This window comes from Rutidosis leptorrhynchoides, chromosome 2 (genome assembly GCF_046630445.1).
Source record: "Rutidosis leptorrhynchoides isolate AG116_Rl617_1_P2 chromosome 2, CSIRO_AGI_Rlap_v1, whole genome shotgun sequence".
NCBI lineage: Eukaryota > Viridiplantae > Streptophyta > Magnoliopsida > Asterales > Asteraceae > Rutidosis > Rutidosis leptorrhynchoides.
This window is the reverse complement of record NC_092334.1, coordinates 705110457-705182545: the sequence shown is the minus strand read 5'-3', so window position 1 is coordinate 705182545 and position 72089 is coordinate 705110457. Positions and strand designations below refer to the sequence as shown.

Sequence of the window (72089 nt, the reverse complement as noted above, 5' to 3'; positions counted from 1 at the left end):
TCTGTTTGTCAAGAAGAAAGATGGTACATACAGGTTGTGTATCGACTACCGAGAGTTGAACAAACTTACCATCAAGAACCGTTACCCATTACCGAGAATCGACGATTTATTTGATCAACTACAAGGCTCGTCGGTTTATTTGAAGATTGATTTACGTTCTGGGTATCACCAAATGCAGGTGAAGGAGGATGACATTCCGAAGACTTCTTTTAGGATGCGTTACAGTCATTACGAGTTTATGGTTATGCCGTTTAGATTGACTAATGCACCATCTGTGTTCATGGACCTCATGAACCGAGTGTGTGGGCCATATCTTGACAAGTTTGTCATTGTCTTCATCGATGACATACTTATTTACTCGAAGAATGATCAAGAGCACGAAGAACATTTGAGAAAAGTGCTAGAGTTGCTAAGAAAAGAAAAACTGTACGCTAAGTTTTCAAAGTGTTCATTTTGGTTAGAAGAAGTTCAATTCCTCGGTCATATAGTGAATAAAGAAGGTATTTAGGTGGATCCAGCAAAGATTGAAACCGTTGAAAAGTGGGAAACCCCGAAAACTCCGAAACACATACGCCAATTTTTAGGACTAGCTGGTTACTACAGAAGGTTCATCCAAGATTTTTCCAAAATAGCAAAACCCTTGACTGCATTAACGCATTAAGGGAAGAAATTTGAATGGAAGGATGAACAAGAAAAAGCGTTTCAATTGTTGAAGAAAAAGTTAACTACGGCACCTATATTGTCATTACCTGAATGGAATGATGATTTTGTGATATATTGTAACGCCTCAAAGCAAGGTCTTGGTTGTGTATTAATGCAACGAACGAAGGTAATTGCTTATGCATCTAGACAATTGAAGATTCACGAGCAGAATTATATGACGCATGATTTGGAATTAGGCGCAGTTGTTTTTGCATTAAAGACTTGGAGGCACTACTTATATGGGGTCAAAAGTATTATATATATCGACCACAAATGTCTTCAACACATATTTAATCAGAAATAACTGAACATGAGGCAGCGCAGGTGGATTGAATTGCTGAATGATTACGAATTTGAGATTCGTTACCACCCAGGAAAGGTAAATGTGGTAGCCGACGCCTTGAGCAGAAAGGACAGAGAACCTATTCGAGTAAAAGCTATGAATATAATGATTCACACTAACCTTACTACTCAAATAAAGGAGGCGCAACAAGGAGTATTAAAAGAACGAAATTTAAAGGATGAAATACCCAAAGGATCGGAGAAGCATCTTAATATTCGGGAAGACGGAACCCGGTATAGGGCTGAAAGAATTTGGGTACCAAAATTTGGAGATATGAGAGAAATGGTACTTAGAGAAGCTCATAAAACCAGATACTCAATGCACCCTGGAACGGGGAAGATGTACAAGGATCTCAAGAAACATTTTTGGTGGCCAGGTATGAAAGCCGATGTTGCTAAATACATAGGAGAATGTTTGACGTGTTCTAAGGTCAAAGCTGAGCATCAGAAACAATCAGGTCTACTTCAACAACCCGAAATTCCGGAATGGAAATGAGAAAACATTACCATGGATTTCATCACTAAATTGCCAAGGACTGCTATAATGACCCTCAAATTTCCAACATTTATATATCCTTTCATCAGTTAATTTGCCCAAACAATATAATTAAACTTAACGATTAAACTTTAATCAATAATTGTTAAGCGTTAAAAAAAATTATTATAAAACGTATAATTAACTTTGTGTAATGAACGACAAGTTAATAAAAAGATAAAAATAATGAGCTAATTAACTTTCGTGAACAAAATGTAATACTTTAAACTTGTAGCCTTTAAACATTAAACTAGAACATTTAATGAGTTATTTTAACTAATCAAAAGTACAAGGTTTAAAATGAAAAAGTTCCATGGAATGCCCTAACTTGTTCCCTAAGTGTAACTTGTTCCCTAAGTAAACCTAACCCTAACCCTAATTCTAGAACCCTCTAATCCTCTCTATAAATAGAGACCTAGGCTAGAGCTAAACATGTACCAAATCTCATTCAAAAATCTCTCTCTCAAATCTCTCCCCTCTCTCCCTATTTTCGGCTCAAAAACCGAAATCACCACCCCCCACCATCGAATTTCTTCAACAAGATCTTCAAGGGTTTTCAAGAAATCTTCAAGATCTTCAAGTGATCTTCAAGGTTGTTCATCATGTTCTTCATGTTCGTCGAAGATCTTCAAAGGTGTTCTTCAAATCTTCAAGGTTTTGATCTTCATCTTCAAGTGTTCATCAACTTTTCTTGTTAATCTTCATCCATCTTCAAGGTATAAGACTATAAACCTGAACTTGTCCATTCCATTCCTGTTTTGATTCATGTTTGTTCTTGATCCATATTAATCATGCGTAATTAACCTAAAACATTATATATATATACATGCAAGTTGACATATACATATATACACATATGTCGACTACAAAAAAATAATATATAATGTATGATCTACAAACCCTAAATATCTAACCCTAATTTATTTAAACCTAATCAAATCTCATTAATTGAATATATAGTCACTTATTAAAATTAATTAGAGTATACCAAATATCTTTAGTTATTAAGCTTGCTAACCTTGTTTTAAGTATGATTAAATTCGTATTTATTAGAACACTAATTTTTCAGAAACTGAAAAAGTTTTATTCTCTTATTTTGAGTTCATATTTGGATTCCCCTTTCAAAACCAATCAAAATGCATATAAATATCATGCGATTTGGATTAAAATTGAGTTAGATATGGTTAAAACAATTTTTGAAGTTTCCATATAAAATAAATCCGAACTTTTTCATAAATTTTTATAAAAATCATTAACTTACTTAATAAGATAACTATTAGACATATTAAATTAATAAATTTATATTTTAAAGTTATCTTGTTTAAATAAATTTACAATATATATACACGACACATATATTGTACATATATTATTAAAACTCTAAATTAACTTTAACCTAAACCTAATTAATTAAACCTAAACCCTAGGACATTAATTAAACCCTAGTCATTTATTACAAATCCTAATCATTAAAATATCACTTTAATTAACTAACCCTAATTAATGAAACTCTAATACTACTTATACTATTAATTGACATGTATACACTATTACTATTACTAACACCTATAACCTACTATTTATATTATAGCACATAAAAATATTTTGGAATATGTATTAGGGATGTATAGATCTTCGAACTTTCTTGACGAATGGTTTCTACGAGACTCTAGGCAGAGGGTTTGGATTTCCGATTTAAAGGGTCCTATGTCTCAAGCCCCTAGATCTGAAATGGCCATTCGAAGGGAAAGGGGTGATTGGAAGCTTATCTAATACGACAAGTATCCTAAAATGAAAAACACTCTTTAAGTAGAAACTTTTTAAGTATAGAAACTTACTAAAATAGGGAACCTACTAAAATAAGAAACTTTCTAAAAATGGAAACTTTCTAAAAATAGAAACTTACGAGGAATAGAAACTTAGTGAAACAAACTATACATAAACACGTACTTAAACTCAAACATGGGCAAAACACTTAACTACTCTTAAATGTCAATAGGTTGATTTTCCTGCTCACTCGTTCAACTCTCTATTCAGAGGAATAACTCTCTCTCTACTTACTAAGGTGAATTCATAGCCCCTCTTTACTGCTAGCAATCTTACTTACTTTACTTGGGGTGAGACACATGCTGTTTTTACTTTTTACACTTTAGACACAAGTACCAAACTGTTAAACTATGCTATACCCGGCTATGTCTGACTAAGTCCCTACAGTGATATTTTTAAGTGCTGCGGCATGCTTAATAATTGGGGGTAGGCCTATCGGGAGTAACGTCCCCGATACATTTGACTAAGTCTTTGTATTACTTGATAATGAAATTAAAACCGACAAGGACAGACACAACTTGTCATGGGGCAAACTTAAACGTTTAGTCTAAATATCACGCTTTAGCATAACTTTAGATCCTGCGAGAGATCAACTTTACAAACTAAATCTTGTGATCTAAAAACAACTATTCCTACTTTTGTTAAACCTGTGAACTTCACTCAATCTTTTTGGTTGACACTTTAGCATGTTTTGTCTCAGGTGCTTTTTGATCAAGTATACTTATCTACTTACTTATGTGATGCTACTTGGACTTAGGATCAAGAACTATCGCATTTACTACTCTTGCATTTGAAACAATTACTTTATTGTAATTTCCATTATTGTAACGACATTTCATTTTCCGCTGCGTACTCAATAAAGCTTATTTTTTTTTTATCATTTAGAATTGTTCTCATATTATGATATGTTGGTATATTTTGATATTAGTGACGTTCCTTTCAGACCCTATTGGGAGGTCGTTACAGAGTGGTATCAGAGCATAACCAGGCTGTTATAGAGAACCAGGATTGCATTTTTATGTGTGCCTTACTTGTTAGCTAGGGTGCCTTAGCAATCTAGGAAACTATAACCTTTCCTACCTTAGACTTTAAAGCACTTAGGATTGCCTTGTAATCTTAAAACATATGCTTTACAATCTTATCTTAAAACTGATCAAAAATCCCCTTTCTAATGATAGGATGTCTAATTCTTACCAAACGACCAAAATGAATCTTTTCAAGCCAACCGAAAAAGATACTGAAAGGTCTTCCGCTGAAAGACCAGTCCAAAGTCCACCTTATGGCTTTGGTGGTCCTCCCTCACCAAACTATAGTCCGTATACTTTACCTAATTCTCCCGATCACCACCCGACTCCAAGCCCGGAAGGCAAAAAGAAACGTTTTAAAGAAATCGGCCCGTCAAAGAAAAGATCCCGATCTCCTTTCTACGATAAAATTGATGCCAAGTACGAGATCATGAATCTGCGAAAAACTACCGATGACCTAATTCGCCATATTGCAAGGATCGATGTTCAAATCAAGAAGCTTATGGAGGAAAATGCTGAGCTAAAGAAGGAGATAAAGTTGGTGAAGTATGAAAGTGATAGAAATGCCCGATGGGGGAAGCAATCTCTCTCCTACCTAAGAGAAGATGTTGACCTTAGATGGAAGATGGAAGAAAACCGCGTGAATAATCAACTATCTACGAGGGACTACAAGTACCATGAAATCAACAATGGAGTTTCTAATCTTTATGATAATCTCGAGTTCCTGCATGAGAAACAAAAGGCGAAGAATGAGAAAGTTGAGAAGTTTATGAAGAAGGTTGAGGACGAGAAGAAGGAATATGAAGACTACTTCAATCTTAATATTTCCTAGTTATCTTTCCAGATTCTTATCCATGTAAAGGATATGCCTTAAACCATTCCTATTTCCAACTCGTGTAATAAAGGCTTATTTAACGCCTCGTTCTTAATAAAAAGCGTTTGGTTTATATCATACTCATCTTTATCCCGCTTAAAATTTTTCAAACTTATGACCTATCAGATTTATCAAACTTCTATACACCCTTATGAAGTGAAGAATCATGGTCAGTCCAACCGCACCAACTATTACCACGATGTTTCATAACTTTCTCATCTGACTATTTCCTAACTTTCACAATTTCCATAACTTTCAAGGATATGAAAGTTGACCAAGTCTATAAAGACTGCCACTTAAAACTATTCAACCATAACTCGACAAGTTCGTAACTGTTTTCATGGATGACATTTCGATCTACTCCAAGAGTGAGAAGGAACATGAGCAACATTTGCAAATTCATTCTTGAACTCTTAAGAAAAAGAACAACTCTACGCAAACTTTTCCAAGTGTAAGTTTTGGCATAAAACCGACATGTTGTCGATCCAGCTAAGATTACTGCTATCCTTAACACACTATATTAGAAATCATCATTAATCACATATCCTGACCTTATGGAGTGACCTTGGAATGGAAATATGAATTAGTAAAATATAATGACGGTGACCAACGTGATTATATTCCGGTATGGAATAGAAAGTGAATCAAATAAAACTCTCAAGCTATCTGTTCAAGAATCCAAATGCAAGGGCATGAAAGGAGAAAAAATGATCATCTTGATATTATTACATTCATTTACCCTAAATGAATATCTCCTGATCATGGATACTTAATCATCACTTGTTATATCCAGATCCTCTCTATTATTACACTTTTGGTACGACTTTTGAACCCTCAAACGTCGATATCACAAACACCATGTTCGCTATTACATTTCCCATTTGAAGAATAGAACCTCCATACGCGTATCGTTTTGACTATCATAGTCAAGAAACTTCTACACTCGTGCATCTACTTATAATAGACTACTTGGCACCATTCAAGTAATGGTGTCATACTCAAACAACAATCAATCATTGTCAACTCGAAAATCAAAGGTGAAATACACTATCTCAAGTTGTAGCTTGAGCTACACTTATCACATCTGAAAAACTGCTGTAACACTTGAAATGATTCCATCATACTTTAACGTATCCTCCTCTCAGGCCAACTAAGGCTGAATTCAAACGATCCTTATAAAGTTGAAAGTCAATGCTTTAGCACTTATTTATACCTGACTATGCGACTGTCAGACTATTCATGCCGAGTTTCCGAACTCTTACTGTCACTCGAACGATTCAAAGTTGCAAATCTTACTTGAAGTTCTTTCATACATAACTCTAAATCCGAGGGATTTACTCATTTGATGATAATCACCTTCTTACCCTTCTTACTTTAATGTTAACATTTTGAGTCCAAGGACTCGTGCCTTGTTAAAAGTCAATTCATTAGTTTTCACTACCTCGAAACAATTATTACACAATTATCCTCCGGAATTTTAAAATCTTCAATCAATTTTTTCTCAAACAAATAAACTCTTAAATACAAGTACCCTGTTTTCCAAAGATTTCTTACATGAGTCTTTATTTTCAAACTATCTCGGAATTTATAAAAATGATTTTTCACTTATGAGATTTATAAAATCTTATACATAAATTTAACTTTACGTACTTTGACTAGTACATATCAAATTATACTTTCGCTTTTACAAATTTCCACTTTGATTAAATCAAAATTTCTTTACAATTTTACGTAACCCTAGTTTTACTATGAACATCATTTCGTTACCTTCTCTAAAATTACTTTCACTAATAGTATAAATACTTTCGCATTTTTATCAATTTACCTTTGTTTTATTAAATTAAACATTCTTTTAATCAACTCTTTTTCGTATTGTTCAAATTATTTCACGTAAAATAGTACGTGGTGTACATAACTCAAGTCTTACTAATAGCTCCGCTTCGTTTATATTGTTATATCAAACGTCGCAACTTTTCAAAAATTACTTTGGCTCATTATTAAAACTTTCGTATTGCTCTCCAATGCGTTTGGATCACCTTTATTCTCATTCTCCGTGCAAGAACGAGACTTACCTCATTACGTACGTCATCTCTTCCTTGCTATACTAATCATTAAGAAGTTTCTACTTCCAGTATTTCATGGATAAACTACAACGCTCTCGTAAACATCAATTCTACGATCTTTCGAACAAAGAAGCAGAGGTTCCTTCATCCTATAAACAATGATTCACATTTATTTGAATCCGCATTTAAATTCGTAAGTAAATAATAGACCGACTCGCCATTTGTGCGAAAACACTTTTCTTACTCTGAAGGAATTACCTTAAACATTTATGAAGATACTCTACACATTTCTTCCTTCTTGGATTGCAACTAGGTGTTATTCTAGTCAAGTCTAGATCTATGATTCGACATGAAGCTGAAATCATAAATCTTGAAGCTACATTCTGAAACTATTTCTAAAGACAAGTTCTCATGTATACTGAACGATGTCTTTCATTTAATCACTCGTATTATCCTGAGGTCAATCAATCCTCAACTAATGTCTCATTTATCTATTAGACATCTCTTGAAAACTAAAGGTATCATGGTTACCTTTCGCAACTTGAAGCTGGTACTATCCCTAACAAGCACCAGCCATACATCAAACTACGTAACTGCAATCTTTACATACTCTACTCTATTTTATCTGCCCTACTATTGCGGCATAAAAACTCAAAATCTTAATGAGCTCAACGATACATTTCATGCTGATATAGCATCATCTTTCCTTTTAAAATAAAACTAGTCAAACGACACTCTTGTTATTCCTTGGAAAAATCTCCGCATTTAATGCACTTTGTAAACGACCTAATAAGGTTAAGGATCATGAGATCAAACGTGTAAACAAAACAATATACTTATTGTTAACACTCATTGGAATTCACGAAAGGGCCCTGATTGTACCAGGGAACGTGAAAATCAAACTCTATTCAAATCCATTGGGATTCGCGTAGCAGCCCCTAACATACATGGGAACGCGAAGACCAAATGATACGAAAATACCTCTATCTCTTCTCAACTGCTGATGCAAACGAGAACTCCACCCAAAACTTCGGGACGAAGTTTTCAATAACAGGGAGGTACTATAACGACCCTCAAATTTCCAATATTTATATATCCTTTCATCATTTAATTTGCCCAAACAATATAATTAAACTTAACGATTAAACTTTAATCAATAATTGTTAAGCGTTAAAATTTTTTTTATTATAACACGTATAATTAACTTTGTGTAATGAACGACAAGTTAATAAAAAGATAAAAATAATGAGCTAATGAACTTTCGTGAACAAAATGTAATACTTTAAACTTGTAGCCTTTAAACATTAAACTAGAACATTTAATGAGTTATTTTAACTAATCAAAAGTGCAAGGTTTAAAATGAAAAAGTTCCATGGAATGCCCTAACTTATTCCCTAAGTCTAACTTGTTCCCTAAGTAAACCTAACCCTAACCCTAATTCTAGAACCCTCTAATCCTCCCTATAAATAGAGGCCTAGGCTAGAGCTAAACATGTACCAAATCTCATTCACAAATCTCTCTCTCAAATCTCTCCCCTCTCTCCCTATTTTCGGCTCAAAAACCGAAATCACCACCCCCCACCATCGAATTTCTTTAACAAGATCTTCAAGGGTTTTCAAGCAATCTTCAAGATCTTCAAGTGATCTTCAAGGTTGTTCATTATGTTCTTCGTGTTCGTCGAAGATCTTCAAAGGTGTTCTTCAAATCTTCAAGGTTTTGATCTTCATCTTCAAGTGTTCATCAACTTTTCTTGTTAATCTTCATCCATCTTCAAGGTATAAGACTATAAACCTAAACTTGTCCATTCCATTCCTGTTTTAATTCATGTTTGTTCTTAATCCATATTAATCATGCGTAATTAACCTAAAACATTATATATATATATATACATGCAAGTCGACATATACATATATACATATATGTCGACTACAAAAAAAATATATATAATGTATGATCTACAAACCCTAAATATCTAACCCTAATTTATTTAAACCTAATCAAATCTCATTAATTGAATATATAGTCACTTATTAAAATTAATTAGATTATACCAAATATCTTTAGTTATTAAGCTTGCTAACCTTGTTTTAAGTATGACTAAATTCGTATTTATTAGGACACTAATTTTTCAGAAACTAAAAAAGTTTTATTCTCTTATTTTGAGTTCATATTTGGATTCCCCTTTCAAAACCAATCAAAATGCATATAAATATCATGCGGTTTGGATTAAAATTGAGTTAGATATGGTTAAAACAATTTTTGAAGTTTCCATATAAAATAAATCCGAACTTTTTCATAAATTTTTATAAAAATCATTAACTTACTTAATAAGATAACTATTAGACATATTAAATTAATAAATTTATATTTTAAAGTTATCTTGTTTAAATAAATTTACAATATATATACACGACACATATATTGTACATATATTTTTAAAACTCTAAATTAACTTTAACCTAAACCTAATTAATTAAACCTAAACCCTAGGACATTAATTAAACCCTAGTCATTTATTACAAACCCTAATCATTAAAATACCACTTTAATTAACTAACCCTAATTAATGAAACTCTGATACTACTTATACTATTAATTGACATGTATACACTATTACTATTACTAACACCTATAACCTACTATTTATATTATAGCACATAAAAACATTTTAGGATATGTATTAGAGATGTATAGATCTTCGAACTTTCTTGATGAATGATTTCTACGAGACTCTAGGCAGAGGGTTTGGATTTCCGATTTAAAGGGTCCTATGGCTCAAGCCCCTAGATCTGAAATGGCCATTCGAAGGGAAATGGGTGATTGGAAGCTTATCTAATACGACAAGTATCCTAAAATGGAAAACACTCTTTAAGTAGAAACTTTCTAAGTATAGAAACTTACTAAAATAGGGAACCTACTAAAATAAGAAACTTTCTAAAAATGGAAACTTTCTAAAAATAGAAACTTACGAGGAATAGAAACTTAGCGAAACAAACTATACATAAACACGTACTTAAACTCAAACATGGGCAAAACACTTAACTACTCTTAAATGTCAATAGGTTGATTTTCCTGCTCACTCGTTCAACTCTCTATTCCGAGGAATATCTCTCTCTCTACTTACTAAGGTGAATTCATAGCCCCTCTTTACTTCTAGCAAACTTACTTACTTTACTTGGGGTGAGATACATGCTGTTTTTACTTTTTACACTTTAGACACAAGTACCGAACTGTTAAACTATGCTATACCTGGCTATGTCCGACTAAGTCCCTACAGTGATATTTTTAAGTGCTGCGGCATGATTAATTATTAGGGGTAGGCCTATCGGGAGTAACGTCCCTAATACATTTGACTAAGTCTTTGTATTACTTGATAATGAAATTAAAACCGACAAGGACAGACACAACTTGTCATGGGGCAAACTTAAACGCTTAGTCTAAATATCACGCTTTGGCATAACTTTAGATCCTGCGGGAGATTAACTTTACAAACTAAATCTTGTGATCTAAAAACAACTATTTCTACTTTTGTTAAACCTATGAACTTCACTCAACCTTTTTGGTTGACACTTTAGCATGTTTTGTCTCAGGTGCTGTTTGATCAAGTATACTTATCTACTACTTATGTGATGCTACTTGGACTTAGGATCAAGAACTATCGCATTTACTACTCTTGCATTTGAAACAATTACTTTATTGTAATTTCCATTATTGTAACGACATTTCATTTTCCGCTGCGTACTCAATAAAACTTAATTTTTTTTATCATTTAGAATTGTTCTCGTATTATGATATGTTGGTATATTTTGATATTAGTGATGTTCCTTCCAGACCCTATTGGGAGGTCGTTACAACTGCAAGTGGTTTTGATACTATTTGGGTAATAGTTGATCGTCTCACCAAATCAGCACACTTCCTGCCAATAAGAGAAGATGACAAAATGGAGAAGTTAGCACGACTGTCTTTGAAGGAAGTCGTCTCCAGACATGGAATACCAATCTATATTATCTCTGATAGGGATGTCAGATTTATTTCAAAATTCTGGCAGACATTACAGCAAGCATTAGGAACTCGTCTAGACATGAGTACTGCCTATCATCTACAAACTGATGGGCAGAGTGAAAGGACGATACAAATACTTGAAGACATGCTACGAGCATGTGTTATTGATTTCGGAAACAGTTGGGATCGACATCTACCGTTAGCAGAAATTTCCTACAACAACATCTACCATTCAAGCATTGAGATGGCGCCATTTGAAGCACTTTATGGTAGAAAGTGCAGGTCTCTGATTTGTTGGAGTGAAGTGGGGGATAGACAGATTACGGGTCCGGAGATAATACAAGAAACTACCGAGAAGATCATTCAAATTCAACAACGGTTGAAAACCGCCCAAAGTCGACAAAAGAGCTACGCTGACATTAAAAGAAAAGATATAGAATTTGAAATTGAGAAACTGTCATGCTTAAAGTTGCACCTTGGAAAGGCGTTATTTGATTTGGTAAACGAGGAAAATTAAATCCAAGGTATATTGGACCATTCAAGGTTATTGATCGTGTCGGACCAGTAGCTTACCGACTTGAGTTACCTCAACAACTCTCGGCTGTACATAACACTTTCCACGCCTCTAATTTGAAGAAATTTTTTGCTAAAGAAGATCTCACTATTTCGTTAGATCAAATCCAAATCAACGAAAAACTTCAATTCATCGAAGAACCCGTCAAAATAATGGATCGTGAGGTTAAAAGACTTAAGCAAAACAAGATACCAATTGTTAAGGTTCGATGGAATGCTCGTAGAGGACCCGAGTTCACCTGGGAATGAGAAGATCAGATGAAAAAGAAATATCCGCACCTATTTCCAGAAGATACATCAACACCTCCAACTGCTTAAAATTTCGGGACGAAATTTATTTAACGGGTAGGTACTGTAGTGACCCGAACTTTTCCATGTTTATATATATTAAATGAAATTTTTATTTACATGATTAAGTGTTTTCAACATGTTACGCAATCAAACTTGTTAAGACTTGATTAATTGAAATAGGTTTCATATAGTCAATTGACCACCCAAGTTGACCGGTGATTCACGAACGTTAAAACTTGTAAAAACTATATGATGACATATATATGATTATATATATAGTTAACATGATATTATGATAAGTTACTATCTCATTAGGTATTTTAACAATGAGTTATATACATAAAATTGAGTTTATTGAATTAAGAAACTCGAAACGATATATATAACGATTATCGTTATAACAACGTCTTACTAAGTACATATGAATCATATTAAGATATTGATACACTATGTTTAATCATGATAAATGATAAGTAAACATGTCATTAAGTGTATTAACAATGAACTACATATGTAAAAACAAGACTACTAACTTAATGATTTCGAAACGAGACATATATGTAACGATTATCGTTGTAAAAATATTTAACTGTATATGTATCATACTAAGATATATTATATATCATAATATCATGATAATGTAACAATTTAACATCTCTTTAAATATAATAAACAATGGGTTAACAACATTTAACATGATCGTTAACCTAAAGGTTTTAAAACAACATTTACATGTAACGACTAACGATGACTTAATGACTCAGTTAAAATGTATTTACATGTAGTGTTTTAATATGTATTCATACAATTTTGAAAGACTTCAAGACATTTATCAAAGTACTTCTACTTAACAAAAATGCTTACAATTACATCCTCGTTCAGTTTCATCAACAATTCTACTCGTATGCACCCGTATTCGTACTCGTACAATACACAGCTTTTAGATGTATGTACTATTGGTATATATACTCTAATGATCAGCTCTTAGCAGCCCATGTGAGTCACCTAACACATGTGGGAACCATCATTTGGCAACTAGCATGAAATATCTCATAAAATTACAAAAACATTAGTAATCATTCATGACTTATTTACATGTAAACAAAATTACACATCCTTTATATCTAATCCATATACCAACGACTAAAAACACCTACAAACACTTTCATTCTTCAATTTTCTTCATCTAATTGATCTCTCTCAAGTTCTATCTTCAAGTTCTAAGTGTTCTTCATAAATTCTATAAGTTCTAGTTTCATAAAATCAAGAATACTTCCAAGTTTGCTAGCTTATTTCCAATCTTGTAAAGTGATCATCCAACCTCAAGAAATCTTTCTTATTTACAGTAAGATATCTTTCTAATACAAGGTAATACTCATATTCAAACTTTGATTCAATTTCTATAACTATAACAATCTTATTTCGAGTGAAAATCTTACTTGAACTTGTTTTCGTGTCATGATTTTGCTTCAAGAACTTTCAAGACATCCAAAGATCCTTTGAAGCTAGATCTATTTTTCTCATTTCCAGTAGGTTTATTCACAAAACCTGAGGTAGTAATGATGTTCATAACATCATTCGATTCATATATATAAAACTACCTTATTCGAAGTTTTAAACTTGTAATCACTAGAACATAGTTTAGTTAATTCTAAACTTGTTCGCAAACAAAAGTTAATCCTTCTAACTTGACTTTTAAAATCAAATAAACACATGTTATATATCTATATGATATTCTAACTTAATGATTTAAAATCTGAAAACACCAAAAACGCCGTAAAACCGGATATACGACGTCGTAGTAACACCGCTGGCTGTTTTGGGTTAGTTAATTAAAAACTATGATAAACTTTGATTTAAAAGTTGTTCTTCTGGGAAAATGATTTTTCTTATGAACATGAAACTATATCCAAAAATCATGGTTAAACTCAAAGTGGAAGTATATGTTTTCCAAAATGGTCATCTAGACGTCGTTCTTTCGACTGAAATGACTACCTTTACAAAAATGACTTGTAACCTGTATTTCTGACTATAAACTTATACTTTTTATGTATAGATTCATAAACTTAAGTTCAATATGAAGTTATGGGTAAAACAAGATTGGATATTTTTGCTTGTTGTAGCTGCGTGAAAATTGGTAACAAATCTATATTAATCATATCCCAGCTAACTTGTATTGTATTATACATGTATTCTAATATATTATTAATCTTGGGATACCATAGGCACGTATGCAAATGTTTTGACATATCATATCGACCCATCTATATATATTATTTGGAACAACCATAGACACTCTATATGCAGTAATGTTGGAGTTAGCTATACAGGGTTGAGGTTGATTTCAAAAATATATATAATTTGAGTTGTGATCTAGCCTGAGACGTGTATACACTGGGTCGTGGATTGGGTCAAGATAATATATATCAATTTATTTTCTGTACATCTAACTATGGACAACTAGTTGTAGGTTACTAACGAGGACAGCTGACTTAATAAACTTAAAACATTAAAATGTATTAAAAATATTGTAAATATATTTTGAACATACTTTGATATATATGTACATATTTGTTATAGGTTGGTGAATCGACCAGTGGCCAAGTCTTACTTCCCGACGAAGTAAAAATCTGTGAAAGTGAGTTATAGTCCCACTTTTAAAATCTAATATTTTGGGATGAGAATACATGCAAATTTATAAATATTTTACGAAATAGACACAAGTAAATGAAACTACTTTATATGGGTGAATGATCGAAGCCGAATATGCCCCTTTTTAGCTTGGTAGCCTAAGAATTTGGGAACAGACCCCCAAATTGACGCGAATCCTAAAGATAGATCTATCGGCCCAACAAGCCCCATTCTGGAATTTGGAATGCTTTAGTACTTCGAAATTATCATGTCCGACGGGTGTCCCGGAATGATGGGGATATTCTATATGCATCTTGTTAATGTCGGTTACCAGGTGTTCACCGTATGAATGATTTTTATCTCTATGTATGGGATGTATTGAAATATGAAATCTTGTGGTCTATTATTTCGATTGATAAATATATAGGTTAAACCTATAACTTACCAACATTTTTGTTGACGTTTAAAGCATGTTTATTCTTAGGTGATTATTAAGAGCTTCCGCTGTTGCATACTAAAATAAGGACAAGATTTGGAGTCCATGCTTGTATGATATTATGTAAAAACTGCATTCAAGAAACTTATTTTTGATGTAATATATTCTTATTGTAAACCATTTTGTAATGGTCGTGTGTAAACGGTATATTTTAGATTACCATTATTTGATATTCTACGTAATGATTTTTAAACCTTTATCGATAAAATAAAGGTTATGGTTGTTTTAAAAATGAATGCAGTCTTTGAAAAACGCCTCATATAGAGGTCAAAACCTCGCGACGAAATCAATTAATATGGAACATTTATAATCAATATGAACGGGACATTTCAGGTGGTGAGGTTGAGCTAGGTTTTTCTTCTCCGGTGGTTACGGGTCATAAGGTGGGCAGTAAATGTATGTACGTTGATGGTTCTGGTTCGAGTTTTGTTAGGTCACCTTCGGTTACGTTTTCGTTAGATAAGGTTCAAGCGGCTCTAGATTTTTGAGGTTTTCGAAAATGCAAACAGACTCGATGTTTAAATTCAAGTGATGATGGTGGGGATTTGGGGTTTCAAGAGATGGATGGTCGGAGGTGTGGTTCGGATCATTTGCCTGATTTCGTGGCAACTATGGGTGGTTCTACTGGTCAACACTGTGGGTGATAAGATTGTGTCTCGGGTCGAGCTGGATCAAAGCAGTGATACAAAAAAGGTGATTCGTGAGGAGGAAGTGGGCCGTGGTACTCCTATTCTGCCTGGACTTGAGTATGTAGCGGGCCGAGATATAGGCATTTCTTCGGGTAAATCTTTTAGTTTTTTTGAGGAGGTGGCAAAGGAGGTGGAAGGTTGTATTATGGTAGAAGGTAAGTTTCTTAGTTCGAAGACGCTTCCGAAGCCTAAAGATTGAAAGAGATCTAAGACGAAGAAAGTGGTCCAGGAGACGTCGCGAAAGGTTAAGGTGTGTGATGCACTAGTATCGTTGCTTTCGTGTTCTTGGTTTGATGGCTTGTGGTTTCATTGTCGTTTGGTTATCGTTTGGCTTAGGTCGTCTTTGTAGTGTATTGTGTTTGTTTGTGGCTTTGTGTTGTTGCTAGTCTAGTTGTTTGGGTCTCGATGCCTATAGTTGTACCTTTGTTGTGAGTCTTGATTTTTTGGATGAAGTCCTCGAGTTTTTATAAAGTTTCAGTTTTTTTTAAATGACCACGAATGTGTGTGTATATATATTTGGAAATTTTGAATAAATTGATAGAAAGAATATTAAAAAGTTCATTATATAATTTGAAATTTCTAACTATTAAAAGTGACTTTTTGGTATTCCATAGCATACGAGTATAATGACATTTTATTGTCATTAAAATTAGTTTAATTGTCAGTAAACTTAATTTAATAAGTCTTCATCCTTCATGTGATAAAAGGGAGAATTTGCTCATCGAATAATTTAGACTCTTGGTTCTTATTTGATGGTAGACATGTATGTCACCATTAAACAAACACATATGAAAACAATTAGTTATCATAAGCTTTTTAGTTTTGTTCTAATTTGATTGACAAGTTTGGTGAAGTTAGAAACAAAATATTTAACATAGCTTATGAAGGAGAAGTTAACAATATTTTCAGGCAACTGTTCAAGTTCGACAGTACTACTGCTTCGGCTGTTGTATCCTGAGAAACAGACGTTTTATAGATGGGGGAACTATTTTAAGGAAACTGTGTTAAACATGAGACTCGGCTTCTCTTTGTGAGATATATTCTCTAACATATCCTTCCGATTATATCCTTTTCAGGTATGTGTATAAAATTATATGTGGTTATTATAATGAACATATAATATAATATAAATTTCGGTATTATTTTCCTACAAATTTACTTAAAGCAGTTCTTTTAATATTTTACCAGAATAAGTTTCATGAAAACCTTGTTGGTTTTTTAATAATTGGTTTTTCGTAACAATTTACGGATAGATTGAAATTGGAGAAAAAAACAAGTCATACATTTTTCTTCATCAAGCAAAGTATGAAAAAGACATCCTAGCGCGTTTCAGCATGGAAGGAGAGAAAACGGCCTCGACTCCACTAGCTGTAAACCACATGATCTCACCTGACTGCGTCAGAATAGCTGTCGTTTCAACTTACTACCGCGCTATCTTCGGCTCATTGATGTATTCGACGGCTTCCAGACCAGATGTTATGTTGCAACTTGCCTATGTGCAAGATATCGGGCCAATCCAAACACGTTGCATCCCAACGCTGCTAAGAGAATTATGTGCTATCTGAAGCTTACCCCATCGTTGGGAATGGTATTCAAACGACCACAAATTTGAGCAAGAAGCGTATAGTGACTCGGATTATGGAGGATGCAAAATCAACAACAAATTTACTTCAGGGGGAAGTCAATTCCAAGGAATTTGATGATTTCTAAAAAGAGCTACAACAGAAAAACAAAGCAGAGGCTGAACAAAATGACAAAGTTAAGTCAAACTGGAATGACTGGATCAAATCAACACCAAAATTTGTAAACCGTTCTCTAGAATCAAAATTCATCAAGTTATATGAAATAAGAAGATATATGTGCGCTATATAAGAATAAAATCATGTACAAGTCAGACAACCTAGAACAAGCACTTCAGTTTCAGAAAGTTGTTGGCGTGTACTACGCATATTTGGATAGAAATTTAATGTCAGTAGAGAGCAGCACAAGTTGAAGATGTCAGTGAAAACAAAGATAGGCAAACTTATTGAAATATTTTGTATCTAATATATGTCTAGATCTTAGGGGGAGTTTGTTGGTACATATAAGTCCATCTTCATCAAAATTTTTACGTAATGTGTATGGTTGCTAAACACTGTCTCTACTAAACTACAGTATTACTTTTGTGTACATGTAATGTGTTGTGTTTGTTATTTTGTTTATGACTATCATATTGTATATACATGCCAATTGTCTGTTATAAGACTTGGTTATGTATGTGGATGTAACATATACACATGCATAACATCATCTATATACTCACTCAGAGTTGGATTAAAGTATCGAAAACATTTAACTTTTAAATGACTATTATCAATGTCTGATGTCATTTGTACGTGTGAGTTCTCATTCGCGCCAGTGACAATTTACTCCACACAAACAAAAGACTTTGATATTTGAATAACAAAATCTGATCAGGTCTATTCCTTTCAACAAACAAAATCTGACCTAAGTCATTCATGCGAGCCAGACGTCCTTCGTGCAAACGACCTGGACAGATTTGATATATCTTATACTTTTATTTCTATCAACCATACCTTTTACCATACTTTTCACCATCCTCACACACATCAACTAGGCGATTTTCTCTCTAGATCTAAACGTCCAAACCCACTAAAATCAAAGAATAATCATTCTTAAGTGACAAACTAATCACTACAACAAATAGTGGTTTGACTAATTTGTTCTCCAAATTCTTTTTATTCACTTGAAACAACCAAATCATCATTCCGCAACCGTTATGGGTGTTTGTTAGCTTCTAAAGATCAATAATAACAACATATTAGACGGAAGTAAATTTTACAAAAAGAAATTAAAAGAGAGGTAATAAGAAATAAAAAAGGAAAACAATAAAAGTGTCGTTCTCTTACATTAAAGAAAATGGAATGAATAACTATTTGTATATATATAGTAATTTTACCTTACGTTGCAGTTGAAATATATTTGTAGCAATACATGGTTTCATTACATATATTTAATATTACTTTATTAGTTTGAAATTACCATGTGCATATCGGCGATTTGTACAAACCTACTAGTTGAATGACTCGTGAAATCACGGGTTTGTTAAATAGCTAAAGTTTATGGCTCATTTAGCTATTACATATATTTTTCTTATTAGTGGTCATATATATATAACTAATTTGAGGATTGGGCACAATATACAATATGAAAGATATTTTATATGCACATATTCGTTGAAATAAAGATTATAACCGTATATGGCGTGTAACACAGATTCTGTTAAAAATATCACCCGCATCAAACTGAAACTCTTTGTACAAACTTGATCGCTTGAATTGACACATTCAAATCCACACTGCAAAACTGTTACAATTGCAATTGTTTAGATTAGAAAAACACACAAATACGATAATGGGAATGTCGAGTAGATAAACTGAATGAATGTTTCTAGTTTGTATGAGGTATGATGTACGTGATAATATTTGTGGTTATGATGTCGTGAGTAAATGATAATGATGAAGGTTAAGACGATGAGCGTGTCATGATGATAATGATCCATGATAATAATGAAGTACGTAAATAATGATGATGATAGATATGATACATATTAGCGAGAAGAGGATGATAAGTGTGAGATGAAGATGATGATCATAAGATGATTGTGATGATGTGATGATAATAATGGATATTATGATGATAAGGTTCCATGGTGATGGTATATGATGCATAAAATCACGAGTAAATGAGTGATAAATATGATATGAATATGATCATGATGATTAGGATGCTATGATTAAGTGATGATGAAGATAATGGTTAAGGTAATAATGATCACAAGTATGATAATGGTAACCGTGAATGATAACGATAATATAGGTGATGTCAACAAGATAATAACAATACAAAGGTGACGATACACTAAGAAGATGACATAAGTTAGATGATGATGGTTGTTAAATGGCTCTGGTCGATCCAGTTTAAAAGAAGAGACAAGCGAAAGGGAAACAAATAGGATCGGGTTAAATAAATTGAAATCCTAATTGTTTTCAAAAAGGAAAGTATTAGACAGAGTAGTTGGTTTGGTATATTATCGGGTTAGCGGGACGTCGCGGGATCACACCCGGACTTGGGCAATTTTTTTAAGGACTACTCCTTTGAGGTAGTATTTACTATTACTCTTATTATTATTATTATTATTATTATCATTATTATTATGATTATTATTAATGTTGTTATTGTTAGTCTTGTAATTCATATTAGTACTAATATCATATTTATATGTATAAGAATTAGAAATATTATTATCATTAGTATTTTTATTATTAATATTATTATAAATTTTTATCATTTAAGTTTTATTATTATTCTGATTATTACTATTATTATGAATATGATTATTATTACTATTCTTATTACGAAAATAACACAAATTATTATTATTATCATTAACATTAATATTAGTATCAAGTTATTATTATTATTATTATTATTATTATTATTATTATTATTATTATTATTATTATTATTATTATTATTATTATTATTATTATTAATATTAATATAAGTATTAGTATTACTTCTATTATTACTATTTTTATTAAAACTACCCTTATATTAAAAAAATTAACATTCTTACTAAAGTTATTTAAATCTCAGTTAGGTTAGTATTATTATTATGAACATTATTTATATAAATAATTACATATAACAAACTATCGGTTTTTAATATAAAACTAAACATATATCATATATATAGATATATTAATATGACTGAATGAATAAATATTATGTATTTTAAATGTATATATACAGCATAGATATATATAACATATAACTTAAGATATAATACATATAAATAAAATATATGTAATAAATAAAATTTAGTATAAAAATTTATATAACTACAAACACATAAAAATTATAAAATTAATAAATGAAATTTGGAGAATTCTATTATATGTTTTAATAGAGATACAATTAATATAGGTTCGTGAATTCGAGGCCAACCCTGCATTGTTCAGTATCGTCGTACGAATATTTTTACTACAAAATATTGGATTGTGAGTTTCATTTGCTCCTTTTTTAAATGCTTTTGCAATATATATTTTTGGAACTGAGAATACATGCACTGCTTTTATAACTGCTTTACGAAATAGACACAAGTACTTAAAACTACATTCTTATGGTTGAATTATTAAACCGAATATGCCTCTTTTTAGTATGGTAATCTAAGAATTAGGGAACAGACACCCTAATTGACGCGAATCCTAAAGATAGATCTATTGGGCCCAACAAGCCCCATCCAAAGTACCGGATGCTTTAGTACTTCGAATTTATCATGTCCGAAGGGAGTCCCAGAATGATGGGGATATTCTATATGCATCTTGTTAAGGTCGGTTACTAGGTGTTCACCATATGAATGATTTTTATCTCTATGTATGGGATGTATATTGAAATATGAAATCTTGTGGTATATTAAAATGATGAAAATGATTGATTATGATAAACTAATGAACTCACCAACCTTTTGGTTGACACTTTAAAACATGTTTATTCTCAGGTATGAAAGAAATCTTCCGCTGTGCATTTGCTCATATTAGAGATATTACTTGGAGTCATTCATGGCATATTTCAAAAGACGTTGCATTCGAGTCGTTGATTTCATCAAGATTATTATTAAGTCAATTATAGTTGGATATATTATGAAATGGTATGCATGCCGTCAACTTTCGATGTAAAGAAAGCTTGTCTTTTAAAAACGAATGCAATGTTTGTAAAATGTATCATATAGAGGTCAAGTACCTCACGATGAAATCAACTATTATGGATCGTTTATAATGTATATGAACGGGGCGCTTCAGTTGGTATCAGAGCGGTGGTCTTAGCGAACCAGGTCTTGCATTAGTGTGTCTAACTGATAGTTGTTTAGATGCATTAGTGGGTCTGGACTTCGTCCTTGTCTGTATGTCAAAAGTTTTGCTTACCATTTAGTGTCGAAAATTACCTGCTTATCATTCTTAGTCTAGACACGTCTTACTGCATTGATTGCATGACTAGTGTATAGACAAAATTCATATATTAGCGTATCTGCTACTGTAGACTTTTCCTGACAGCTTCCGTAGATTCCTCCGTAACTTATGGGATTTTAGTATTATATATGCATATGTAAATTATGTATTGCAGGGTATTAATCTAAATCATATAATCTATTTCTTATCGAAAATCTTTCATCTGATTGTACGAGATGAATCCCTCAACCAGTTCGAATTCCTCGGATTCCGACAGCTATTCCGATATGGAGTTTCACCTAAGCTCCGAAAGCAGTGTCACAGAATGAATCAACCAATCATCCATCCCCAATTCATCAGATGGGTTCGTAATTTACTTAATCATTGGAGACAAGAAGAAGGTGATCCTTTTCATCAACCGAATTCACCTCTTGGTGAAGAACCTGAAGCACTTACCGGCGAACCTGTCCGAAACACCATTTTCTCTCTCATTTCCAGAGTATCTCATCACGATTATATATTATCCCAAATTCTGAACCTTATTCATCCGCTCGTTCCGACCGACAATCATCCCGGAATAATAGAAGAAGTTAACGAACTTCGGGCTCGAGTAATCAATTTGGAAAACGTGGTGCAAAACCTACCAGCTTCAGCAACAACACCGGCAACACCAGTACCACCAACAACAACATCCACAACACAAGCCTCAACACTTCATGTCTCAAACTCATAGTCTGTACCTCCAGCATAATCATCATATTACATGATGTCCTACATCGATTATCTTCGTTCTACATGACGTTCTACATCATTTATCTTCGTACGACATGGCGATTATGTAATCTCTAATGTTTTAGAGATTATGTATTCTTGTTCTAATGGTAAAGCAAATGAGATTAATATCATATTAACTCATTAAATCCATGATTACATCTGAAAAAATATATATGTATATATGTTTTCATAAAGATTGTAATTAAAATTCTTTTGTACAAACTGTTAATGATGAAAATATTTTAATGGGTAGGTAATACTCAAGGAATATTTAGATTTCACATTAATAAATTACACTGTACATTCTTCGAATCTGATTCAACAAGCCAACTACTATCCTACTTACATCCACAAATATGCGTATCCGTTCATCGCAGAATAACCCTTTTCATTCAATTTCATATTTAGATTTTGACCTATCAGAATCCGACAAGTGGCATAATGAAGAAAACATTGGACAAAATAAAAATTGATAGAAACAAACAAATTAACTATGAGAAATTTTGTTAAGAATCCATGCTAACAAAATCCTAGCTAATTGTTAATTCCTTATTACATTTTATTATCGCAATTTATTTATCGCAGTTTATTTATCGCAATTTATATTCTCGCAATTTTATTTATCGTCATTTAATTTCTGTTATTTACTTTACGCACTTTATTTATCGTCATTTAATTTCTGTTATTTATTTTACGCACTTTAAATATCGGAACAAGTATACAAGGTTTTGACATATCATATCGACACATCTATATATATTATTTGGAATAACCATAGACACTCTATATGCAGTAATGCTGGAGTTAGCTATACAAGGTTGAGGTTGATTCTATAATAATATATATACTTTGAGTTGTGATCGAGTCCGAGACATGTACACGGGTCACGATACGTATTAATTAATTCGAATATTATATATTAAACTATATATGAATTATTGGACTGTTAACTGTGGAACTGCTAACTGTGGACTACCAACATTGGACAATTAAAATGAATTAAAATATTGATTATAACATATGAAACTAAACAATTCTTCAAGTTTGCCACTTGATTTCATCTTAAACCTCATTTGTACCTTGACGATTACAATCTGCGTTTACACCTTTCATAATTCTTGAAAACACCTTAATCGAGAGGATGAACCAACCGTACTTCATCTACGGAAGAAAAGATTAATGCACATAGTTATGCACCTGAAAACACTCGGAACCTAAGTAAACGTTTAACACGTATATGTGCTAATTCCTTTAGTGTTATTATTACCCAAAATAACTTGGTGATTCCTTTCCAAATTAGCCAATTTTGTCACAGCTCCAGCAAGTCAACTTCGACTTATCATTCGAAACAATCTTATTATAACCTTGATATATATGCGTGCTCTTTTATTATTACCGAGGAACCTTTTATATTCCACCATATTACCATCAGCGTTTAATCATCTAAAAACTCAATTCTCTTGAAACCACCTCGGATTGATAATCGATGATTCGGATATGGTAGCATTAAATGCAGAGGAAACAACAAAATTATAGATGGTCTAAACGGCCAAAGTTTGATAATAAAGAATGGAAGTGTTGGGAACGCTTGATAGAAAATTTAGTACTGAAAAATGGATTTAGCTAACCCCGAAGGAGACCGAGGACAAATACAAGGACCAAACTCTATATTCAAAGAATCCAGATGATTCTGTATCCGATGAAATCTTTAGAGAATATCTTGCTCCGTACTCATGTTAAATCTTGTGGAAAAATCTTTCTTTATCAACCTTCGATCTTAGAAATTCCAAAATATCGTCATAAATATCTTCGATATTTCATCAAGATATTTTCATAACTATCCTTATCTGAAATCAGTTATCTTATCACGTTATCTGTATTACACCATAAAGGAAACTGTTTAGTTTCTATATTCTGTAAACCTTCAAGTTTAAAATATGAATGTTATTGAAGTAGTGTTGGGAACTGATGCATGAGTTAGTATAATATAATGACACTTGATCAACGTGATTATATTGCAGTAAGTCATGCTGAGTTTCTAATGAAACGTGATGATTCACAGACCATAACGTCATCACGTGCCATGTTACACGACTCTTACATTCTAGTTAGTCTCCAAACATATCAAGAACGTATTTTCTTGATGGTCCTATCTTTCTCTTGAATTTTGGTAATTTGGCAAATCAAGATCATACTATTACAAACTCTCTATCAGAACATTAGTTATGTTCAGTTCAAATCTCGTACTTACGAATTCTGGACCATTACTTGATGTGCTTAATGGATAGAAGAGAAAACAGAGCATAAAGCTTTGAAGTGTAAATGGAGGTATAAATCATAGCAAATAGGAGAAAGCATTAACTGTGGATGATAATGATTATAGGAGACAGAAGCAGGGACATCGAAATATAAGAGAAAATATAAAGCCTAATAACAACACGGAGATTACAAACTGTGGATATTAATACGAATAGCAATATAAAGACACGGTATAATTAAGAATAGTATCACCCCAGGGTAGTAGTAGAAGTAAACAGATTTTTCTGGTGGAAGATTGAAAAGAAGGATGACAGAAATGATAATTAAGAAAATATCAAGGATTAGAATTGGATTAAGCATTTTCACAATCTTTTGGATGTATGAACTAAGAAAGAAAGGATAAGAATGGTGAGAATAATGGAACGAAAGAGTTTAATTCATAATAGAAATATCAGACAGAGTAATCGAAGCAGATCACCGTATGTAATTATAGAGATCTTAATTTCCTTATTCGCCGAAGAATCAAATCTTTTAGATTTCGTAGATTTTCTTTAAATCCCTTGAATTTCGGAAATTCAACCAAGACAACATCAAAAGTCAAGACGAAACTTTATTTCTCCAATTCACTCTTTTGTGATAACTTCACTCATACACTTCGAATAATCAAATTATTTTATCTGTATTACTTAATAATGATAAAACTCTATTTATCAATTAATATTCGTCATGAAAACATTCTTATTATTAATTATGACCACCCCACTCAAATTTCGGGACAAAATTTCTTTAACGGGTAGGTACTGTGACGACCCGGGAATTTCCGACCAAATTTAAACTTAATCTTTATATGTTTCAGATACGATAAGCAAAGTCTGTAATGTTAAGTCTCAAAATTTTGAACTGTTTACATACAATCAAATTAACTTCGACCATTTACGACGATTCACGAACTATTACATATAAATAATCAAATACATATATATTTAAATATATAAATATATATAATACTTTGAAATATAGTTGTTTTAATATATGATTTAAATTATAAAATAATAAAAGAGATAATAAAATTTATTATATAAAATAAATCTATATATATATATATATATATATATATATATATATATATATATATATATATATATATATATATATATATATATATATATATATATATATATATATATATAAAGTATATTAAATATATTTTGTGATTTTGAAGTTATTTAGTAAACAATGGTAACGCTCAATTGTAATACCGATTAATAGTAAACGAGTTAAAAAGGAACTTATGTGATTTTAAAATAAACGGTGATACGAAAATGAGTTATATAAGTTATAGGCTTATTAAGAGTATATTTAGGACTAATTATTTAATTTTAACATTTTTTATATTTTACCCATAAATGAGAGGGACAGTTGATGTAATTTTTATTTATTAAGTTAGTGACTGAATTCTATACCATAATGACCAAAATAAATAAAGTCATTTAATTTAAAAAAATGGGATTTTCCTGAATAACTTTATCCGCCACTGATTAACAACGGATCCCGATATAGTAGTCCCTATAAAGTGTCGGTAGTACAATGACAATTGAGTTTCACGGAGTGTTTCTTTATTATTGATACAAATATTATATTATCTATGAACTGTACTAGTATTATATATATATATATATATATATATATATATATATATATATATATATATATATATATATATATATATATATATATATATATATATATATATATATATATATATATATATATATATATATATATATATATATGCCAGTGATCAACCAAACCACATCATCATCATGATACTTCTTCCTCTTACATCTTTCTCTTTATTATTTCCTTCTTCATGAACTAAAAACTAAACCCAATTGTTTTAGTTGACATCGTTACCGGTTGTTTATTTAAGTTAACATGCGAGCAAGCTAGACTCGGAACCAAATCACCATGAGACACCACCCTTTGTAGATCACCATAACCAACGAACCATCTCACGACCACCATCTTCATTCCATCACCTCAAACCCACTTCCACCATAATCAACCATTTTATTTGTTAGTTTTACTCGACAAACAAACACCAACTTGATACGGCTACTGTTGGGTTTTGTCACCGAAAACCGCAACCCTCAACCCATTTACACTACTACAATTGCCACCCTTCCACCTTCCTCTCACTTCTCTCTCTCTCTCTCTCTCTCTCTCTCTCTCTCTCTTATTTTTACAACCGAGAACCCCCACCATTGTTAAACCCGTTTGTTAATTTTAATAAACCGCTATTGCTGCTGATTGTTTTCCTGTTACCGTTCGACAAACAGTCACCAATACATCACGATCACTGTATCTGCTGTTAACTTCATTCAATATTCTATTGAGCATTTTTAAAACAAGGAAATGGGTAATATATGTTCACTATTTTAAAAGTGTGTCAACATGAGTGTATTGAAAATTAAAACCACTTTACATCCTTAATTTACGGGACATTTTATGCAAGTGGAAAGTGATACCTTTTAGTGGCCGACCCAAATTAAAGTATAGCGACTTTTGATATATTTTTTTTTAAACGTGATGATGAAATGGATGATGAGGAACACGTATTGTTTCCCGTTTCTAATTACCGTTCAAGAAAATTTCCAAACCAAATCCACTTAATGGCTTTTGAATCCACTTAATTAATAGATGGGTCAATTAGATTTTTTTTTGCTAACAAACATGGGCCGAGACTTACAAATCCATCATTCATTTCTGGTTCCTACTCAGCAACACAAACACACACTATTAAGGGTAGAATAATGATGGTGACGAAGGGGTGGTACCCGAATAATGATGAACTTGTATGAGGTATGATGTACGTGATAATAGTTGCGGTTATGATGTCGTGAGTAAATGATAATGATGAAGGTTAAGACGATGAGCATGTCATGATGATAATGATCCATGATAATAATGAAGTACGTAAATAATGATGATGATAGATATGATACATATTAGCGAGAAGATGATGATAAGCGTGAGATGAAGATGATGATCATAAGATGATTGTGATGATGTGATGATAATAATGGATATTATGATGATAAGGTTCCACGATGATGGTATATGATGCATAAAATCACGAGTAAACGAGTGATAAATATGATACGAATATGAACATGATGATTAGGATGCTATGATTGAGTGATGATGAAGATAATGGTTAAGGTAATAATGATCACAAGTATGATAATGGTAACCGTGAATGATAACGATAATATAGGTGATGTCAACAAGATAATAACAATACAAAGGTGACGATACACTAAGAAGATGACATAGGTTAGATGATGATGGTTGTTAAATGGCTCTGGTCGATCCAGTTTAAAAGAAGAGACAAGCGAAAGGGAAACAAATAGGATCGGGTTAAATAAATTGAAATCCTAATTCTTTTCAAAAAGGAAAGTATTAGACAGAGTAGTTGGTTTGGTATATTATCGGGTTAGCGGGACGTCGCGGGATCACACCCGGACTTGGGCAATTTTTTTAAGGACTACTCCTTTGAGGTAGTCTTTACTACTACTCTTATTATTATTATTATCATTATTATTATGATTATTATTAATGTTGTTATTGTTAGTCTTGTAATTAATATTAGTACTAATATCATATTTATATGTATAAGAATTAGAAATATTATTATCATTAGTATTTTTATTATTAATATTATTATAAATTTTATCATTTAAGTATTATTATTATTCTGATTATTATTATTATTATTATTATTATTATTATTATTATTATTATTATTATTATTATTATTATTATTATTATTATTATTATTATTATTATTATTATTATTATTATGAATATGATTATTATTACTATTCTTATTACGAAAATAACACAAATTAATATTATTATCATTAACATTAATATTAGTATCAAGTTATTATTATTATTATTATTATTATTATTATTATTATTATTATTATTATTATTATTATTATTATTATTATTATTATTATTATTATTATTATTATTATTATTATTATTAATATAAGTATTAGTATTACTTCTATTATTACTATTTTTATTAAAACTACCCTGATATCAAAAAAATTAACATTCCTACTAAAGTTATTTAAATCTCAGTTAAGTTAGTATTATTATTATGAACATTATTTATATAAATACTTACATATAACAAACTATCGATTTTTAATATAAAACTAAACATATATCTTATATATAGATATATTAATATGACTGAATGAATAAATATTAAGTATTTTAAATGTATATATACAGCATAGATATATATAACATATAACTTAAGATATAATACATATAAATAAAATATCTGTAATAAATAAAATTTAGTATAAAAATTTATATATCTACAAACATATAAAAATTATATAATTAATAAATGAAATTTGGAGAATTCTATTATATGTTTTAATAGAGATACAATTAATATAGGTTCGTGAATCCGAGGCCAACCCTGCATTGTTCAGTATCGTAGTACGAATATTTTTACTACAAAATATTGGATTGTGAGTTTCATTTGCTCCCTTTTTAAATGCTTTTGCAATATGTATTTTTGGAACTGAGAATACATGCACTGCTTTTATAACTGCTTTACAAAATAGACACACGTACTTAAAACTACATTCTATGGTTGAATTATTAAACCGAATATGCCCCCTTTTAGTTTGGTAATCTAAGAATTAGGGAACAGACACCCTAATTGACGTGAATCCTTAAGATAGATCTATTGGGCCCAACAAGCCCCATCCAAACTACCGGATGCTTTAGTACTTCGAATTTATCATGTTCAAAGGGAGTCACGGAATGATGGGGATATTCTATATGCATCTTGTTAAGGTCGGTTACTAGGTGTTCACCATATGAATGATTTTTATCTCTATGTATGAGATGTATATTGAAATATGAAATCTTGTGGTCTATTAAAATGATTAAAATGATCGATTATGATAAACAAATGAACTCACCAACCTTTTGGTTGACACTTTAAAGCATGTTTATTCTCAGGTATGAAAGAAATCTTTCGCTGTGCATTTGCTCATATTAGAGATATTACTTGGAGTCATTCATGGCATATTTCAAAAGACATTGCATTCGAGTCGTTGAGTTTATCAAGATTATTATTAAGTCAATTATAGTTGGATATATTATGAAATGGTATACATGCCGTCAACTTTCGATGTAAAGAAAGTTTGTATTTTAAAAACGAATGCAATGTTTGTAAAATGTATCATATAGAGGTCAAGTACCTCGCGATGAAATCAACTATTGTGGATCGTTTATAATGTATATGAACGGGGCGCTTCATCATAGGTATAACAGATCCACTTGTAGCTCACAAATCAGCAATCATCAAAACACCGAAGTTTATAATATAACTAAAAGACAAAATTACATGGCTCGTCCATGTGGATTGTATTAAATCACACTCCGCGTCCTTAAACTTTTTTTTTTACTATGAATCTTCATGGTTTGTTGTTGCTTCATAATTCGTCCCCCCGTTGACCTGTTGACCTGAATTATATATTTTATTTTAATTAGTTTTAAAATAGCATGTTTTATCCTATAAAGTGACTCACCCACATTTTACCGTGGCTTTATGTATTTGAACTAAGGTCAAACTTCTTTGGACCAAAGTTTATATATTTATAACCAATAATTAGATAATAATTACAATATAATATGAAAAAAGTTAAATAAATTATTACTCCGTATTATATTATTAATTATTATCATTAACTATAAAAAAAGAGTTTTTCTAAGGATAACTCTTAGGGCTATACTTAAGGTGTTAAGACATGTAATATGTATTTGTACTTTGTTTAAAACTACCTCAAATAACTACCTTCCTAACTTTAATGTACCATTCTTAATGTTTAATTATTTTCTTAAATATAGCCCTTAGACAAACTCTAAAAAAACATATAGTTTTTTTTTTCCACTTCATCTCATTCATTTTCTCTCTTCCTTCATTCTTTTCTTAAACCTTCATTCTTTTCTTAAAGCAACCAACTATATTACAAAATCGAACACCTTTTTCTCTCTAACTTGGGAACCACACCCCTATTTTGTTTGACCGAAAGTTTTTGAATTTTCTTTACTACAACCCTTGAACCACCATTAAACATCCCTTATACTACCAATCAAACACTAAAATCCAGTCCCCCTTTTTGTTCAATCGGAACCCTAATTTTGTAGCAGACAAATTCTTTTCTCGTTCATCCTTCTTCGCCATTTTGTAGCTCCAGTGTGGATCCTCTCTCCGACCACCGGCATCTCTGTCACACCCCCAAATCGGGCCTGGGTATTTGTGACTAATTATATTAAATCACAGTTGTATAAACGAGAACGACTCTATATGAGACGTTTTATTGAGTTTTGCAGCGGAAGATAAATAAATTACATTGTATTTAGAGCATTACATGTCTTTAATTGATATGATATGTAATAAAGACTCCAAACATAGCAAGCAATCATCATCAAAGCAGCAGATATATAGCGGAAGTAATATTTAAGTACCTGAGAATAAACATGCTTTAAAAATTCAACACGAGGTTGAGTGAGTTCATAGGTTTGTCATAAATAATGATTTCAGTAATAGATCACAACATTTAATAAAAGACGATATATCATGTATATCAAAAGTATGCCATGAGCGTATAATATCAAAACTAAATGATTTTACCCCGTAACAATACATATGAAATTGTTGAGATCATTATTATACCACCAATTGACCTAAGGTCAACAGTGCGGGACGTTACTCCCATTAGCGCTATCTATAATAATTTCGTTTGCCACTTTAGTTCATCTAGCAATTAATGATATTACAAAGCAGGGTTTTGCATGTTTCAAATGAACACAATAAAAATACTCATGTTGGTCGCATAATAGTTTATACTTGTGTCTATCATTTATAAAAATAGTACATGTATTCTCAGCTCAAAGATATAGATAAAAAGAGAGCAAATGAAAACTCACGATACGATACGATAGTTTGTAGTAAATATGCATATGATGGCACTTGAACACGTGCAGAGTTGTCCTCGGATTTACGAACCTATATCAAGTATATGTATTAACACATATATTTGTAATCGAACAAATTTATATATATATAAATTTATTAGTTATGCCATTTTTATATTAATAACATATAAGTTTCTTATATTCATTTTATATATTCTAAATAGTTAAGAATATAAATTTTATTATGTTATGGGTATATATATATATATATATATATATATATATATATATATATATATATATATATATATATATATATATATATATATATCATTTGTTTAAAAAAAAGTAATTATAATCATACTAAAATAATATTTGTAATGATAATAATAATACTCAATATTAATAATAATGATAATAATGTTTATGATTTCATTAATGATAAATGATATTAATAATAATAAGACTTATAACAATAATAATAATGATAAAAGTTTTAATAAAAATGAAAAGTTTAATAATAACAATAATCAAAATTTTAATTTTTGGTAACAATACTAAATAATGATAATCATATTTAATAAAAATGTTGTTGCTGCAGCTCACGGTTAAAAATTTTTTTAATGATATTGAGATTAAGAACTTTTTAGCCAAAGATTACAACACCAAATATGTTTCAAATCACTCCTATAATCTTTCTCAATCATCAATTTTAAAGGAAACATCGAAACGATTACGAATTTTATGATGAACACAAATTTTGACTTTTGACTTTAAAACTTAGACTCGAGAATTAGAATTCATTATAAAGATTTGAAAGCTCATCTTTTGCAGAAAGATTAAATAAAACATTCCTAACAACTCTACATTTAAGGAATTTGAAATGGATTAAAAATTGGTGATTTTAAAAAAATGAATAAGAACAGAGAAGAACGTTTAATTTTTTTTCTGTTTAATTTATCAGCAAAAGCTATTAATGTGATTGATAATAATGGTGTAGAGTCTACTAGTTTTATAATCCAAAATGATGCCATCGATTGATATACATTGGGTGTATGTCGACTGTAAATCACGATCAAGAACAGAAATAAATAAAAAATTAAAAAGAAAGCTGAATACCTAATTTTTTTATAAAATATATAAAAAGCAGATCGTATAATAATGCTGATTCATGATAAAAAAAATATAGTGATCTTACCTAATTTAGGTATTTTATTTAATTAAGATTAATGATTAATAATTATATTAATAATAATATAAATTAATAATAATTATATCAATAATAATAATCATATTAATAATAATAGTAATAATTGTATTAATAATAATAATAATAATAATAATAATAATAATAATAATAATAATAATAATAATAATAATAATAATAATAATAATAATAATAATAATAATAATAATAATAATGCTTTTAATATAAGAATACTAATATAAATAATAAGAATAATAATAATGCTTTTAATATTATTAATAATACTAATAATACTAATAATATTAATATGACAATATTAATAATAAAAGTGATAATTTTAGTTATAATTAATAATAATGATAATAATCATGTTAATAATACTATTAATAATAATAATAATATTATTAATAATAAGTTGTATTAATAATAACGATATTTATAATAATCTTAAAAACTTTTAGTAAAAGTGATAATACTAATAATATTAATAATATATTAGTAATTATATTAATGATAATGATAATTATTAATAATAATAATTATAATAATAATAATATTAATAATACTGATAATAATAATGATTGTAATTGATATAAAATAATAAATGATAATATTGTTTAAAACCACAATAATAATAATAATAATAATAATAATAATAATAATAATAATAATAATAATAATAATAATACGTAATTATTTTCAAATAATTGTTCGTGAATCGTTGGAATTACATAAAAGTTAGGTTTAAATTTTGTCGGAAATTTTCGGGTTGTTATAATCTCGCCGGTAGTTTTTACGATCATTTAATTAATTATTCGGGTTGGGTAATTGATTGTTCATTCTGATCAAGTGGGTAAATTAATATTCATATCTCATTAAAACAGAGGTGGATTACATACAAGGATAATTGGTGTAATTGTTAACAAAGTATTAAAACTTTGGATTACACGCAGTCGATAACCTGGTGTAATTATTAACAAAGTATTAAAACCTTGTTACAGTTCGAATCCCTAATTAGTTGGAATATTTGACTTCGAGAATAAGGTTAATTTGACGAGCATTTTATAATTATGACCGATGGACTATTATGGACAAAAACCAGATAGGTATCAAATAAACCAGGACAAAGGACAATTAACCCGGGTAACAATTAATTAAAATCAAAACGTCAAACATCATGATTACGGAAGTTTAAATAAGCATAATACTTTTATTTCATATTTCATCGTACCTTTATTTACTGTCATTTTAATTACTGCAATTTACTTTATCGCAATTTAAATTCTGTCATTTATTTTATCGTCATTTATCTTTACGCTTTAATTAAAATCGACAAACCGGTCATTAAACGGTAAAACCCCCATTTTATAATAATAATAATACTACTATATTACTTTTATATATATATATATATATATATATATATATATATATATATATATATATATATATATATATATATATACAAATATAATTATTTAAAAATGTAGTGTACGTAATAAGCCGTCTCCCTGTGGAACGAACCGGACTTACTAAAAACTACACTACTTTATGATTAGGTACACTGCTTATAAGTGTTGTAGCAAGGTTTAGGTATATCCCATTCGTAAATTAATAAAACTTGTATCGTATTTAGTAGTATTTCTTAGTAAAAATAATAGTATTTCGTATACACCACTGCACACATCAAGTTTTTGGCGCCGCTGCCGGGGTAACCGGCGAAACGCTATATTTTTACGCTATATTTCTTATCTCTAATTTTGTAAAAATATTTTGTATTTATATAAAAACATATAAAAAATAAAAAAAATAAAAAAAATAAAAATAAAAAATAAAAAATTTCTATATATATATATATAAGTGTTTAAATATATATATATATATATATATATATATATATATATATATATATATATATATATATATATATATATATAATTTTAAGATATATAAAATTAAAAAAATATTTTTATTTTTAGAATTTTAAATATACATTTTTTATATAAATATTTTATATAAATTAAAATCAGAAAATCAAAATCAAAATAAAAAAAAAATAAGTAATTGGGCCGAGCCTGTTCGAAGCTCAATCTGCTTCTGGTATCTTGTTCCAAGCAATCGCATGGCCCGAGTGACCAATATTTATGCGATCGCATGAGGGACACTGACAGGCCAGAAACCTTGGACTGCATTAATTACGTAGGGTTTTAATTTTATAATAATAATAATTATTATTAGGGTTTAGTTATAATATTAAATAATTTTTAGTTTTAATTTATATTTTGTAATATTAAGTTTTAATATTATTATTAAATATATAGATTAATATTTTTATAAAATATAATATAAAAATAATATTTTTATAATTTGTATTTTTATCATTTTAGTTATAATTTGTATTTTTATCGTTTATTTCGTATCATTCGCTGTATAGTTTTAAGTTTAGTATTTTGCCGTAGTTATTTTTATATTTCTAGTTTTTAGGCTTTGCCGTAAAATCCCTTAAGTGCTTTTTCTTTAGATTAAGATTTAGGCGCTTTAGAATTTTGCGACGTCGTTTATATATTTTAGTGCCTTTTAAGTTATTGCCGTTTTGGATATAGATTTCTTTTTAAGCTTTAATACCTTTAGGCGCAACTTTTTAGATTTAGTTTTTAGACTTTTTAGTTTCGACGTTTTTCTTTCTTTTTTTTGACGTTTTTCGACGCACTCTTTTCCTTTCTCATTTCTACGCTCTAGTTTTCAGGACATAGATTTTTATCTTCTTCAAAATTTCGAGAAAAATTATTTTAAGCGGTTAAATTGATAGACATTCAAAATTTTCTGGTTCGTAGTAATAGTTGGATTTGTTAGTGGCGATTGTGGGCTTCCGATTTAAAGGGTCCTGGCTACCTGCTGCATCTATTGGCTATTCGAAACGTGGGCAAAATCAGAAAAGTTTATTAATTTGATAACTTATATAATTTTTATCTTTATAACTAATAGGATATTCAGTGAATGCGCCGAACAAAACGTTCACCACTTTTCATACGTTCACCACCTGTAACCCGATCAAGACATCTAGCCAATATTATCGCCGTTGATTTTTCTTTAGAATCATCATCCAGTCGACCAAGTACTCCAATTCAAATTTCTGATAATCCATTTTTTGAACCCGACCTCACAATTGAGAACCTGGAGGATATTCAAGGACAATTCAGAGATCCTGAACCATTTATCATTCCTCTGGAACCACAAATTACTTATCCAGAGATTGTCGAGGAAGAAACCATTAAATCAGAATCCTCTAGTGATTCAGATTCAACAAATTCAAAAATGGAAGTAACGGAACCTCAAAGTATGGAAGACCGAATGAGAGCCACACGCACAGGCCAAGGTCACGCCATTATTAAGCCAGATGTTAATGCACCAGATTATGAAATCAAGGGACAAATCCTACACATGGTAACTAATCAATGCCAATATAATGGTACGCCAAAAGAAGATCCAAACGAACATCTTCGAACCTTTAATAGGATTTGTACTCTATTCAAAATCAGAGAAGTTGAGGATGAACAGATCTATCTCATGTTGTTTCCCTGGACTTTAAAGGGAGAAGCCAAAGATTGGTTAGAATTGTTACCTGAAGGAGCGATTGACACATGTGATGTTTTAGTTGAGAAATTTCTTAAAAGATTCTTTCCGGCATCTAAAGCCGTAAGACTTCAAGGAGAAATTATTACGTTCGCGCAAAAGCCAAATGAAACATTATATGAGGCGTGGACAAGATTCGGAAAGTTGTTGAGAGGATGTCCTCAGCACGGTTTAGACACTTATCAAATAGTACAAATATTCTACCAAGGTGTCAACGTCGCTACACGAAAAGACATCAACACAGCAGCTGGTGGTTCCATTATGAAGAAAACCGTAAATGAAGCTCACAAAATTATTGATAACACAGCCTCCCACTCGCATGAGTGGCATCAGGAAAAAGATATTTTTCGTTCATCTAAAGCGGCTAGAGCCGATTCTAGCCATGACTTTGATTCTGTTTTCGCAAAAATAGATGCTTTCGAGAGACGAATGGAAAAGATGACTAAAGATATTCACGCAATACGAATCAGTTGTGAGCAATGCTATGGACCACACTTAACGAAAGATTGTCACATTGAGCAAACGATGGAACAACGTGAGAATATTTCCTACATGAACCAAAGGCCGGGAAATAATTATCAAAATAATTATCAACCGCCAAGGCCAAACTTCAATCGAAATCAAAACATTCTTTACAATCCAAATGGACCCAACAATAACTCGTATAACCAACAAGGTCCGAATAACCAACCAACTCAAAACAACACTTTCAATCAAGAAAGACCTAGCTTGTATAAACCACCACAACAAACCGAAGAGAAAAAGCCAAATATGGAAGAAATGATGGCAAAGCTAATGAAATCTCAAATACAATTTATTATATCTCAAACCCCAACAAATGAGAGGTTTGATCAGTCATTAAGAACTCAACAAGCTTCCATTTTGAATCTAGAAAAACACGTAGGTACTCTTGCTAGCATGATGAGTAAGAGGGAACAAGGAAAGCTACCGAGTAATACTGAAGTAAATCCTCAGAATGAGAATGTTAATATGGTGTTAACAAATTCTGAAAAACCAACACCCGAAGATGGGAAGGTTTTAGATGTGAGTAACAATGAAGAAGTTACTCCACCACCACTACCCGAGTATGTAAAGCCAGTGGTGGCACCATACAGACCACCCATCCCGTTTCCAAGAAAAGGAGTTGAGTATGAGCAAGTAATAGGTAATAAAGTTTGTGACACCTCTGGAAAGAAGAAGAAGAATAAGAAAGTACAAGAAATAAAAACCGTAAAGATAAACCCGGTGAAGAAAGCTCCACCAAAACTTACACCCAAGTTGGGTGATCCGGGTGAATTTATTGTTCCTTGTCTACTTAGTGATTGTGTCATGTATGATGCACTAGCAGATTTAGGTGCGAGTATAAGTGTTATGCCTCTTTCATTATATAAGAGATTAGGAGTAAGTGAGTTAAGTCCAACGAAAATGAGTGTTAGACTCTTTGATCAAACCATTAAGCACCCAGTTGGAATTGCTAACAACCTACCCGTTCAAGTAGGTAATTTAACCTTTCTAGTCGAATTTATTGTCATTGACATAGAAGAGGACTCAAACATTCCTCTAATTTTGGGTCGATCATTCTTAGCGTCCACCGGGGCGTTATTTGATGTAAGAGAAGGTAGAATGACACTTAGTAATGATGAAAAATCGATCACCTTTGTGAGTCGAAAGTCTAAATCTCCACCAACCAAAACCGTTGAACCAACACAAACGATTGATGAGAAGCATATTGTTTTACCAACTCCAACTGTAGTTCTTAACAATAATAAAACGCCTAAGTATGAGGAAGATGAAGTAACACCTAATGATGACCTGATAACAAAGAACCCCGTTGTTGATACGAAATTAAATGACTCCGTTATTAACAGTTCAATGAAGAAACTTATTAAACGAATTCGCGATGCTAGAACCAAGGGGAACTTTAAGTTATGTAACCGGTTAGTATCCAATCTATCGCCTAAAGAAAAGGCGAAACTAGTTGAATTTGTGAATATTACACAGGAATCCGACCAATCGCTTAAAGCAAAAGTCACAGACATGCAAGTTGATTATGGTCCAAGAGAAATTGACAATGAATTTAACCACAATTTCGACACCACAGTTACCTAAGTGTGGGGAGATTCAAATGTTTTAAGAAAAAAAAAATTGATGTCTAGAGTTAGTTGTTCTGTTCTCGTGTAGTTTCCGAGAATGGAATCCGATTGGTCTTTTCCACAAGCAGACACAAAAGAACTAGTTTTCTCCCCCCATTCTGAATTTTTGTTTTGTAGGTTTTGTATGAAATTAATATGTTTTTTTTTTAATTTAAGTTTTGTGTGAATTTAAAAACAAAAAAAATTACTTTATTTCATTAAGTTTAAAAAATGATTTCTAAAATTCATCGTAAGTTGAAGACTAGGTCATGGAACCGAAATTGTTTTACCCGAAGGCGGGGCGAAAAATTTTGTTATAATTATTTTTAATTTTATTGATATAAAGTATATAAAAAAAATCTTTGCTTTTAAAACAATCGCTTTAACGACAAATTTTAGATTTTGTCGAGGGACGGACTAGGTAAACATACCAAAACTACCTAAAGTAAAAGGAAACAAAATTTTAAAAAAATTATTCATTTAAATTGTTTTAATAAATAAAGATTTTATATAATAATAATAATAATAATAATAATAATAATAATAATAATAATAATAATAATAATAATAATAATAAATATTATATATGTTTGTAGTTTATCTTATGTACAAAACAGGGTAAAACAGCGTACTTTCAAAGACTGGCATTAAGTTCAGCAAAAGCTAATAATTTTGTTTTTGGAAACTTTGGTAAATCTTAATCATCTTTTTACGCTAATCACCCTCATGATTTTAAAATTTTTACTGATTTCTTGCAAATGAGGGCATTGCAAGATCTTAAGTGTGGGAAGGGATTAAATTCTTTCGGGTTTTAAATATTTGACTTATACACTTGGTTTAATAGCCACCATTAAATTTTACTAGTAAAGCAGTAGTTGTATTAGAATCTAGTACTCTCTGATAATAAAGAACATCCCTAGTCTTATATACTGACTACCCACTTCTAGTAAAATTTTTAACTAGTCTTATATACTGACTACCCACTTCTAGTAAAAATTTTAACTAGTCTTATATACTGACTTCTCACTTCTAGTAAAAATTTTAAAAATTTTTAAATAAATGAATTTAAAATCTTGTTTATACATATTTATGAACAATAAAACTAGGTATTAACACCGAAATTATTGTTACCTCGGAAAGGACATAAATTGAGAAACAACCCAAAACGCTTGAATTCATTTAAAATGGAATAGAAGAGAATAAAAAGGCAAAGAAAGAAATATAAAAGCCAAGTGTGGGAAAAATTTACCAAGTTTTGTACAAATAATTGAAGGTACTTTTGTTTTGGATGATTTTAATCAGTTTTACACGATTTACTGTAATATATTTGAAAGAAAGATGGATCTACATGATGAATGAATTTCATCATTAAAAAGAAGTAAAGTCTTCTGAAAAAGACACGCGTTTCTTGATTTAGGTCAGGAAGTTGTCGTCCAAACCAGCTGTAGGTTGACGAAAAATCTAGAAAAGTCATCTCTAAAATCAGCAGGAAATCCACGGACCTCAGCATCAAACAGGGTCGCCAAGTGGTCAAACTTATCCTAACCATGAGAGGATCTGTCTCGTAAAATGGGGAGGGCGCCGTGCAAATTAGCTTGATAAGACTAATGAATCAGACCCCCAGAAAGGATAATCTCCTTAAAGATTAAAAATCAGCTTTTAAAACTGATATTACTCAATCCTTGAGATTGACTTTAAAGATTGAGAATTACAAACTCATGGAATTCAATGATATATAAACTCGAGCTTGAACGGGAAAATATTTTGATCAAAATTAAAACCGATTTGTTTTCTGAAAACTCATTTTCAATGCGTTCATTACCATTGAACGTAAAATCCTAGGAATTCACCTGGAATTCATTAGGTCACCTGAACCAAATCGGGTGTCAACCGTAAGAATGGTGGTTGCATAACATGGTCGAAGACAGGACCTTGTGCCAGACCGAAAAAAAATTATAGGGTGACCTTTACTATTTCTCCTACAAAGGATAGTAATTGCATCCGACACGTTGTAGACCATGAACAAAAGCATGTCATTAGACATTGCCTTAACAGTTGCTTGTTCAATGCTTTCCTTTACAACCGGAAGGTAGTTTACCGAAAGGTAATATACGGAGCAAGTATACTGGACGTGTGCTTTCCTAATACAAGGTTAGGAAGTGAGTGACACAAAATCAAAAGTTTTGAGCCAAATTTTAAAATCTGAAACCCACAAAACCCACAAAAACATTTTGCAAACACCGGTGAAGGGTTATTCCGGAAAACTTATCTAGGATAAAAGCTAGAATGAATTTTCAAAAGATCAAATGTTTTCATAAAGATCCAATTTCCTTAAAGGATCTAAATTTTTATAGTCATATGGGACTGTAAACCACATCGTTACTATCATTGTTCATACCGCTATATCAAAATCACTAATGTATAAAGTGTGAAAAAAAGTGATTCGAATGAAGTGTGATTTTATTTCAAGTTATGTATTGCTTGAGGACAAGCAACGTTCAAGTGTGGAGATATTTGATAGTGCTCCAAATGAACATATATTTAGGCACAATATCCTTCCAATATGTAAAGCTTTTAGTTGCAATTGTTCTATTTTTATGTAATATTCGTTTAAATAAATAAGTGCGAAGACAAAAGAAGAAAACGACGATTTGAAGACGCAAATGACCAAAAAGCTCAAATGAACAAGATATAATTCAACTGGTTCCATTTATTGATAAGAAACGTCTAAAAATGACGAGAGTACGAGTCGCGGAATGCAAAGTACAAGATATTAAATTGTACGAAAGGACGTTCGAAAATCCAGAACTGGGACATGAACCGAGCATCAACGCGCGAGTCAACGGAGCTAAAATTACAAGTCAAATATGCACAAGAATATAATATAATATATATATAATTATATATATTATATTAGAACGAGCAGCCCACGTTTAAATCAAGAGAGGGTGCTGGCCAGCCTGTCCATGCGATCGTATGGAAATAACAAAGGAAACCCATGCGATCGCATGGGTCTCAAAATCAGAAAACATCTATAAAAGGCACCAGTTTTTGGACGAGAGAAGATACACCTTCACACACTCTTTCTCTCAGTTTATATTTATATTTATATTTTATAATTATAATTTTAATTTTAATTTAATAATAAGGTTGTTGTAAGAAATGTTTTATGGCTTTTAAAGTCGGAACTCTGTCCGTGTAACGCTACGCAATAAATAATCACTGTAAGCTATGTTCTTCCTTTTTAAATTAATGCATCATAACTAAGTTATTATTATGCTTATTTGAGCCGAAATAATTGTGATGTTGGGATAAATATTAAGATGGGGTTATTGAATTTTGTACCATAATTAGGGTTTGGATAAAAGACCGACACTTGTGGACATTGGACTATTGACTATTAATAGATAGGGGGTATTGTCTAATCGAATGACAAATCATTAGAATCTGTCGAACCTATCTTCAAATTAGTTAATATAATAATTATTAAAATGATTATGTATGTTCTATTTAGTGACGTTTATACGACATCTTTTACGATCATTTAATTAATTATTCGGGTTGGGTAATTGAGTATTCATTCTGATCAAGTGGGTAAATTAATATTCATATCTCATTAAAATAGGGGTGGATTACATACAAGGATAATTGGTGTAATTGTTAACAAAGTATTAAAACCTTGGATTACACGCAGTCGATAACCTGGTGTAATTATTAACAAAGTATTAAAACCTTGTTACAGTTCGAATCCCTAATTAGTTGGAATATTTGACTTCGGGAATAAGGTTAATTTGACGAGCATTTTATAATTATGACCGATGGACTATTATGGACAAAAACCAGATAGGTATCAAATAAACCAGGACAAAGGACAATTAACCCGGGTAACAATTAATTAAAATCAAAACGTTAAACATCATGATTACGGAAGTTTAAATAAGCATAATACTTTTATTTCATATTTCATCGTACCTTTATTTACTGTCATTTTAATTACTGCAATTTACTTTATCGCAATTTAAATTCTGTCATTTATTTTATCGTCATTTATCTTTACGCTTTAATTAAAATCGACAAACTGGTCATTAAACGGTAAAACCCCCCTTTTATAATAATAATAATACTACTATATTACACACACACACACACACACACATATATATATATATATATACATATATATTTATACTAATATAATTGTTTAAAAATATAGTGTACGTAATAAGCCGTCTCCCTGTGGAACGAATCGGACTTACTAAAAACTACACTACTCTACGATTAGGTACACTACCTATAAGTGTTGTAGCAAGGTTTAGGTATATCCCATCCGTAAATTAATAAAACTTGTATCGTATTTAGTAGTATTTCTTAGTAAAAATAATAGTATTTCGTATACACCGCTGCACACATCAGCAGCCCAACCATAAACATTATATTCTTCCCACTTATCTTGACAGAACAAGAAGAATTTTTTGTTTTCACACCACCTGTTGTTAAAACGAAAGGGTTTTTGGCCCCAAAATAAGAGTTTCTTGGCCCAAATAATAGGCTTGTGATCGGATCGGTCCGGGTGGTCAGTTTGAAGAATAGCATCGGGCCACAACAAAGCCCACTTATCATTAATAAAAACTCTGTCGATACGAGAAAATTTGACAAAAGGCCCTTCCCTCGTAAACTCATCATTAGATGAATGTTGATCAATAATATTAGCTTGACTAATAAAAGCATTAAAAGAAGCAATACTATTGAGATCAATAACTTCCCGAAGTCTTTTTTCCGGATGACAAATCGAGTTAAAATCCCCCAAGAAACAAAGGGGACCCGACCAATTATTTGCAATGGTAATTAATTGTGACCAAACAAATTTCTTCCTTTGTTCAACATGAGGAGCATAAACATTAACAATGAGCACAATTTGATTATTTGTTATATACCTTAAAATGGTGGTGATCCAATATTTCCGAGGCCAAGATTGAAGGAGCGTGAAAAAATCTGCTCTCCACATAGAGAGTAGCCCTCCCGATCGACCACAAGCTTCAATTCGAATTGAATCGAACGCATAATTTTTCCAAATCTCATTTAACGTGGGTTGAGCTACTACCTTTTCCATAGTTTCTTGTATAGCTAAAAATTGGATTTGAAACCGATTGACCATCGTACCCGCCATACGACCTCTTGCTTTGTTCCCGAGGCTCCGGGTGTTCCATGAGGCGATCCTCATGGATTTACTTTGTTGGGAGGAGTGTAATCGGCCATATTTTGCATAATAACACCAAAATTGGCCAACTCATATTTGAAAGATAATTTTTTCCCCCCAAACCTATTACAATTGTTCTTTCCCTCATTCCTGGCTTTGACAGCCCCGACAATAGAGTTTATCTCATTTTCGGTATCAAAAGCATTAGAAAGATTGTTAATTTGACAAACCCATTCATTAGCAAGATTTTTACCTTTTTCATTTGACAAAACCCCACTAGGAACTTCAACAGACGGTTTGGAGGAGAAACCCGGATTGCATCTAGCCTTTAACTTTTCACATGAATCTTTACACCCCAAATTAAGGCAAAGATCTTTCTGAGGTGAAATAGAGGAAGTTAATTTGGAAGCATAAGTGGGTTCATTAACACTGGTAGACTCGTGTTTGGCAGAAGATGAAGGCACATTCAACTCTTTGGGTGAAGCATTAAGGATAGGATAGTCATTTAAATTGAGTGAGAAGGGTCCACTTTTCTTTGGAGAGATAGGTGATGAAACTGACTTTTCACCTTTTGCCATGTCATACTCTTTTGACTTGAAAAGGGATCTTTTAATTTCATTTTTTGCCTTTTTACAATCATCCACACCTAGTTTCATTTTATGGTCTTTAATTGCTTTAGAAACTTTTTTCATAGAATTATGGATCACTTTTGGATTAAAGTCCACTTTATGACCGTTAGGTTTTTGAGGGGTTTGAAAATGCACTTCAAAGCATGACTCATCTACTTTTCCTTCCTCCATTTTACAGTCTATGATCGGCTTTTGCAAAACTGGTACCTGGGGGTCAGCTTTTATATCGGGTATATTTTCTTTGGGTAGATCAATCCCCTCAGAAAGCATAGTATTATACTCTTTAATAATAACTTCACTAACCGATTCAAGAAAATCTTCTTCAATAACCTCCTCGACCCAAACCTTGTCGATAGGAGAATTATACAAAAAGGCCTGAACATATTGGTTTATGGGTCCTGCAACTTCTGTTTCAACCATGGCATGAAGAACATCCAGACATTGATGATTATGAGACAAAACATCAACATATAACACCCTTCCAAAAGACCTAGCGGCTTCAATTGTGCAATTAGACGAAGAACAATTGAACGGAATTCTTTTGATTGCAAGTTTTAAGATTCTAGAATACTTGTTTTTGTAGTTTCTCATTGGAATAACCTCAAGGAATTCCAATTCATTATTTGATGGCCCCTTTATCATGTTCTTATAACTTTCAACATCTTTACAAGAAACAATATAACCATATGACCCCCCATGTTGAAATAGAGTTTACTGCTATCGATCTATTTTTTAATCAATTAAATAATTTTAGAGCTTTAATTGGTACCTTATCCACAACGAGAGCCGACAAGTGTAATTTGTCCATCACCTCTTGATTAATTGACAGGTGAATAGTCGGAATCGACTTAGAGGGAAGATTCATCGACTCTTTCTGTTGCTCGTGAGAAGACTGCTGATGATTTTCTTGCTGATGAAACGGCAGTACAAACGAAGAGGGAATCCTTGTGTTCAACTCTTTCTTTGCATATCCCACGAAAATTGACCGGCCATTGATGATTTTACCTTTCATTCCTTGTAAAGCCCTACTAGCTTGAGAGAGATTCTGGAATTTTAAGAATGCGAAATTACGATCCTTCTTCCAGGAGATACCCTCGATTACACCATAACAGCAGAAATTAGTGACTATAGTGTCTTGATTAGTGAATTTGGATAACCCACCCAAAAACAAGGTTGATTTTTGGGGAAAATCTTGCGATTTTGTTTGATTTTGGGTTGGAATACAGTGTGAGGATTGATGTGGTTGATTAATTGGATTTGAGGTTGAGTAGAAAGGATGATGGTGTTGATTAATTGGGATTGAATTGGGGTAAGAAGGTTGAAAATTGGATGAACTTGTGGTACAGATCGAGAGCGTTTCATGTTACCGTTTGAGGTTGGTATGACTTTATTGTAAAGATATCACAATTTTCAAAAAGTCAAAGTTATTAGATCTTATTGGCTTATTGGTCCAAAGACTGTACCCTTTACCATTCTACATTTGGTTATTTAATAATACAGGGAAAAGACAACATGAAGTTGGTTACCCAAATTTCATGTGATCAAACGTATTTCAGTCTTAATTTCATAATCATAAAACTATTGTTCCTAAAGTACTTGAATGCAATATTACATAAAAATAATGTAATAGAAAACTAAAAAGAAAAAAACAAAATCATTTATGTATATTTGTTATCTATTATGAATCTAAAATTGTATTAAAGTATTTTTTTTCGCACATTCAATTTAAGTCTGTAATTAGTGTAGACGATATTTGGACCTTAGATCAAACGTTTATAACTAGTTTAAAGGCGGAATACAATAAACTAGGTTGAGACGAATACGATTACGTTTCGGGATCGAATAAACCCACACTAAGATGATTAAAATGACACCTAAGGGTTTGTAGTCAGTTGGGTTGTGTTTAGGGATGATAACAGATGACAGTATGATGGCTTAGAGGTGTAGGGTTCGTAAACTAACAATGAAACCCGTCATCTATATTTATAGGATTCTGCAGTGATCATCAGGCGATGGTCTTTGACCATCGGCCGATGGTCCACATCCCTCGTCTGATGGTGCCTTCCACTGGCTGATGGTCAGAATTGCCAACCAACAACTCTGAACACATCCTTCGACATTGGTTAAACAAGTTAAACATTTATAAACAATAACCAAACATTCAAACATAATTTTCCATACAATACATGACTGAATTAAACGTCTAACAAACATAGAATTGGAGATTACATGCTCCAACAATTAGTAATCATCAAGTTAACGTATTAGTTTAAAAGTTGAAAACTAACCTGTTGGCATAGAGAGATGATGTTCATTACAATAGGAGATCTTTTGGTGTACTAATGTTGAAAACATACACGTTTGGCAAGACTGCACATATAGCATAGTTGTTCCAGCTTAATGTTTATTATGCTTTTTGACAGGGCCAAATCAGTAGCACTACCATTATCACTATCTCCGGTAACAAATGAAACATTCTACAAAACAATTTCATTCATAATCTTAGTTGATGAGTTGAGATAGATAATTCAAAATTATCTTAAGCGAAATAGCAGGATTAAAAAAGGAATGTTGGGGCGTGGTGTTATGCGAGGTGTATACAAAATAGTTTATATTTTACTAGGAAAATACTATTAAATACGATACAATTTTACACAAGATATTTATTTATTTATAGAATGGATATACTTAAACCTTGCTACAACACTTATAGGCAGTGTACCTAATCGTACAGTAGTGTAGTTTTTAGTAAGTCCGGTTCGTTCCACAGGGAAATCTTTAAACAAAGCTCAACGCTATATTAGTTTACTTTTATAAAAATACAAACATATATATAAGTAATATTATTATTATAAAGGGGGGTTTTTACCGTTTAATGACCGGTTTGTCGATTTTAAGACTTTAGTCGCAGTTAAAACCTAATGTAAAATATAAAATAAATACAAGACTTAAATTAAAGCGTAAAGTAAATAACGATAATGAAATTGCGAATAATAAAAGTGCGATAAAATACACTTACGATAATTAAAAAGTACGATAATTAAAAGTGCGATTAAATAACAATAAATAAAAGTGCGATAATTAGAAGTGAAATTAAATATAAAATAAAGGAAATTAAATATGAAATAAAAGAATTATGCTTATTTAAACTTCCGTAATCATGATGTTCGACGTGTTGATTTTAGTTTTATGCCCATGGGTTAATTGTCCTTTGTCCTGGATTATTTAATATGTCCGTCTGGTTTTTGTCCATAACAGTCCATCAGTCATAAATATAAAGTGCGAGTGTCCTCATCAAATTATTCTTATACCCGAAGTTAAATATTCCAACTAATTGGGGATTCGAATTGTAACAAGGTTTTAATACTTTGTTTAATGAATACACCAGGTTATCGACTGCGTGTAAACCAAGGTTTTACTACTTTGTTAACAATTACACCAATTACCCTTGAATGTAATTTCACCCCTGTTTTAATTATTCTAGTAGCTATTAATCCATTCCCGTGTCCGGTTAAATGAACGATTATTCGTACATATAAATACCCCGCCCATCGTGTCCGATCGAGTGTATATGGTAATTTATAGGGACGCCCAATTGTAAATCTTTATATTAACATTAACAAACTTTCATTTAGTTAAACAAATATAAAGCCCATTAATAGCCCATAGTCTAATTTCCACAAGTGTCGTTCTTTTATCCAAACCCCAATTATGGTACAAAGCCCAATTACCCAATTTTAGTAATTAGCCCAACATCATGATTACTTCGTTTTAAACAAGCATAATAATAACTTAGCTATGAGACATTAATGTAAAAATGTTGAACATAACTTACAATGATTAAAAATAGCGTAGCGTTACACGGACAGAATTTCGACTTACACCCTTACAATATTCGCTAACATACCCTTATTATTAGAATTATAATTAAAATTAAAATTAAAATATAAATTATATATATATATTTTTCGTATATATGAGAGAAGAGAGATTATAGATATTTTTGGTGTTTTTGTTGGTGTTTTTTTTAAAACTCGGCAGAAAACTGGCTTTATATAGGACCAGACCAGCATTTTCACTCCATGCGACTCGCATGGATTTTGTGCCTCTGGCCATGCGAGTCGCATGGCCACCCTGGATCCAGCCAAATTGGTTTGTTTTCTTCTTGCCGACGTAATATAATAATAATATATAATATAATATATAATTATATATAATTATATATATATTATATTATATTCTTGTGCATAGTAGACTAGATATTTTTGGTCCGTTGCGTCGGGCGTTTCTTCTTGGCTCAGGTCCCGGTTCCGGATTTTCGGACGTCTTCGCGTATTATTTTATATCGTGTACTTTGCGTCTTGTAACTTGTACTCTTGTCATTTTGAGACGTTCCTCATCAATATTTTGAACCTTTTTAGTTGTATCTTGTACTTTTTAGCTCTTTGGACCTTTTTGTCTTCAATTTGTCGAATCTGCCTTTTGTCTTCACTTTTTAATATTTAAACGAATATTGCTTGTAAATCGAACAATACCAACTAAAATCTTGTCTTTCTTGGGGAATAATGCTATAAAATATATGTTCCTTTTTAGCCTTATCAATATCCCCACACTTGAGCGTTGCTTGTCCTCAAGCAATACAGTCTTGAAATAAAAACATACAAATCACTTCTTTATTCTTCACACTTTATACATCAGTGATTTTGATATGGCGGTATAAACAATGATAATAACGATGTGGTTAAGGTGGGTGTGTCTTTTATAGTTGCCTCGGGTTTAGGTCAACGACACTGGCAATCAAATAGCCGATTTACTTTCGGTTTCCAAAGCAAAGTGCACATTTGAAAGGCGGTTTACAGTCCCACATGACTTATAAAAATGTAGATCCTTAAGGAAATTGGATCTTTATGAAAACATTTGATCTTTTGAAAATTCAAGCTAGATTTTATCCTAGACAAGTTTTCTGATTTAATCCATTCTTTGGTGTTGCAAAATATATTTGTGGATCAATATTTTGGCTTAAAACTTTTAGGTTCGTGTAATCCACTGCTATCCTGGTATCGGAAAGCACACATCCAGTTTACTTGTTCCGTATATTACCTTTCGGTAAACTACCGTCCGGTTGTAAAGGAAAGCGTGAACAAGAAACTGTTAAGGCAATGTCCCGTGACATGCAGATGATTATGGTTTTTTAACGTGTCGGATGCTAGAACTATCCTTGGTAGGAGCAATAGTAAAGATCATCCTATAATTTTTCGGTCTGGCACAAGGTCCTGTCTCCGACCATGCTATACAACCACCGTTCTTACGGTTGACACCTGATTTGGTTCAGGTGACCTAATGAATTCCAGGTGAATTCCTAGGATTTTACGTTCAATGGTAATGAACGCATTGAAAATGGGTTTTCAGAAAACAAATTGTTTTGTAATTTTTATCAAAATATTTTCTCGTTCAAGCTCGAGTTTAGATATCATCGAATTCCATGAGTTTGAATTCTCAATCTTTAAGGTCAATCTCAAGGATTGAGTAATATCAGGCTTAAAAGCTGATTTTTGATCTTTAAAGGAGATTATCCTTTCTGGGGATCTGATTCATTAGTCTTATCAAGCTAATTTGCACGGTGCCCCCCCCATTGTACGAGATAAATCCTTCTCATGGTTAGGATAAATCTGACCACTTGGCGACCCTGTTTAATGCTGAGGTCCGTGGATTTCCTGCTGATTTTAGTGATGACTTTTCTAGATTTTTCGTCAACCTACAGCTGGTCTGGTCGACAACTTCTTGTCCTAAATCAAGAAGCGCGTGTCTTTTTCGGAAGACTTTACTTCCTTTTAATGATGGAATTGATTCATCGTGTAGATCCATCTTTCTTCGATAGTTTCATTGGATAAAACAGTTGATTATTGTTCAAAGCAAAAGTATTTTCAAAAATTTGTACAAAAATATGTGATATTTTGAATAACTTGGTAAACTTTTCCCACACTTGGCTTTTATTTATATTTTTCTTTGCCTTTTTCTCTTCTATTCCATTTTTATTAAATGAATTCTAACGTTTTGGTTGTTTCTCAATTTATGTCCTTTCCGAGGTAACGATAATTTCGGCTCAATGACCTAGTTTTAATCGTTCCTAAATATATATAAACATGATTTTGAATCCATTTTGTTAAAAATTTTGAAAAATTTACTAGAAGTGGGTAGTCAGTATATAAGACTAGGGTTGTTCCTTGTTATCGGAGAGCACTAGATTCTAATACAACTACTGCGTTACTAGCATTTTTAATGGTAACCAAGTGTTTAAATAAAAAATTTTTAAAATCCGAAAGAATTTAACCCCTTCCCACACTTAAGATCTTGCAATGCCCTCATTTGCAAGAAATCAGAAATAATTTAAATTATTGAGGGTGATTATCGCAGAAAAATGATTAAATTTTACCAAAGTTTCAAACATATTGTCGTTTGATTGTTTGAATGATAAATGGTGCACGTCATTTGTTCATTCCATCTTGTTGTTATTTCACATATATTTTGCATCATTGTCGTCAAAAATTACTTGCTTTTGCTGAACTTAATGCCAGTCTTTGAAAACGCGTTGTTTTACCCTGTTTTGTGCATAAAATAGAATACATACAATACAAATATAATCATACATGCAATTTGAAATGGAACTTTGGCATCCCACTTTCAAACTATAAGAAAAATATTAGTACACAATAATAATAAGAATATCAAACATTACATAAACGTAATAAAATGTTAAGTGTTTAAAATAAAAATAAAAATTACCAACTTATCTCTACTAATCAGGAGGTGGGTTAGGAGGATAATTAGGATAGGGATCCCAATTCATGTTCGGATCAGGGTTCCATGGCTGTTGATAGGTGAACTGGTATGCTGCGTCATAATCATATATGTCATAGGGCGGTCTCATTTCTGGCTGGTGTGCAGGATAGAATGCGGGTCGGGTCGGATAATACATCTCGCCAGGCTGCAACTGGCTTATAATTTGGCGCTGATGATAATCCCATCGGCCATGCTCTCGTTGCCGGGAATGCTCGTAGTCATTCCGACGTTGCCATGCCTCGTACTGCATATGCCTATCATAGTTCGTCATGTATTCATCCTCCATACGAACGCCTAAATCAAGAGCAGTCTCCCGAACAACTCCTATAATGTTGTTCGCCTCTTCCATTTCGTCATCCGAACCTCTTTCTACCTGTCGCTGAGGTCCCTCGTATCGATATACCCGACCACGTCTCATCAATAATACCCTTGCACCGTGATAAAGGTTTGAACTTATAGTTTCACCTTCGTCCTCTATTTCGTTCATTGGACCCCCTTGGTGCTTATCCACACCTAAATACTCTCCAATGAGAGTAATGAAAATACCACCACCTATAATACTCCCTGATTTCATCCCCGAAACTACATTAGCGAGATAATAACCAACACAATAGGGAATGTTAACGAAACTCCTCGGGTCTCTAATACACTTGAGGTAGAACAAATCGTTTACGGTCAATTTCTCCTTATTCTTACCCCTTTGTGTAATTGTGTTTGCTAAGAATCTATGAATCACCCGGAGTTCAGCTCTATCTATATCTAAGTATGTATGATTTCCACTGGCGTGAAATTCATTAAAGTGGGACATACGCCTCCAGACGGCGTTAATATCAAATTCCCTATCTATCCTTTCTCCTTGGGCAATCAGGCTATTACAGTCGGGGCTCAAAAGTTCAGCAGGGGTGTAAATCTGTAAGGCCCTGGCTAAATCTATCATGGACATTCTGTACATGCGTCCACCTAACAGAAATCTAATAAAGCTTCTATCATCTATCCTCCTAACATCACTGTTTAACTTAATAGTACTAAGTAATTCTATACACCATTCCCTATATATGGTTCTACGAATGGAAAATAGGCGCATCCAATCGTTAAACTGAGAATTACCATACCTTTGCACCAATAATTCCCGAATCGGTTCGGCAAGGTCAACTGTTTCCAAAGGTACCCAGTCAATTGCCCTTGGCATTTCAACAACCTTAAAGTAGAGAATGTGCATGTTCTTTTGATAATCTGGATACTCTATCCAACATCGATCAAATCTCAGATTTGGGTGTAACTGATCTTCATTAATGTCTAAGCTCAGAATCATTTGATGTGGAGCGAATTGACGAAACTGATTCATGAATAATTGATCTTGATCGTGATATGGAATATGTTGATCCTCATGTTGTTCTTCTTCTTGTTGCATATGTTGTTCTTGTTCATAAAACATTTCTGGTTCGGGCTCTGGTTGTCTGGACGATGATGCACCGTCCGTATCTGTATTTCTCTGCAAAACACATTAAACACAAAATTTGTGCATCCAAATATGCATTAGTGTTAGCAAAATAATAACTTGAAACAATTATGATGACATGTTCAATTCATAACACATTTTATACACATTTTCTTAACAATAACAATTCTACACTTTTACATACGAAAATGTGTACAATGTTTTATCACATTTAAACTCTTAAACATGTCAACAATAATCATTATAGCAATTAAACATTTGTTACATGGCATTCAAATCAAACTAGTGCTCATTTTCATATTTTTGTCAAGTCTACACTTTGTCAAATAAGCATATACGAAAAATGTACATCAAGTTCATAAGCATTTATCTCAAATAACATGCCAAAATAATCACTACTAGCAATGAAACAAGTTTCAAATGGCCTTTATATCAAATTATCCAAGTTCATGAATTTTTAGACTTAAAAAGTCCACTTTAATTCTCAAAAACATGTTTAGGCTCAAAGTTTGGATCAATTAACTACCTAAACATGTTACACTACTTAATTTAGCAACAATTCATGACAAAAATCGGCCATAACCTGTTTATATCAAAAAGCCCCAAATTGCTCAAGAACACAAACCCTAGATTCTTAAAAATTTGAAGTTTTTAGCTTCAATCCATGTTAAATAGCTTCAATCTAGGATATTCATGCATAATATAACAACAATTTAAGTCTAGTTACACTAGAATTTAACAAAATCAAAATATAAAGTTTATAGCTCAAGAACACAATAATTCGAATTTAAAGAGATTAGGGGTGAAATCTTTACCGTGTTCCTGAAGGGGTTGAGCCTACTGAATCTACGCATGATTATTGTGAAGTTTTGCAAGTAATTTGGTGAAAAATGGCGGATTTTTGAGAGTATTTGGGTGCAAGTTCGTGTATATGTGTGTGTATTGTGAGAAAGAAACAGCAGCGACTGAATAAATTGATCCTGGCCAGTTTTTTGTAGCCATGCGAGTCGCATGACTTTGTGCCTATCCCCATGCGACTCGCATGGGGTGTATTTTCTGGATTTTAATATTTTTTTTTTTTTTTTTTAACTATAAAACCTTAAACTTTTAAAACATAAATTAAATAAAATTTTAAAAATTTTGTTTCTTTTTAAGACGAGGTCGTTTCGGGACGATGCCCTAGTCCGTCCCTCGACAAAATTTTAAAATTTTGTCATTTTCAAGCGATTGTTTTAAAAGCTTAGATTTTTGGATTTTTTAATTTTTTTGGCATACTTTAAATCAATAAGATTAAAAATAATGATAATAAAAGTTCTCGTCCCTCCCTTGGGTAAAGCAATTTCAGTTCAAAGACCTAGTCTTCAACTTACGACGAATTTTTAAAAATCATATTCTTAACTTAATGAGATAAAGTAAATTTTTGTTTTTAAATTCACACAACTTAAATATAAAATTCAAAATTAATATTAAAAATTCACACCAAACTCAAAATTTGAAATGCATAAAATTAAAAATTCATATTTTAAAAATTAAAAATTCACACCAAACTTAATTTTAAAAATTCATAAATTCATATCAAACTTATATTAATTTTTCAAATATTTACAATTTTAAATATATTGTTTTTACAAAATTTACAATATTAATTTAAGATTTAAATATTAATTTTAAAAACATGGTAAAAATAAAATTAAAAATCTTTTTGTCTTTTTATCCCACTTTAATCAATCAAATATTATCAAAAATATGCGCCCCTCTTTTCGGTAAAGTAATTTCGGTTCCAAGACCTAATTTGACTCATGACGAATTTTTGAAATATTTTGGGTTGATTGATTAAAGATATTTATACCTTAAGAATAAACGTTAAATTTCGCAGTGATGTAATAAATTTTTGAATGATATCAATAATTTCGGTCGCCAAACCTAATTTTATTCAATACCAATTTAATACTTTTTAGCGAACAAATTAGCGTTTATTATCAAAAGGTTAAAAATAAAAATAAAAATAAAAACTGTACAGACATACCTGTGAAATAGATTTCTTAGTTATATGATCTATCCCATTCATAAGATAGTCGGTTTAATTGGTTTTCCATGGCTACATAGGCGTAACCTCGAGCATTCAGTGTCTTTTCTTCTAAACATATGAACGGTCCGTCTCTGCATAAAGTAACAAATTCGGTATTTGAATAGGTTTGATTATTTGAACATTTACCTCCATGTGACCATTTTCCGCATTTGTGACATCGTTCTAGGTGTCGTGCTCTTCTTTTCGCTGCGGATTTTGATTTTCCTTTACCAAATTGTAACTTATTATCTTCGCATCTGGATTATTTTCTAACTCCGTCCATTCTTTCTCTGATTACTGATACTATTTCACTCGGTAGTATGTCATTATTTCTTTTAGTGATCAAAGCGTGTAGCATTAGACCATGGTTTAGTTCACAGGCAGTCTTCATTTTGTAAAAACCTAAAAAAAAATAAAAATTCAGAATGGGGGGAGAAGACTAGTTCTTTAGGGTCTGCTAGGGAAAGACCATTCGGGTTCCATTTTCGAGAACTACACGAAAACAGACAATCTAACTCTAACAGAAATACATATTATCCTTTAAAGACTTGATTCTCCCCACACTTAGTTAGCTGTGGTGTCGAAAACTGTGATTAACTTCGTTGTCGACTTCCATCGGACCATGTATGTAATGTTTAACTCTGTGACCATTAACTTTAAATTCAATCCCATTTGAATTTATCAATTCTATCATTCCGTATGGGAAAACTCTTTTGACTATGAATGGTCCAGACCATCTTGATTTCAATTTTCCAGGAAATAGCTTGAATCGTGAATTGAAAAGAAGAACTCTGTCTCCTTCTTTAAATTCTTTTGAACTTCTGATTCTTTTATCATGCCATTTCTTCGTTCTTTCTTTATAGATTAACGAATTTTCGTATGCTTCATGTCTTAATTCTTCTAATTCATTTAGTTGACTTAATCGTAGACGTCCGGCTTCATGTAAATCAAGATTACATGTCTTCAAAGCCCAAAATGCTTTGTGTTCAATTTCTACTGGAAGATGACATGCTTTTCCATAAACAAGTCTAAAAGGTGTGGTTCCAATTGGAGTTTTGTAGGCTGTTCTAAAAGCCCAGAGTGCATCCTCCAATTTAATGGACCATTCCTTCGGATTTGATCCTACGGTTTTCTCTAGAATACGTTTTAAAGCTCGGTTGGTATTTTCAACTTGTCCACTTGTTTGTGGATGATATGCGGTGGATATTTTATGAGTTACTCCATATCTTTTAAGAACTTTCTCAAGTTGATTATTACAGAAATGAGTACCCCGATCACTTATTAAAGCTTTCGGTGTTCCAAACCTTGCAAAAAGACGTTTTAAAAAGTTGACTACAACTCGTGCATCGTTAGTTGGGAGAGCTTGTGCTTCCGCCCATTTAGATACATAATCAATGGCTACGAGTATATATAGATTATTATGAGATTTTGGAAATGGACCCATAAAGTCAATACCCCAAATGTCAAATACTTCACATACTTGGATGACATTTTGTGGCATTTCATCACGTTGACTTATTTTTCCGGCCCTTTGACATGCATCACAGGATTTGCAAAGAAGGTGTGCGTCTTTGTAAATTGTAGGCCAATAGAATCCAGCTTCATAAACTTTTCTTGCTGTTAGTTGAGGCCCATAATGCCCTCCTGTTGGTCCTGTGTGACAATGGTTTAAAATTTTACTAGCTTCATCTCCAAATACACATCGGCGTATTATTCCATCGGGACAACTTTTAAACAGATGTGGATCTTCCCAGAAATAGTGTTTTATATCACTGAAGAATTTCTTTCGTCTTTGGTACGATAATCCTTTTTCAAGGAATCCACAAACTAAGTAGTTTGCATAGTCTGCAAACCATGGGATTTCTTTATAATCTATCTTCAATAGATATTCATCAGGAAAGTTGTCTTGTATGGCCGATTCATTTAGAACTTCTAATTCGGGATTTTCAAGACGAGAAAGATGATCAGCGGCGAGATTTTCTGCTCCTCTTTTATCTCGGATTTCAATATCAAACTCTTGTAAGAGTAAGATCCAACGGATTAATCTTGGTTTAGCATCTTGTTTCGAAAATAGGTATCTAAGAGCAGAATGGTCGGTATAGACCACCGTTTTTGCTAGAACGAGATATGATCGAAATTTGTCAAAAGCAAAGACAATAGCAAGGAGTTCTTTTTTAGTAGTTGTATAGTTCGTTTGTGCTCCTTGTAACGTCTTACTAGCATAATATATAGGTTGAAATCGTTTTTCAATCCTTTGTCCTAAAACAGCCCCCATTGCAAAATCACTTGCATCGCACATTAGTTCAAATGGTAGATTCCAATTTGGTGTTATCATGATCGGCGCATTAGTGAGTTTTTCTTTAAGAATATTAAAAGATTTGATACATTCATCTGAAAAGATGAATGGCGCATCTTTTTCTAGGAGTTTATTCATAGGAGTGGCAATTTTAGAAAAATCTTTTATGAAACGTCGGTAAAAACCGGCATGCCCTAGGAAACTCCTAACTCCTCTAACATTGGTGGGATGTGGAAGTTTAGCAATTACATCTACTTTAGCTCTATCCACTTCAATTCCTTCTTTTGAAATTTTATGTCCAAGAACGATGTCTTCTTTAACCATGAAATGGCATTTCTCCCAATTAAGTACTAGATTTGATTTTTCGCATCTAATTAGCATTCGTTCCAGATTAACTAGACATGATTTAAATGTATCACCGAAGACTGAAAAGTCATCCATGAATACTTCCATGCATTCTTCTATCATGTCGTGAAAAATCGCCATCATACACCTTTGAAAGGTTGCAGGGGCGTTACAAAGTCCAAATGGCATGCGTTTGTAAGCAAAAGTACCATAAGGGCACGTGAATGTGGTTTTCTCTTGATCTTCGGGTGCTATTGGAATTTGAAAATATCCGGAAAATCCATCCAGAAAACAATAGTAACTATTTCCGGCTAATCTTTCCAACATTTGATCTATGAAAGGTAAGGGAAAGTGATCTTTTCTGGTGGCGTCATTTAACTTTCTATAATCAATACACACACGCCATCCTGTTACAGTCCTAGTAGGAATAAGCTCATTTTTCTCATTTGTAATGACAGTCATGCCACCCTTCTTAGGCACGCATTGAACTGGGCTTACCCATGGACTATCAGAAATTGGATATATCAAACCTGCATCTAGCAGATTATAAATCTCTTTCTTAACTACATCTTGCATATTAGGATTTAGTCTTCGTTGGCGTTGCACATACGTTTTATGACCTTCTTCCATAAGGATTTTATGTGTGCAATACGAAGGACTTATTCCTTTAATATCATGAATCTTCCATGCAATGGCTGGTTTATGAGCTTTCAACACAGAAATGAGTTGTGATTTCTCATTTTCAGTAAGAGAAGACGATATTATTACAGGTAATTCAGATTCACCATGTAAATAAGCGTATTCCAAATGGTTTGGAAGTGGCTTTAACTCTAATTTCGGAGGTTCTTCTATCGATGATTTATATCGATATCTGTCTTCTTCTTTTAGCATTTGAATTTCTTCTGTTGTTGGTTCATATCCATTAGCTATAAGTGTAGCTAACATTTCAGCTTCATCAATTGGTTCATTACCTTCTCCTAAAGAACATTCTCCTGTTCCTTGTAATTCTGGAAATTCTTTTAATAATTCTGCATGTGCATCTATAGTTTGAATATAATAACATGTATCATCTGCAGATTGTGGTTGTTGCATTGCTCTATCAACTGAAAAGGTAACACTCTCATCCTCTATACTTAGGGTCAGTTTCTTACCGAACACGTCTATCATTGCTTTAGCCGTGTTTAAGAATGGTCTTCCTAATATGAGAGGAACTTGAGAATCTTCTTCCATGTCCAAAACAACAAAATCTACTGGAAATACTAAAGTACCAACTTTAACTAGCATGTTCTCCATTATCCCTCTAGGATATTTTATTGATCTATCGGCTAGTTGTATGCTTATTCTGGTTGGTTTCAATTCTCCAAGGTCTAGTTTAGCGTATAGTGAATACGGCATTAGATTTATACTAGCACCTAAGTCTGCCAATGCTTCTATTGAACTAAGACTACCCAGAAAACATGGAATTGTGAAACTTCCTGGATCAGATAGTTTTTCTGGTATCTTATTCAACAGCACTGCTGAACAATTAGCATTCATAGTAACAGCCGAGAGTTCTTCCATTTTCTTTCTATTTGAGATTAGATCTTTCAAGAATTTAGCATATCTTGGCATTCCTGAAATCACATCAATGAAAGGAAGATTTACATTTATCTGTTTAAACATATCCAAGAATTTGGATTGCTCGGCTTCAAGTTTTTCTTTCTTCATTTTACTCGGGTAAGGAAGTGGTGGTTGGTATGGTTTAACATAAGGTTTATTCTTAACTGTGTTATCTTCATTAACCTTTTCAACTACCGGTTCTTTTTCCTTATCTTGATAGGGTTGTGGTTCTTGTGGAGTAGGAATAGTTTCATCAGAAGTTACAGGTATTTCAGGTGGTTTAAGTGTTGTACCACTTCTTGTGGTAATGGCTTTAGCTGTTTCATTCCGGGGGTTAGCATTTGTATCACTAGGTAGACTTCCCGGTTTTCTTTCACCTATCAACCTTGCTAGGTTACTTACTTCTTGTTCCAGATTTTGAATCGAAGCTTGTTGATTCCTAAATGCTTGAGCATTTTGTTCATTGGTTTGTTTCTGAGATGTGAAAAACTGCGTTTGAGACTCAACTAGCTTTGATATCATATCTTCTAAATTTGGCTTTTTATCATCGGTTTGTTGTGGTGGTTTGTTTTGAAAATTCGGTCTTTGCTGATTGTAAGTATTATTGGATAATTGTTGATTGCTAGGACCTTGTTGGTTGTTGTATGGAATATTTCGGTTATAATTCTGGTTTTGATTGTAAATCGGTCTTGGCGGTTGATAATTATTCTGATAATTATTTCCAGGCCTTTGGTTTATGTATGAAATATTCTCTCTTTGTTCCATTGTTAATTCAATACTGAGACAATCTTTTGTCAAATGTGGTCCTCCACACTGCTCACAACTAATTCGTATTGAGTGAATATCTTTAGTCATCTTTTCCATTCGTCTCTCCACAGCATCTATCTTTGCGGAAATGGAATCTAAGTCATGGCTAGAATCGGCTCTAGCTGCTTTAGATGATCTAATGATATCTTTTTCTTGGTGCCACTCATGTGAGTGGGAAGCAGTGTTATCAATAATTTTGTAAGCATCAGTTTCGGTTTTCTTCATAATAGAACCACCAACTGCTATATCTATGTCTTTTCTTGTAGTGATGTCGCATCCTTGATAGAATATTTGTACTATTTGACAGGTGTCTAAACCATGTTGCGGACATCCTCTTAACAACTTTCCATATCTTGTCCACGCCTCATATAGAGTTTCATTTGGTTTCTGTGTGAACATAACAATTTCTGCTTGAAGTCTTACGGCTTTAGATGCAGGAAAGAATTGTTTAAGAAATTTGTCAATTAAAACATCCCATGTATCGATCGCCCCTTCAGGTAACGATTCCAACCAATCTTTGGCTTCTCCCTTTAAAGTCCAGGGAAATAACATGAGATATATCTGTTCATCCTCCACTTCTCGGATTTTAAATAGTGTGCAGATCCTATTAAAGGTACGTAGATGTTCATTTGGATCTTCCTTCGGCGCACCACTAAATTGGCATTGATTAGTCACCATGTGTAGAATTTGTCCTTTGATTTCATAATCTGGCGCATTAATGTCTGGATGAGTAATTGTGTGACCTTGGCCAGTGCGTTTAGCTCTCATTCGGTCTTCCATACTTAAAGGTTCCAGATTCTCCATAATTGAATTTGTTGAATCGGTATCACTAGATGATTCTGATTTAATGGTTCGTTCCTCAACAATCTCTGTTTGAATGATTGGTGGCTCCGGAGGAAAGTTTAATGGTTCAGGATCTATGAACCGTTCCTGAATATTTTTCGGATTCTCAATTGTGAGGTCGGGTTCAAAAAATGGATTATCGGAAATTTGAACTGAAGTACTTGGTTGACTAGATGACGATTCTAAAGAAAAATCAACGGCGGTTATATTTGCTAAATGTCTTGATCTAGTTAAAGGTGGTGAACGTACAAAAGGTGATGAACGTCTTGCTCGGTGCATTCACTGAATATCCTATTAGTTTTAAAAAGGAAAGAAAAATTATAATAAGTTATCCAATCAATAGACTTTTCAGATTTTGCCCACGTTTCGAATAGCCAAAAGATGCAGCAGAGGGGCAGGATTCGTTTGGTCTCAATATAATTGAGGACTGTTTGGCTCCAATAACCCGGTCCACGTACAAATCCAACTATTACTACGAACCAGAAAATTTTGATGTCTATTAATTTAACCACTTAAAATAAATTTTCGTAATTTTAAGAAATTTAGATAAGAAGTAGAAAAAAAAAATTCTAAGTCCTAAAAACTAGAATGGCGAGAAATAAGAAAGAAAAAGAGTTCGTCGAAAAAGGTCGAAAAAGAAAAATGGTTGAAAAAATAAAAGGTGACGGAAAAATAAAAGAAACTTATAAAAACTTAAAAATACTTGACTAACCTAACCTTATTACTACAACTAACTTAAAATTATAATCGCAAATTGAAATTACTAATTGGAATGATAATTGATACATAGTAAAAGGTGTCTAAAAATATTAAAGCTTACAGGAAAAACTAAATCCCAAATGGAAATAACTTAAAAAAAAAACTAAAACTTAAAAGGCGTCGCAAAATTCTAAAGCACCTAATACTTAATCTAAGGAATAAGCACTTAAGAGAGTTTACGGCAAAGCCTAAAAATCTAGGAGTAAAAATAACTATAGCAAAAACTAAGTTTAAAATTAAATATGAGCTAAAAATACAAAAGTTACGCTAAAACGATTAAAAAGGAACAAAATATAAAAGTTATAAAAAGTTATAAAAATATTAGATTTTATAAAAATATTATTTCTATATTTTTTTATATTATAGTATTAAGTAAATAAATAATAAAACTAAACAAAAGTAAAAATAACTAAATAAATTAAAAACTTAATTATAATAATAATAATAGTTTTAGGGTTTAGAATAATAATAATTAAATAAACTCCGTAATTAATGCGTTATTAGGGTTTATATGTGGCCTGACCTGGGTCATCATGCGAGTCGCATGATTTTAGGGAGGGGGTCATGCGAGTCGCATGACCTTCCTTGCAGGTTCAAATCAGGGGGGTCAATGACAGGTTCAATCGTAATTTTTATTTAATATTTATTTTCTTTTTCTGTTTTATAATTAAATAAAATATATAAATAATAAAAACTTTTAAAATTTTAAAACTAAAAAGAAAATACTTTATAATTTTATAAATAAACTTAAAAATAGATTTTAAAATATTATATATATTTTTTTTTTTGATTTTTTATAGTTTTTTAAAAAAAAAAATTTTTTTACTTTTTAAATTTTTTAAATAAAAATATAAATTTTACAAAAACAAATTATAACTTAAAATTTAAAAATATGGCGTTTCGCTTCGGCGATCCCCGGCAGCGGCGCCAAAAATACTTGGTGTTATGCGAGGTGTATACAAAATAGTTTATATTTTACTAGGAAAATACTATTAAATACGATACAATTTTACACAAGATATTTATTTATTTATAGAATGGATATACTTAAACCTTGCTACAACACTTATAGGCAGTGTACCTAATCGTACAGTAGTGTAGTTTTTAGTAAGTCCGGTTCGTTCCACAGGGAAATCTTTAAACAAAGCTCAACGCTATATTAGTTTACTTTTATAAAAATACAAACATATATATAAGTAATATTATTATTATAAAGGGGGGTTTTTACCGTTTAATGACCGGTTTGTCGATTTTAAGACTTTAGTCGCAGTTAAAACCTAATGTAAAATATAAAATAAATACAAGACTTAAATTAAAGCGTAAAGTAAATAACGATAATGAAATTGCGAATAATAAAAGTGCGATAAAATAAACTTACGATAATTAAAAAGTACGATAATTAAAAGTGCGATTAAATAACAATAAATAAAAGTGCGATAATTAGAAGTGAAATTAAATATAAAATAAAGGAAATTAAATATGAAATAAAAGAATTATGCTTATTTAAACTTCCGTAATCATGATGTTCGACGTGTTGATTTTAGTTTTATGCCCATGGGTTAATTGTCCTTTGTCCTGGATTATTTAATATGTCCGTCTGGTTTTTGTCCATAACAGTCCATCAGTCATAAATATAAAGTGCGAGTGTCCTCATCAAATTATTCTTATACCCGAAGTTAAATATTCCAACTAATTGGGGATTCGAATTGTAACAAGGTTTTAATACTTTGTTTAATGAATACACCAGGTTATCGACTGCGTGTAAACCAAGGTTTTACTACTTTGTTAACAATTACACCAATTACCCTTGAATGTAATTTCACCCCTGTTTTAATTATTCTAGTGGCTATTAATCCATTCCCGTGTCCGGTTAAATGAACGATTATTCGTACATATAAATACCCCGCCCATCGTGTCCGATCGAGTGTATATGGTAATTTATAGGGACGCCCAATTGTAAATCTTTATATTAACATTAACAAACTTTCATTTAGTTAAACAAATATAAAGCCCATTAATAACCCATAGTCTAATTTCCACAAGTGTCGTTCTTTTATCCAAACCCCAATTATGGTACAAAGCCCAATTACCCAATTTTAGTAATTAGCCCAACATCATGATTACTTCGTTTTAAACAAGCATAATAATAACTTAGCTATGAGACATTAATGTAAAAAGGTTGAACATAACTTACAATGATTAAAAATAGCGTAGCGTTACACGGACAGAATTTCGACTTACACCCTTACAATATTCGCTAACATACCCTTATTATTAGAATTATAATTAAAATTAAAATTAAAATATAAATTATATATATATATTTTTCGTATATATGAGAGAAGAGAGATTATAGATATTTTTGGTGTTTTTGTTGGTGTTTTTTTTAAAACTCGGCAGAAAACTGGCTTTATATAGGACCTGACCAGCATTTTCACTCCATGCGACTCGCATGGATTTTGTGCCTCTGGCCATGCGAGTCGCATGGCCACCCTGGATCCAGCCAAATTGGTTTGTTTTCTTCTTGCCGACGTAATATAATAATAATATATAATATAATATATAATTATATATAATTATATATATATTATATTATATTCTTGTGCATAGTAGACTAGATATTTTTGGTCCGTTGCGTCGGGCGTTTCTTCTTGGCTCAGGTCCCGGTTCCGGATTTTCGGACGTCTTCGCGTATTATTTTATATCGTGTACTTTGCGTCTTGTAACTTGTACTCTTGTCATTTTGAGACGTTCCTCATCAATATTTTGAACCTTTTTAGTTGTATCTTGTACTTTTTAGCTCTTTGGACCTTTTTGTCTTCAATTTGTCGAATCTGCCTTTTGTCTTCACTTTTTAATATTTAAACGAATATTGCTTGTAAATCGAACAATACCAACTAAAATCTTGTCTTTCTTGGGGAATAATGCTATAAAATATATGTTCCTTTTTAGCCTTATCAGGGCGCATGTAGATATCATTTAATATTTAATAACATATACTACTAAAATGACCCGTGAAATCACGGGTTTATTTAAACAAAACAATTTAATGCCATGTTTTAGGTATTAAGTGAATGTAAATGCTGAATTCATTTCTTTTAATAACCCGTTTGACTAAGAAACTTGTCGTTATTTTTACAAATATATAGAGACATGTATTTTCACATGCATATGTAACATAATTAATTTGGTAAAAAGAATCCATATTTTGAAAGGACCCGTTCATATCGATTATAAACGATTCACAATAGTTGATTACATCGAGAGGTTCTGACCTCTATATGATACATTTTACAAATATTGCATTCGTTTTTAAAAGACAAACTTTCATTTCAACGAAAGTTGACAGGCATGCATACCATTTCACAATATATCAAACTATAAATGACTTATAATAATCTTGTTGAACTCAATGACTCGAATGCAACGTCTTTTGAAATATGTCATGGATGACTCCAAGTAATATCTTTAAAATGAGCAATTGCACAGCGGAAGACTTCTTTCATACCTGAGAATAAACATGCTTTAAAGTGTCAACCAAAAGGTTGGTGAGTTCATTAGTTTATCATAATTGATCATTTTCTTCATTTTAATAGACCACAAGATTTTCATTTTCATTTCTCATAAATATACGTCCCATACATAGAGACAAAAATCATTCATATGGATTGAACACCTGGTAATCGACATTCACAAGATGCATATAGAATATCCCCATCATTCCGGGACTCCCTTCGGACATGATAAATTTCGAAGTACTAAAGCATCCGGTACTTTGGATGTGACTTGTTGGGCCCGATAGATCTATATTTAGGATTCGCATCAATTAGGGTGTCTGTTCCCTAATTCTTAGATTACCAGACTAAAAAGGGGCATATTCGATTTAGATCATTCAACCATATAATGTAGTTTCAATTACTTGTGTCTATTTCGTAAAACAGTTATAAAAGCAGCGCATGTATTCTCAGTCTCAAAAATATATATTGCAAAAGCATTTGAAAAGGGTGCAAATGAAACTCACAATACTGTATTTTGTAGTAAAAATACATATGACATCATTGAACGAGTGTAGGGTTGGCCTCGGATTCACGAACCTATATTATTCATATATTTATTAAAACATATAATGAACATCTAATAATTCCATCTATTATTTATATATATTATTTATATATTTAGTGTTGTAGTTTATATATAATTTGTACTAAATTCTAATATATTTTATATCTTAAATTACATGTTATATATGTATATTTTGTATATGTATCTTAAGTAATTATAATAGCTATATTAGTATCTATATATATTTAGTATTATATTAAAATACCTAATTTGTTAAATGTAGTATTTATATAATGTTAATATGTTTTTAATATAGTTTTGTGGAATCTCAATATAATTATAGTGTATATAATAAGTGTGTGTATTTATGTACAAGATATTTATTTGTTAAAAAAAATGATAGTTTTGATTTTAATGTTTTTCTAGTGATAATAATAATAACTTTATTAATAATGATAATATTAATAATAATAATGATATTGTTAATAATGATACTTTTGATTAATAATAATAATAATAACACTAATAGTTACAAAAGTGATACTAATACTAATACTGATAATGATATCTTGTATTATTTTCATAATAATAATAATAATAATAATAATAAACCTAAACATGATAATAATACTAACACAACTATTAGTGATAATAATAATAATTTTCATACTTGTAGTTATAATCATAATACATGAAAATTTTATTATAATACTTATTTCAATAATACTAATATTAATGAAAAATAATAATTTTATCATTTTCATAATAATGCAAATAATATTAGTTGCTATCATTATAATAATAAATGATAATTTTTATCCTAATACTTGTATTTGTAAAGATAATAATAATTATATTACTAATAATAACAATATTGATAATTATATTAATGATGATCTTAATAATAATAATAATAATACTAGTAACAATAATAATAATGATACTAATAATAATAACAATAATAATAATAATTAGTATTAACAATAATAATAATAATAATAATAATAATAATAATAATAATAATAATAATAATAATAATAATAATAATAATAATAATAATAATAATAATAATAATAATAATAATAATAGTTCGAATTTGAATTATGGTTGAAAAGTTATCGTGAGCAGAGAAAAAGAAAAAAAATGTGTTCTTATTTATTTTTTGTTTTCTTTTCGATTATAGCTAATCCCCTCAGTATCTAATGATAATAAAGATCTTAATCAAATCATTGGAGCAGTAATTTCGCTTATTGTGTATCGATGGTGGTCGACACTAAGTACTTGGACAAGAACAAGAAGAGAGAAGAAGGAAATAAAATAAATTAAATAAATCTGTTGGGGGTAACATAAATCACAGATATATATCTGTATAATATATTTTATATTTAATATATATTAATGATTAATATATTAATAACAATAATAATTCAATTAATAATAATAATAATTAATAAATCTAATTTTATCTGATTAAAATGCTGATATATAAATATAATTTAATTATTAATAATATGACGTAACTTGTTATTAATTATAAAAGTACTAATCAATTAATAATAATAATATTGATAATAATAAAAATGATAATTTGATAATATGATAATTTTATCAATAATAATAATGATAAACATGATAATACTACTAATAATAATAATAATAATAATAATAATAATAATATAGCATATTACATGTATCAAATCTGTTATTAATAATAATAATGAAAGTATTAATAATTTTAATATATTAATTATATTCAAATTTGTAATCTAATATAATACCATTTATTATTTATGTAAGATTATGTTATATGATGACATTTACTGAACAGTTAAAATTTAAATATTATATATATGTATTTAATAAAAATCATATATAGTTTCATAATAACATATACTGAATATATTTAATATTTACATAATTCTATATATAATAGTATGTAGTTGTGTTTGCATATTATTTACATCATGTAAATATGAATACATTAATAATGTTATATATATATATATATATATATATATATATATATATATATATATATATATATATATATATATATATATATATATATATATATATATATATATATATATATATATAACCATTATATATCTATTTACTATATTATATTAATTCATAATAGAAATATATTTTAAAAGTTTCAACACATAATATTTATATCTCTTATATATATATATATATATATATATATATATATATATATATATATATATATATATATATATATATATATATATATATATATATATTAAAATATATATATAATAATAATTATTATGTATAGAAATCATATATATTTATATATAAACTCATTTTAATAACGACATAATTACTTCGTATATTACTTTACATTTCCAATTCAAATGATTAAATTGTATCTTATTAATTCAAATTAACATATATATTTTTATTTATATATATATATATATATATATATATATATATATATATATATATAAATATATATATATACATATTTATTAACAATTGATTCTTGAATCGTCGGGAATAGTCAAAGGGTAATTGCATATATGAACGTCGTTTCAAAATTTTCTAGACTCAACATTACATTCCTTTCTTATTGTATCGAAATCATATAAAGATTAAGTTTAAATTTAGTCGGAAATTTCCGGGTCGTCACAGTACCTACCCGTTAAAGAAATTTCGTCCCAAAATTTGAGTGTGGTTGTCATGGTTAACAATAAGAATATCTTCATGACTAATATGAGTTGATATAATAGAATTTTATTACCATGGAGTGATATGAATAAAATGATTTGATTACTCGAAGCATATGAGTGAAGCTATCATAAAAGAGTGAAATGAATAAATGCAGGTTTGTATTAACCGGTGACGTAGTCACAGTTGATTTCCAGGATTTAAGGGATTTTAAAGAAAATTTTCGATATTTAAAAGATTTGATTTTTTCGGCGAATAAGGAAATTAGAATCTCTTTAATTAAATGCGGTCATCTGCCTTGATTGTTATGTCTAATTTTTCCTTTATAAATTAAACTCTTCCGTTCCATTATTCTCACCATTCCTATACTTTCTTTCTTAGTTCTTACATCCAAAAGATTGTGAAAATGCTTAATCCAGTTCTAATCCTTGATATTTTTCCTAATTATCATTTCTGTCATCCTTCTTTTCAATCTTCCACCAGAAAAATCTATTTACTTCTACTATTACCTTAGGGTGATACTATTTTTAATTATACCGTGTCTTTATATTGCTATTCGTATTAATATCCACGGTTTGTAATTTATGTGTTGTTATCGGGCTTTATATTCTCCCTTATATTTCGGAGTCCTTGCTTTCATCTTCTTTAATTATTGTCATTCACAGTTAATGCTTTCTCCTATTTGCTGCGATTTATACCCCCTTGCTATTTCAGAGCTTCATGCTTTTGTTTTCTTTTTGCAAGTAATGGTCCAGAATTCGTAGGTATGGAGTTTCGAATTATCATGATATACAAGGTAGAAAGGAAAGGTAGTAGCACGATTTGATTTGTCAAATTACCAGAATTCAAGAGAAAAGATAGAACTATTAAGAAATTATGTTCTTGATATGTTTGAAGATTAGGTAGAATGTAAGAGTCATCTAACATGGCACATGATGACGTTATAATATGTGAATCATCACATTCCTAGAAACTTAGCATGACTTACTATAATATAATAACGTTAATCAAGTGTCATTATATTATACTAACTCATGCATCAATTTCCAACACTACTTAAAAATCATTCATAATTCAAACTCGAATTTTAAAGAAATTTAGAAACTAAAGTAGTTTCCTTTATGATGTAATATAGATAGCACGAAGAGATAAATAATTTCGGACGAGAATATTTATGAAAATATCTTTAGAAATATCGAAGATATTTATGATGATATTTTGGAATTTCTAAGTTCGATGGATTGATGAAGAAAGATTTTCCGCAAGATTTTAACATGAGTACGAAGCAAGATATTCGTTGAAGGTTTCACCGGATTCAGAATTACCTGAATTCTTTGAATATATGGTATGGTCCTTGTATTCGGCCTTGGTCTCCTTTATGGTTTGCTCAATCTGTTTTTCAGTACCAAATTTTCTATCGAGCGTTCCTAACACCCCTTTCTTTATCATCAAACTTTTGGTCGTTTAGACCATCTACGATTATTCTGTTTCCTCTGCATTTAATGCTACCATACTGAATCATCGGTTATCAATCCGAGGTGGTTTCAAGAGAATTGTGTTTTTAGATGATTAAACGCTGATGGTAATATGGTGGAATATAAAAGGTTCCCCGATAACAATAAAAGAGAACACATATATATCAAGGTGTTAATAAGGTTGTTTTGAACGAAAAGTCGAAGTTGACTTGCTGGAGCTGTGACATAATTTGTTACTTTGAAAGGAATCACCATGTTATTTTGGGTAATAATAACACTAAAGGAATTAGCACAGATACGTGTTAAACGTTTACTCAGGTTCCAAGTGTTTTCAGGTGCATAACTATATGCATCAATCTTTTCTTCCGTAGATGAAGTACGGTTGGTTCATCCTCTCGATTAAGGTGTTTTCAAGAATTATGAAAGGTGTGAACACAGATTGTAATCGTCAAGATACAAATGAGGTTTAAGATGAGATCAAGTGGCAAACTTGAAGAAATGTTTAGTTTCATATGTTATAATCAATATTTTAATTCATTTTAATTGTCCAATGTTATTAGTCCACAGTCGATAGTCCACAGTTAACAGTCCAATAATTCATATATAGTTTAATTTATAATATTCGAATTAATTAATACGTATCGTGACCCGTGTACATGTGTCAGACTCGATCACAACTCAAAGTATATATATTATTGTAGAATCAACCTCAACCCTGTATAGATAACTCGATCATTACTGCATATAGAGTGTCTATGGTTATTCCAAATAATATATATAGATGCGTCGATATGATATGTCAAAACATTGTTTACGTGTCCCGATATTTAAAGTGCGTAAAATAAATAACAAAAATTAAATGACGATAAATAAAATTGCGAGAATTAAAATTGCGATAAATAAATTGCGATAAATAAAATGTAATACGGAATTAACAGTTAGCTAGGAACAGTTAGCTAGGATTTTTGTTAGCGTGGTTTCTTTACAAAATTACTCATAGTTAATTTGTTTATTTCTAACAAATTTTATTTTGTCCAATGTTTTCTTCATTATGCCACTCGTTGGATTCTGATAGGTCAAAATCCAAATATGAAATTGACTGAAAATGGTTATTCTGCGGTGAATGGATACGTATATCTGTGGATGTAAGTAGGATATCAAATAACTGTTGAATCAGATTCAAAGAATATACAGTATAACTTATTAAAGTGAAATCTAAATATTCCTCGGGTATTACTTACCCGTTAAAATATTTTCACCATTAACAGTTTGTACAAAAGAATTTTTGATTACAATCTTTATGAAAATATATATACATATATATTTTCTTCAGATGTAATTATGGATTTAATGAGTTAATATGATATTAAACTCATTTGGTTTTCGGTTGGAATTAGAATGAATAATCTCTAAATCTTTAGAGATTACATAATCGCCATGAAGAATGAAGACAATTGACGTAGAACGATACGTAGAACGATGATTATACTCGAGATACAGATTGAGATGTTGAGACATGGATTGTTGATGGTACTGTTGCTGTTACTGCTGGTACTATTGGTGTCGGTGATGTTGCTGAAGCTGGTAAGTTTTGCACCATATTTTCCAAATTGATTACTCGAGCGCGAATTTCGTTGACTTCTTCTATTATTTTTGGGATGATTGTTGGTCATAACGAGCGGATGAATATGGTTTTTAATTTGGGATAGTATATAATCTTGGCGAGATATTCAGGTAATGAGGGTGAAAATGGTGTTTCGGATTGGTTTACCGGTGAGTGCTTCAGGTTCATCGCCAAGAAGGAAATTTGGTTGATGGAAAGTATCGCCTTCTTCTCGTTTCCATTGGTTAATTCGACTACGAACTCATCAGATGAATTGGGGATGACTGATTTGGTTGATTCCTTCTGGTGACACTGCTTTCGGAGCTT

The 72089-nt window shown here is 31.2% G+C and overlaps 1 protein-coding gene across 1 annotated transcript; it reads right to left on the bottom strand.

The window, feature by feature from the left end:
- Positions 1-19350: 19350 nt before the first annotated feature.
- On the bottom strand, positions 19351-44304 carry LOC139890440 (uncharacterized). Its single transcript, XM_071873318.1, has 2 exons — positions 43492-44304; positions 19351-19416 (listed from the first exon to the last, which is right to left on the bottom strand). Exons 1-2 carry the CDS (start codon positions 44302-44304, stop codon positions 19351-19353), a joined length of 879 nt encoding a protein of 292 aa, XP_071729419.1.
- Between the last annotated feature and the right edge of the window lie 27785 nt (positions 44305-72089).

Coding starts and splice junctions, on each gene's coding strand:
- LOC139890440 (XM_071873318.1), bottom strand. CDS start 44,304: ATGAGGATCGCCTCATGGAACACCCGGAGCCTCGGGAACAAAGCAAGA. Junction 19,417..43,491: donor TTTATGGTTGGGCTGCTGAT/GTGTGCAGCGGT, acceptor CAATTGTAACAG/TTTTGCAGTGTGGATTTGAA.